Source organism: Abramis brama (assembly GCF_963993115.1).
Source record: "Abramis brama genome assembly, chromosome: 1".
Classification (NCBI taxonomy): domain Eukaryota; kingdom Metazoa; phylum Chordata; class Actinopteri; order Cypriniformes; family Leuciscidae; genus Abramis; species Abramis brama.
Window position 1 is genome coordinate 75,942,046 of NC_139963.1, and position 72,089 is coordinate 76,014,134.

The window sequence follows — 72,089 nt, forward strand, 5'->3', positions numbered from 1 at the left end:
CAAACACACACAAATGGGCAAACTATACATTAATTTTTATTTGCAGTAACCTGCACAATACAATGTGCAAACAGCAGGAACAGGCAATTTTTTGTATGCAAACTATATACGGGTTATACTATGTACAAGATGCAAAGTGCAAAGTATTAAGGTGCAATGACATACAATTATTAACAAAAATACACAAGAGAAAACTGTTCACAAAATATACAAACTATATAGTATAACCTGCACAAATAGGTGCAAACAGACAAAATGTAAAAAAAATGCTAAAGTGCACACTATTTACAAAAATGTGCAAACGATATAACATGCAAAATTAAGTGCAAACAAGCAAAATATGAATAGATGCAAAAGTGCAAACTATATACACAAATGTGCTAACAGACAACTTACTAAAGATGCAAAAGTGCAAACTATATACAGATAGTGCACAGAATTAAAAGGTGCAACGTTGTAGAAGTAGTCACAATTGTTTATTTTTTCTGCTGCCACTCAAACAGGACCTTGGACAAATCAAACATTGCCTGCGTCCTGTGCTCCCCTCGTCATTTCCATGACTCAGTCTTTGTTGCAGCTCGACCCGCCGTTCCTCCAACTGAGCCTCCAACCGAGCAACCTGCATTTGGACCCAGTCATCTTGTTCCTTCCTCTTCCTTTTCTGTGCCATCCTTGGACTGGGGGACATATGAGATGGCTGGGGGCACTGAAGAGATGGCTGGGGGGACTGAAGAGATGGCTGTGAGGACTGAAGAGATGGCTGGGGGGGACTGAAGAGATGGCTGGGGGGGACTGAAGAGATGGCTGGGGGGACTGAAGAGATGGCTGGGGGGACTGAAGAGATGGCTGGGGGACTGAAGAGATGGCTGGAGAGATGGCTGGGGGGCTGAAGAGATGGCTGGAGAGATGGCTGGGGGGACTGAAGAGATGGCTGGGGGGACTGAAGAGATGACTGGGGGGACTGAAGAGATGGCGGGGGACTGAAGAGATGGCGGGGGACTGAAGAGATGGCGGGGGATTGAAGAGATGGCTGGGGGACTGAAGGGATGGCTGGGGGGACTGAAGGGATGGCTGGGGGGACTGAAGAGATGGCTGGGGGGACTGGAGAGATGGCTGAGGGGACTGAAGAAATGGCTGGGGGGACTGGAGAGATGGCTGGGGAGACTGAAGAGATGGCTGGGGGACTGAAGAGATGGCTGGGGGGACTGAAGAGATGGCTGGGGGACTGAAGAGATGGCTGGGGGGACTGGAGAGATGGCTGGGGGGACTGAAGAGATGGCTGGAGAGATGGCTGGGGGACTGAAGAGATGACTGGGGGACTGAAGAGATGACTGGGGGGACTGGAGAGATGGCTGAGGGGACTGAAGAGATGACTGGGGGGACTGAAGAGATGACTGGGGGGACTGGAGAGATGGCTGAGGGGACTGAAGAGATGGCTGGGGGGACTGGAGAGATGGCTGAGGGGACTGAAGGGATGGCTGGGGGGACTGAAGAGATGGCTGGGAGGACTGGAGAGATGGCTGGGGGGACTGAAGAGATGACTGGGGGGGACTGAAGAGATGACTGGGGGGGACTGAAGAGATGACTGAGGGGACTGAAGGGATGGCTGGGGGGACTGAAGAGATGGCTGGAGAGATGGCTGGGGGGACTGGAGAGATGACTGGGGGACTGGAGAGATGGCTGGGAGGACTGGAGAGATGGCTGAGGGGACTGAAGAGATGGCTGGGGGGACTGGAGAGATGGCTGGGGGGACTGGAGAGATGGCTGGGGGGACTGGAGAGATGGCTGGGGGGACTGAAGAGATGGCTGGGGGGACTGAAGAGATGGCTGGAGAGATGGCTGGGGGGACTGAAGAGATGACTGGGGGGACTGAAGAGATGACTGGGGGACTGAAGAGATGACTGGAGAGATGGCTGGGGGGACTGAAGAGATGACTGGGGGACTGAAGAGATGGCTGGGGGGACTGGAGAGATGGCTGGGGGGACTGAAGAGATGGCTGGGGGGACTGAAGAGATGGCTGGAGAGATGGCTGGGGGGACTGGAGAGATGACTGGGGGACTGAAGAGATGGCTGGGGGGGACTGAAGAGATGGCTGGGGGACTGAAGGGATGGCTGGGGGGACTGAAAAGATGGCTGGGGGGACTGGAGAGATGGCTGAGGGGACTGAAGAGATGGCTGTGGGGACTGAAGAGATGGAGGAAATCACTGGGGGGGACTGAAGAGATGGTTAGGGGGACTGAAGAGATGGCTGGGGGACTGAAGAGATGGCTGGGGGGACGGTGGACTTAATAGTTGGTCATTATTGGCTGAAGGTCTCACAACAGCCAAACCATTGGAGTTCGAGCTTGAATCGCTCCCATCCTGCGATTATGAAAGAGATAGCAAATAGTTAATCTTTTATATATAAAAGCTGATGCATCCAGTGTTAATTCACAGATAAACAGAGCTATGAATACTGCATATTCCTACATTGCAAATGCTACGTTGTTGCGTTTGTATTATTTGCAAGCCCAATATAATTACAATCTATTACATATAATATCAATACAATATAATTGAAACCCATTACACATGCTTTTTGTTTCACATGTATATTATCTTTGCACTAATCAATACTCCATTTACGGCATGGTAGCATTGCTGGTTAAGTTAACTAACCTAAAAACAACAGAGGTTCATAAAGAATGTGCATTATTTACCTTATCGTCAAAGTTTGACTCCGTAAGCCGGTGTTTCACATGAGGTGCCAGCCAAGACAGGAATAAATAAAACGCTGGGACTTTTTTCCCTCCTGGATACCCGCTCCTTGTGGCGAGCTTTTTAAAGAGGCGAACGTACTTGTCTTGAGAGTTTTTCCATCTCTTCATACAATCCGCTACATCCAAACCGACGTTGGAGGAAATCTCTCTCCACAAATTCGCTGCCATGGCAGTCTTTGTATTCTGCTGAAGACGAGTCATACAGATGGCTGTATTTCCGCACTTCTTCAACCAATCGCTCGGTCACTGGGTCCATTTCCATTTTCTTCACTGAACTTTCACTGCGGGCGGTGCAGAAGAACACACTGGAAATGCGTAGGAGGAAATGCGATGCTACCAAGCCAACCAATCACAGATCTTGCGGTCCGCGTCGTCGCGACGTGTAGTTACATTTTTGAGGAGGTGCGCTGGTACACGTCTATGCGTATGCTACGCCGTACCTACTGTGCGCACCCGACGCAGAAGTATAAATTGGCCTTAAAGTGTAAGTTGCAGGTTAACCACCACAACCAATTAATGTGTAAATTAAGTGCTCAATATGTATATGTAACTGGTCTGTTGTCTGCGTTGTGTTTTGGTTGGTATGAGAAGAATAAGACAGCATTCGCAGTTTCACCGATCTTTTATTCCTGATGTACAAACAAATGTAATCAGCCTCTTAGTGAGATTCGCCCTCTTTAATTCTCTTCACTGCATCACCAATGCAAAGAGGAATAAATCACATAACAATAAAATGCATATAACAGAAAACATACCTGATGTACAAACAAATGTAATCAGCCTCTTAGTGAGATTCGCCTTCTTTATAGTGTTGCACGGTGTACCGATACTTCAAAAGTATCGCGATACTCGGAAATTAAAAACGTCACGATACCTAAATTTATCAGTATCGATACTTAAAAAAAAAAAAAAAAAAAAAAAAAAAAAGCCTCCCTATGGACGTCTGTGTTTTTTTCCTGACGCACGCAGCAAAGAACCTGCCGCTGTCAGTGTCATGTGACAAAACACTACAGCGAGATGGCTGCATGTGCGAGCACAAGTGGTCCACGACTCGTAGAAAAAGATGACGCGGGGAGTGACATATGGAAGTACGTTGCCTACCTTGCTCTGTTGCACGGTGCACCGATACTTCAAAAGTAAACCGGAAATTAAAAACGTCACGATTCCTTAATTTATTAGTATCGATACTTCTAAGAATGACCGCGTTCCAGATGGTCGGCGACACACTGGCTGCGTATCGTGTCCGTTTTTATTTCGGCTCCCATGTTAACTGCCTGCGTGACACACGCGTCTGGGCGCAGCTCGAGCTAGAAATAGAACCGACGCCTATTTTTCACGCGACACGCAAGCGTGTTGGAAGCGTTTCCAGGCAAAATAGAATAGGAAAATATGTTTCTATGTCATTTTGACACGAATGCATATTAATAAATGACATTTTGATGTTTGAAAGTTTTGACATAAATACAATCTAAATGTAATTTAAAAAAATATTATCGATTTTCAAATATTGCACCTCTCAATACAGAACGAATTATTCTGTAGCCTATTTTGCCGTCAACACTGCCGACGTTGTCTTTGCTGCTATATATTTATGTTTAACATGAAGTATAGGCCTTCCACAACTCTCTCCCCACATGTCAAATATATCACCAATGAGGCTTATCATATGTTACCAATATTAAACATTGTTTAATATAATCACTGTTCATATTTTTATTCAAAGTTCAGAATCAAGATAAAGCTCTTATGTTTCTTATGATAAATGAGATAATGCTGCTAAATTTATAAAAAAAATTTACCTTGAATGTCATTGCTCTAATTTATTTTTTATATTTTGATATTTCATATTTTGTTCAAATGTTTAATATATGTGCTGTTCATATGTTCATTTATTAGTGTGTTATATGATTAGAATGTTGTCCCGGTTTTAAAATAAAGCACAGCAATGATATTTGAGAGTGTTTCTCCCTTTTCAGGAAAAGTATCGAAAAAGTATCGAAATCGCAATACTTGACTTGGTATCGGTATCGAAACAATAATTTTGGTATCGTGACAACACTACTTCTTTAATTCTATAAAACAAATGTGATGTACACTTGTCACGTGCTCTCGTTTCACATTTAGGCTCAGATGCAAAAACATAGCTCAGTCGGGGTGAAATGACGAAAATAACCACACAGATAGATAAAATGAAAATATATACATAAATTAGAGTGAAAATATAGGCATAAAAGCAACAATTAAAATTAGGATTAAATAAGATTATCAGGAGCCCAAAATAACCTCACCTCTCCACTGCATCACCAATGCAAAGAGGAAGAGGAGGGGACAGAACAGGAAGATATACTGACTCATGACGTCATCACAATTAAAGGGGAAAGCACTCACTCTTCAATTAGGCAGAGATATCAGGTATAAATAAACGAACAATTTTGGGTGAATTCTTATAAACAATATATACATTTAATAGTACACTTTCTGTACCTGTTACACTCACCCCTCAGAATTTACACAAAATTTCCAGAGTATAACAAAAAAAAAACACTGGTCACTAGAATTACATGGTCCACACTTAAACAGTGAAGACACAGCGTAAAAAGCTACCCAAATGAAAGGGATACAAATATGAAGAAAGTTGGCCAAACTTCTACACATTTTGTAGGCATTACCAAAGTGCCCATTACACTTTTAAAAAAATCTCAGACCAGGTACCTAAACAGAACCAATAGGCATTAGAAAATACAAGACTTGACTCCAAGTATTACCAGAGACAGCGGTAAGAAGAAGAAAGAAGAAAAAAAAAACAGATCTAAACATGAATAACAGGAGATACAGACTCCATACCAAGTAAGGTTTCGAGTTGAACCATTGACTCAATCAGCCTACGAACAGGCCTAATTACTCTACCAAGCCTGGTAGTGTAACGATCACCAGTGTTTAAATCAGCTACAGGATCTCGCCTAAAGGGTTCACTGGCAGAGACAGGAGTTTGGGGAGAGTGAATAGCACCAGCCACAGCCACAGTATTATCATCAGTCACTGACAAGGCAACTTGTGCATTTGGCTCCTCTTGATTTGACAACTGAGAATGCACCCATGAAGAAGTGCGGACATCACCACAAGTAGCAACAATGGAGATGTTCGACAGAGTCTGCATGTGAGAGTTCCTCAGCCTCATTCTGCCCATCATCTGCATTCCCAGCAGACTCAATCTCAGCATCGTAGAAGGACTCACCACTGCGTGTTTGCTCGGTTAGACCACCACTGCGTGCCACAGACATCCTTGAAGGTACACTACAGGCAAGTACGTCAGCAACCTCACGATCAGTACTAGCCATTTCTGGTTCAAGCAGAGGAAGGAAGTTCACTTGAAGAAGAAGATTCTGATGCACTATTCTCTCATTACCAGCTCTGTCACGGATCTTATAGACATGTATGGAAGGTTTTGAGGCAACAACAGTGTACATGACTGGCTCCCATTTGTCAGCAAGTTTTCGTTTCCCTCTGCAACCCTTGTTAGCCACAAGCACTTGGTCACCAACGGCTAGAGGTAGGCCTTTTGCTCTTTTGTTGTACTGGCTCGACTGGTGTTTTTGTTCCACAACAGCATTCTTCTGTGCTAACGCCATGGCAGACTGGAGGTCACGGATAAGAGATTGGACATACTTGTCATAATCGCAGATTGACTTATCCTGCAGGACACTTTGGAACATGAGGTCAACTGGCAACCTTGGTACTCTACCAAACATTAGATAAAAAGGGGAAAAACCCGTTGTTTCGTGTACTGTGCAGTTGTACACAAATGTCATGGTCTGTACCAACTGCGGCCACTTCTGCTTAGGCCTAGGTGGAAGAGACCTCAGCATATTACCTAATGTCCTGTTAAAACGTTCAGTACCCCCATTCCCCATTGGGTGGTACGGAGTGGTTCTCGACTTGTCAACTCCAGCTAGTTCAAGGAGCTCGGCAATCAACTCACTCTCAAAGGTAGCCCCCTGATCAGAATGGATGCGTTGGGGAAATCCATAGACGCAGAAGAAGCTGTCCCAGAGTTTCTTCGCAACTCTTTTTGCTGTCTGGTCTTGACACAGGAATGCATGCGCCAGCTTTGTGAAGTGATCCGTGACCACTAAAACATCCACAGATTTGTTGTTCCGATCTTCAGCAGACCAGAAGTCGATGCAAACGAGCTCCAGTGGGGCTGTGGTCTTAATACTCTCCAAAGTGGCTCTCGCTGCAGGCTCTGGAGTTTTGCTGAGGACACACCTGGGACATTTTTTCACATAATCCCGCACATCACGCTCCATGTCAAGCCAGAAAAACCTCTGACGGGTCAAAGACAGAGTGCGGGGCTGCCCTTGATGACCAGCCAGGTCGTGTACACCCGAAAGTGCCTCAGACTTCAAGGAGTCAGGTAAAACGAGTTGGAACTTTTTGTGCTTGGTGAGCGGGTCTTTAATAGCTCTGTACAGGATTCCATTAAGCAAACAAAGTTTGTCCCACTGCTTCAGAATTCTCAGCACACACTGGTTATCATTGGCACGTTCACGTCTTGATGGTCTGCGTTTCCTGCCGACATAAGACACTCTAGCAATGACAGGGTCTTTGTGCTGGTGATCTTGTATGTCTATCAGTGAAAGAGAATGAAACACTTCCTCGTCTCCACTTATTAAAGAGTTCAGATGTTCAGCAAATGATGTTGCTCTACATTCAGTTCCTGTTTCCCATTCATCACAGGAGGACAAAATGGAAGACACGTCATCAGCGGACATTGATGTATCCAGCCCAGCATCAAGTGATCCTGTCCCTAATGTTTGCGGTTGGCAGGTAAGACGGAACACCTCTTACACATTTTCATCCTCTACACCGTGTACTTGTCGCAACAGTTCAGAATAAGGCTCGGACAAAAGCCGCTGACTCACTGGCCTGACAAATGGATTCCTACTGAGCGCATCCGCCACAACGTTGAGTTTTCCAGGAACGTATTTGATCTCAAAAGAATATGGAGCACGTTTCAAGACCCAGCGCTGCTCACATGCATCCAACTTCGGCTTGGTCATAATGTATGTCAGCGGATTATTATCCGTCCACACAGTAAACTCATGGCCCTTAAGCCAGTGACTGAACTTGTCGCACACCGCCCACTTCAGAGCTAAAAATTCCAGTCTGTGTGCAGGATATTTAGTTTGGCTGCGGCTCAAAGCTTTGCTAGCAAACGCTATTGGTCTTGCCTTGTCTTCACCAGGAGGGATCTGAGAGAGGACTGCTCCTACGCCATCCAATGAGGCGTCAGTACAGAGAAGAAAGGGATGCTCAAAATCAGGATGAGCCAGCACCACACTGTCAACAAGGGCCCGTTTTAGCTCTTCAAACGCTACATCACAGTCAGGGGTCCAGTCCTGGGGTGTCAACTCCCGAAAAGTGCCTGCTTTCTTGCAGAGCATGTGAGCGGAGTGGAGCGGGAGCGAGCGGGGAGCGGGAGCGGGCGGATCTTGGACAGAGCGCCGAGCGGCATTTTTAAAAGGACGGAGCGTCGCCTTATTTCCCGCTCCAATTTCGCTCCAATTTCGCTCCGCTCACACCACGAGTCTGAAGCATGCTCAGTCAAACCTAAACCAGGATCCATCTGTCTTGCACAGTCATCAACAGTAGACTATTTTCAGTCAAAACTCGGCTCAATAATGGAGTTCAAAAAGTACTTCAAAAAGGAAAATGAGAAGTCATACAGGTCAGGTGTACTATTAATATAACTAACTAACAATGATAATGTGGTACAAGAAAACGAATGTGGAGACATCGTTTCAGTCAGCAAAGATTCATTTTGGAATCTCAAAAGACACATGGGGGAAGAAAACGCTGGGAAGAAAACAAAAGGTTAGCAAATTGAATACGGTAACTTGTAACAAAGTGTAAATTAAATATAGCGTAATATTCAAACAAATTCGTTTTTTCATTCAAGTAGACCTAATGGTTCGTTTTATTTAGCCGAATCTGTGTCGTCCGTAATAATATTTATATTATTAGGCCCATTTATTCGTTTAATTTTACAGCAGTTTGTGTGTATGGAAGCCAATTTAAATTTTAATCGTGCGCGTTGCGCAGAAGTTCACTTATCAAAATTCTGGCCTTATAGTTAATTTACTTTTAAAAAATGTATCATATTTTTGTTTATATAATTTTTATTTAGATTATTAGGCCCATTTATTCGTTTAATTTTACAGGACTTTTTGTGTAGGCTACATTCCTTCTTACATAAGCCTGTAATTTGAAATAAAACATTTCTATTTGAAAAATGTTGTTGTTACTCATTAGTTCTTTAGGAGGTAAGGCTGTGGTCTAAGCTAAAAGTGATATACATGTAGATTTTTTTCCTTTTTTGGAGTGAGCGGGGGGGCGATTTGAGTGGAGCGCGAAGCAAACCTCGTTGAGCGCTGAGCGATAGATTCTCACCGCTCCACTCCGCTCACATGCTCTGCTTTCTTGTGACTACCAGCAGCTTTCACTGAGCGTTTCTGGCCAGCTGTTAAGTTGAATAAGGGTCTGGCAATGCGTGAGCAACTTGGAATGAAGGATTGGTAGTACAGGACCATACCAAGAAACGATCTGATCTTTTTTTGTGAAGGTGTGATTTTGTTTTCCTTCATTAAGTCCTCCTTCTGAAAAGCAGAGATGACTTTAACTTTCTCCTCATCAACTGAAACACCAGTACCATCTATCACATGGCCCAGGAACTTTACAGATTTTCTCAGAAAGTGACACTTTTTAGGTGCTAGCTTCAGGTTGCTGGTTCTCAATCGAGAAAACACGATCTCCAGCTGCTTCAATGCCTCCTCTTCAGAAGGAGCAAAGACCAACAAGTCATCCAGATAACAGAGCAGACTGGGAAAGTTAAGGTCTCCAAAAATGCCGAGCATCATGCGCATGAAGGAAGCTGGGCTATTGCAAAGACCTTGAGGGAGACGATTATACTCATACAAGCCCATTGGTGTTGTGAAGGCAGTGTATCTTCGGTCAGACTCATGGAGTGGTATGTTGTAAAATCCTGAAGTTAAGTCCATGGTGCTGAAAAGGGCATTACCACCCAAGGCTGCGAGACAGTCAGCTTGATGGGGCAGAGGATGGGCGTCCTTGAAGGTTTTAGCATTCAGCCAACGAAAATCAGTGCAGACCCTCAGATTACCGTCTTTTTTCCAGACCATCACCAAGGGTGACGCATATTCACTGACAGACTTGCTGATAATGTTTTTCTCCTCCATCTCTGACAACACTTCTCTCAATTTTTGATAGTGGGCAGGTGGGATGCGGCGATAGGGCAGACGGAATGGGCGCTCATCATAAAGATGGATCCTGTGCACAAAATCCTTTGTTTCGCCACAATCCAGCTTATCCTTCGAGAAAACATCCTGGTAGGACACAAGAAGATCCGTCAATTTCCTCTTCCAGACCTCAGAAACCTCACATCCATCAATGTCAATATCTTTCAGACCACAGTCTCCCAGCAATCGTGCAAGATCAGAGGACGAAGCAGTTTTAAGGGGTATTGACTCAGAAACGTGACAATGGGTTCTACTTAAGCCCTGAATGACTGTGAGATCCTCCACAGCTAGACAAAAGGAAACATCGGCCAGTTTAGTGTTGCGGCGAAGCGTCACTGATGTTGGATTAGAGTTAAGTATCTTCATTGGCACCCATCGATTGCCCCACATCGGTGTTATTACTCATCCGACAAGAATGTTTTTAGGAGCTGAACGTGCAGTGGTCGGCTCAACAATTACAGCACTTCCTGGGGAAACAGGCACATTAGCTGGCAATTTTCCCCAAACAAGATACTCGCATTTGGGAAGCAGAGTGATTGCCTGACAGAGTTTCACAGTTCCAAGTTTATCAGGCTGTTGAGGCCCAGACCATCGGGAAATACAACTCAGAAGCTCAAGGAATTGCTCACACTCAGGATTATTGTTATTGCAAGAAAGAAGCTCCCAATACTTGTCATGTGATTTCATCTTCTGCACAACACATTTGATCACATTACTTCCTATTATGAACTCATCTCTTTGTCCTGGCACCACAAGAGTAGGAACAACAAACTTGAATCCATAGACTTCAATCTCCAAGTCGTATGTACACTTTGGCTGAATCGTTAGGCCGCCACAGCCAACCAGGACCACATTACTTGCAATCACTTGAGGTGGTGGAAGAAGACCATCAATTTGCAGCTTGGACTCACCCTCTTCACTAAGCGTGCAGGCCATACTACCAGAATCCAGTAACCCCTTTAATGTGTAACGTCCACTAACTGTCACAGGAGCATAAAACAACTCACTTGCCCCATCAACTCTTTGAGACCCCACATATAACACGGTTTTGTCTTCTGCAGCTGTTAACAAAAACATTTTGCACATCTTCTATGAGGGAGGTTTTATGAAAACTGCCCATGCTACCCCTCTCGTCGCATGGGCTCTTTAGTTTAACTGAGCAGTATCTGAGGGAGCCGCAGGGCATGCAGCCTTAGGACAGTCATTCTTAAAGTGGCCGGGCTTGAGACAGTGACGACATAGCCTTTGACGTCTACAATGTTCATACGTCGTGTGTTCCTTGGATCTACAGACCCTACATGCAGTGCTTAAGTTGGCTTTGAAATCTGGAGTTTTAATTGGGTGAGCCTGACTGGAAGAAGTTAAAGAGGCAGTGCACAATGACAGGACTCTATCCATCATGCCAACGATGTGCTGAAGGCTGGTATCTGGAGAGAACGGAACAGCATATGGATTAAGATGGCTTACAGGGGTAAGTGACTGGGCTGGCATGGAAACAGGCTGCTGAGGAGAACTGGGCATGGAAACTGGCTGCTGAGGAGAAATCAAGCATCGCGTTAGTTCAGGCAGGCCACGTCAGCCAAGCCCGCATCAGCTGGTAGCCAGCTGTTCATGACGCGGTCCAATCCGGTGTCGACATCTATCTCAGCGGCACACATAAATCTCACACTCCTTCAGCTTTCCCACATAGCTTGCTGCTCGCATCTAAACTCCCTCCTCCAACCCCAACTCCTCCTAACCAACCTTCATCTTTCTGATCACTTGTTTTCTTTAGAGTGTAATCTTGGCAAATTTTATTATATATTGTATTTCACATGTAATTGCTCATTTCAACAATGTAATTGAGAATTGTAATCATGCATATACTGGTTCTGTTCTGTACCCCATGGGGGTTTGCCTTGCTGCTCTCCCGCTCTGTCCAGGCATAGCTGCATGGACAGGCGTGGGAGTTTTGCCCAGAACAGTTCCATACCGCCAACACTAACTGTATGCTATATTATCGCAATAAATCTATTTATCCATACTTGGCGAAGTGGTCCTGACTGAACTAGGCATGGAAACTGGCTGCTGAGGAGAGTTGGGCATGGAAACTGGCTGCTGAGGAGAACTAGGCATGGAAACTGGCTGCTGAGGAGAGCTGGGCATGGAAGTGAGGCCTGCCATAACAGTGCACTGATTGCTTGCTGACAAAGACATTGTGTGCTGCATCCTTGAAGAGACTCTCTTTAGTTCCCTCTGATGACTATCCAAGCGCTCCTGGACCTCAGCGGTGCTCCACTTCTCAGCTGGCTTAAACTGAAAAGACATAGCAAGACTTGGGTCTGGGCAATGTGAAATAAACATCATGACTGCCTCAGCAGCGGGATCCTCAACACTCTTACTACATCTACGCAAGCACTCATTAGCAACATCTATGGACTTGTTAAGCCGTATCCAGTAATCCATGGGGCTTTCATCTGCTCTAGGGACAGTATTATAGAAGTCAGCCATAGGCATGTTAGAGTAAGACAACTCACTGAAATTTCGTTTGAGTATGTCAAACACTGCATTTGGTAGCTCACTGGCACTCAGGTCAGGTCGGCTTCGCAGGGACACCTTAACTATATCTCTCGCTTTGCCAGCCAATCTGCTTAGGATGAGATCAGAGACATCAGTTTGCGTTCTGCATTTTGTTCTGTTCAAATAGCTGTACATCATATCTTCCCACTCGTGCACAGTAAATGAATCACTCTTATCTCCCCTGAAGAATGGCGGAGGTGGTGCATCTTGCTGTACGATCACCTTAAGGCTAGATTTATCAATATCCTCATTGGAGTGCTGAGACTGGCACGGTGGATTGGGCTGTACTGGGCTGGGCTGGTGCGCAAGGTTAAGGCTGGCTGAAATACTCTCTCCTATTTTCTGAGCCAGATCTGAAATGATGCCCCCTAATGACTCAGGAGTAACGACACGTTCGATATCAGGGCGTATGATTGGGGTGGAGCTTGCTGCTGGACCTACATAAACACCAATCGCTGAATCAGCTGTGCGCACATGGTCAAGTCCCAAATTAGCTAATGCCCTCCCTGTCCCATAACAACGTGTAAATTCAGAAACCCCCTCATTTCGATACATTTCAGGTCCACTGCCTCTGCCCAAAGGAAAAGTGACATTAGATTGTGTCACAGGACTGAAATCGTCTTTGCTAGTATCCTCGAACATGCTTCAATTTGTAAAGTGAAACAGATAAAACATGTAAAAATGACAGCAAATTATGTTACAAACTGTGTAACCTTAAATGATGAAAAGTTCAAGCATACTTAAAATATGCAAGGAAATATATGAAATCAAATGACTCAAAATAAAACTTCAATATCAAAATTCTGATGAAAATAAAATTTCCCTTCTCAAAATCAATTATATAATTTTCCTTGTTTAAAATGCATCAACAGTCATTGATTATATACAGTACAGATAAAGGATACGATGCTTGAAGTACAATGAAGCGTCCCGTGGTGCTTATCAGTCTCTGTTCAGAATGCACCAACAACCAACGAAAGTGCTCCGGAGAGAGAACAAAAAGTCGATCAGGAAGTTAGTTCTCTTTACCGTCCCTTTAAGATACAACAGTCCGGACCGCGATATCACACGCAGTTCATCACACACGCGCGCCCTCCTTGTGCGCGAGCACGGCGCCGCCGCGAGCGATGGCGATGGGGAAGATCGTCGAGGAAGAAGAGCGGCGAAGCGTGCGAGCCGTCACGCAACCACGGCGATCGGCGAAGCGCTGATCTGATGATCCGAAATGATCACGGCACCAAGTGTAACTGGTCTGTTGTCTGCGTTGTGTTTTGGTTGGTATGAGAAGAATAAGACAGCATTCGCAGTTTCACCGATCTTTTATTCCTGATGTACAAACAAATGTAATCAGCCTCTTAGTGGGATTCGCCCTCTTTAATTCTCCCCACTGCATCACCAATGCAAAGAGGAATAAATCACATAACAATAAAATGCATATAACAGAAAACATACCTGATGTACAAACAAATGTAATCAGCCTCTTAGTGAGATTCGCCCTCTTTAATTCTATAAAACAAATGTGATGTACACTTGTTACGTGCTCTCGTTTCACATTTAGGCTCAGATGCAAAAACATAGCTCAATCGGGGTGAAATGACGAAAATAACCACACAGATAGATAAAATGAAAATATATACATAAATTAGAGTGAAAATATAGGCATAAAAGCAACAATTAAAATTAGGATTAAATAAGATTATCAGGAGCCCAAAATAACCTCACCTCTCCACTGCATCACTAATGCAAAGAGGAAGAGGAGGGGACAGAACAGGAAGATATACTGACTCATGACGTCATCACAATTAAAGGGGAAAGCACTCACTCTTCAATTAGGCAGAGATATCAGGTATAAATAAACGAACAATTTTGGGTGAATTCTTATAAACAATATATACATTTAATAGTACACTTTCTGTACCTGTTACATATATATGTAAACATTTCTGTCTTAAAATGCGTTAAAATAACATTTATTGGGGTTTCTTCAAGGTAGCGCGTTTTTACAGCAACTGGGTGATGACGTCATAGAAGGAAGTTGCAACCATACTCTGCTAGACTCCTACTGTTTGTGGCTCGATTATGGAGAACGACTGGGAGACTGGGGAGGTGGTAAACTAGTGTTGTCAAAATACCGGTACTTCGGTACTGAAAATGTGACGGTACCAGCATTTCTGTAGTACCGGGTATATTCGGCACCCAGTAATAGGCAGCTGCGTTAAGTCGCTTCCATGTTTATCTAAGCACGGGGCTCCAGACTAACTTTTATTACTATGATGAGCACTGTAGCCGTCTAGCCGATATATACCACGAGTGTCTGTGTATATTAAACTGCAGAAATACTATTTAAATATTAACATTGCATGTTCTTTGTCTCTGTGTGAATGAATGGCGCAGATGCGCGGTGTCATTTACCACACACACACACACACACACACACTGAAGCACGAGTGATGCGCGCACTGTTTTCAGTCTAGCTGCTGCCACTCACGATATGATGACATGATGAAATTCATCTCCAGAGCCACTATGAGTCATTTTACCGTTTCATTTGAGAAAAACTATCGTCATATCATACACACACAGAAACTCAAAGGTCTTCACGGCAACCCGTCAAAATAAAAGTTCGGTTTGACTTTGCGTGCATGCTGCCTGAACCCGTTTGTTTTGCGAATAGCTTACTCTCATTTCAGGCGGGATCACGGTCCTCTTGAAGCCAGCACACACGATTATGTTTACAATTGAGTTATTTCAATATAACTGCTAGCCTACTTGCCATTAGACTACAGTAACTCTAGGCTTGGAGTTCCTTTTATGACATCACGCCCAGCCTAGTGGAAGGGAGAGGGAGTGCTTAAAACCACTAAAAAGTACCAACTTTTCATATTATATTCAGCATTTTGGTATGAAACACATACAAAACAGTGGTGGGCGGTTCTTATCTTTATGTTTATTGCATTTTCTTCGTGAAAAATTTTACCTGCAACTTACACTTTAAGGCTAATGGTATAAGCTATCATATCATCTATTTTGTAACTATTTTAAGTGTAACCATAACCATATTTTGTCATTAAACCTTTTCAATTACAAATAATGTGCTAACTAGTTTTGATTTGGTATTGACTTTGAAGTGCTTCATATTGCAAAACAAGATCATCACTCTCTACAGCAACGCTCTCCCACATATTAAGCTATTGTAACTGCGCTTATTTCCGTCGTTGGTATAAGTGGCAGTGGGTGGAATAGACAAGAAATGTGCAGTTCCCTTTCGAAAGGGAACTCTACACTACGTCAGAATGACGCAATGGGGAACGCCTCAGGCGTGACAGGTGTCTGAAATCACTATCAAATCACGGCAATCATAATGACCGGCGACAGCCCGTGAATCATTAACGTGAATGATTAACGTGCGACCTGCAAGTATAAAAGGGAGCCTTGCAAACATGACAACCATCCTTTCGTCTTCAGGGACTGTCTGTTTGATTTCGCTGGGAAAAAAAGTCGGCAAAGAAAAATGAAACGCACGGAGAAGGCTGGAAGCTTCAGGAAGTGTGCAGATCCGTGCCCAAGGTATTTGACGCCGGGTGATACACACGAACTGTGCGTTCTCTGTCTGGGCAAAGAGCACGCACAGGCGGCTCTTGAGGGAGCTGTCTGTGCAAACTGTGAGCATTTTCCTTTGAAAATGCTCCGCTCTCGTCTAGCCCTCTTCTCGAGCGAAGAGGGCTCACCATCTGTACCTCGTGGCTCAGGTCCCGCTCGCGCTGAGGCAGAGCGGCGACTGATGTCATGGGGTTCTCAGAGGGATCTCGCCGATCGTCTTGAGAGGGGTGTTAACCTCTCAGATGATTCGGCGGATGACGAGGGTGAGTTGCAGGTGGATGACGAAGAAGATTTTTCTCCGACTATTCCTGCAACAGGTGCTCTTCAGGACGGGCAGGTGATGGATGAGGAGGAGGTCATTCAGGTGGATCCTGAACCCTCTCAGCCACCCTGCCCCGTGTATGCTGAGCTGCTGGATGTAATGGAACGCGCCACTGACAGGTTGCAACTGCCATGGCGGCGCGTTAGGGGAGAAATTGTTCGTGGCAGGTTGGACGATCGATTTCTCCCCGGCCATAGACCACCAGCTCAGGCGAGCCTTCCATTTCTTCCCGATCTCCATACTGAGATCGAGAGGGCATGGAAGAACCCATACTCTGCTCGGATCCACCGACATCAGCGGGCTAGTTTTGCTGATGTTGAAGGGATCGGCGAGTATGGGTATGTGTCGATGCCGCCCATTGACGAGACGTTTGCGAACCATCTCGTGTCTGGGCGGGCGTCGACGCTGAGTGCTCCAGCCCTGCCATCCAAACCGCTCAAGACCACAGCGCGTTTGAATGGCAGAGCATACACGGCAGCGGGTCAGGCCGGTGCTGCCCTGCACACTATGGCGGTGTTGCAGGCGTACCAGGCCGACCTGCTGGGGGATCTCGACCAGGGGGCAGGGCTGTCCCCTGAGGCGGTGGCTGAGCTGCGCCGCACCACAGATCTTGCTCTCCGGGCCACTAAACATACTGCCGCTGCGATCGGGCGATCAATGGCGGCAATGGTGGCCACGGAGAGGCATCTGTGGTTGAACCTGGCTGGCATCGGGGAGAAAGAGAAGGCCTTTCTCCTTGATGCACCGGTTTCGCCCTCTGAACTTTTTGGCACCTCCGTGGAGGCGGTGGTTGGAAAGTTCAGGGAGGCGAAGGCGCGCTCAGCGGCATTCAAGACCTGTATACCGCTGAGATCCGGATCCGAGCCCAGACAGGCGGGAGAGCCTGGCCCTTCACGACCTGAGGGCCGTAGACAGGGCCAGAGAGCTAGTGTCGCCTCTCGTGCACCCCCTCCATGCAGGAGCAGGTCACAGAGGAGGCGTGACTCCCGCAGGAAAAAGAAGGATCTGAGGGAGGTGATCCAGTACAAACGATCACAGCGTTAGTAATGGATCATCTCCTGGAGGGTGGTTACAATCCCAGCCCTCTTCTCTTTTTCCCGACTCCCCAGGCGTTTTTCACACCAGGCCTGGGGCTGGGCCTATGATGAGAACAAAGTTCTGATGGCCCGCCTCGGCTTGGTTGGTAAGAGCGCCTCTTTCAGGCATGTAAAGTGGTGGACCCCAGGTTCATAAAGAACTCTCTGGCGAGTCTTCACTTCGCACGCCGCAGGTGAACTGGTTGGTTTTATTATAATTTCTGTGTGTATACTAACACCGATTTGTATTTCTCTACAGACCTTGTTCCCTGTATAGACCTAGGGGGGTCATTCCTAGAGGAGCAATGAGGTAAGGTATTGGAACTTCAGGGCCCTGAAGCCCCCCAGCTTGTGGCTAGAACGATTTAGGGGAAGCTCAAAAAAGGTTTGGCTCCCGTGTGAGTAGGTGAGGGCCTTCCTGTCATAACATTTTTATGCATGGTGGGCCACCACTCATTTCTATGTTAGCCTCAGGGCTTTAAGCCACTTAGGGGTAGAGTAGTTGGTCTTCCTAAAAAAAAAAAAAAAAAAGAAGGCTTTTTTACTTTAGGTTTAGACTGACGCTGGCGCTTCAGATAGATCTTATGTCCTACCTTTCGGTTTGTGACATTGGTATCCTGAGTACTTCGCTCCCCTGAGCTCTGTAAGGTGTCAGTAGGTTGAGTGTTTCACAGCCTCTCAATCAAGTAGGCTGTGGCTCCTCCGAGCCCTCAGGTAGATCTATGCTTGTAGGTCGGCCCTAACCCGGGCCGCCTCTGTAGCTGGCCTAGGCTATGTTTGGGATGTTGGAGGCGTTTTGCTAAGTATAGCTGCCGCATTTTATTATGTGTTAGGCTTCCTCCCCGAGTTTTCAGCCTCTTCCCTTAAGTGGGAGTTGTTGGCCAAGGCCCGCCCCTTTCACTGCATTCAGGGGTGATAGAGTAATGCAGGGTGGTAGTTGAGGTATGATCCTTCAGGCAGGGTCAGGCTGTCTTTCGCTCTGCGATAGGATAGTTTGCCAGACCCTGCCGAACAGAGCTACTTGTTTTTAGGTCTCTAGAGCTGGCTCCACTCAGCCCGTTGAGCTGAACCGCTCGAACGATGGGTGAAAGTTGGTTGGCTTGCAAGCAAGCCCCGCTCCCCCAGGCTGGGCACAGGACAAATCCCTGTCAAATTTGGAGCCACTTGCAGGCCCGCTCCCTGTCTAATATTTCAGGAGCATATGGTGTTACTCCCCTGCTAACTCAGGGTAGTTTTGAGTAGTCCATTCTCAGCTCTGTATTATCTACCTCACACCATGATGGCTCCGGTTGAGCAGGGAGTTCTAACTACATTTCATTCCGGTCTTTTGAACTCCGCTCCCTTGAAGCCAGAGCATTGCCATGAGCTGACGCCCATGCATATAGTAGGTAGGCCCTTAGAGTGGGGCCTCCACTAGGCAGAGTGGCGTATGTTGTACTCCCCGGCTATGAGGGTATTGCTTTTGCTGAGTACACTGCCTTTGGCAATGTGATTAGGTACCAGGATGCTGTAAGCGCTGTAGTAACAGGTTTTTCTGCCTTGAAGGCTGCACAGTTAGGTAGTAGGCCCCAGCAGGCCTCCTTGACCGGGTAGCCCCTAAAATAGGGCTCCTAGGCCGGCTCACCTTCGGTGGTTGGCCCTGGTAGTTCGGGCAGAAGGCTCACTACCGAGTAGTAGGTCTTAACAGGCCTCCTCGGAGGTGGGTCACAACATTGTGAAGCATACACTAGGACAAAACTATAGGAAAAGTTTTTTTTTTTTATAAGTATGGTTCCAGCAGTGTTTATTAATGTAGCAGAAAGACTTGCTATCAGCTAGTAGGCTCGACCGGGCCTCCCTGTTAGGCGAGTCCCCAGCAGCAGTTACATCCAGCTGATTAGACTGTTTCAGGAAGTAGGCCTCTTCAGGCCTCCCTGAAGATGGGCTCCCACATTTTTTGTGGTGATCAGGTGGTAGGCTTTACTAGGCCTCCCTGAGGGCTAAATCCCTCATACTGTGGTATTAAGTGGCAGGCCCCACAGGCTTCCCTGAGGTTGAACTATCAGGTAGTAGGTCTCATAAGGCCTCCCTGAAGGCAAAGCCCCATAGACAGTCAACTGGACTGCCAGTCTGGCCCACTGTCAGCTGTGGTTTTCAGGTAGTAGGCCTCTCCAGTCCTCCTTGAAAGTAAGCTCCTTCATGTCATGGTTCTCTGGTAGTAGGCCTCACCAGGCCTCCCTGGAGTTGAGTTCCAACATACCTGAGTTTCCACTTAATGTGGTTTTCTGGTAACGGGTAGTAGGCCTCTCTAGGCCTCTCTGTAAGTGAACTCCCATGTACTGTGGTTATCAGGTAGTAGGCTTCATTGGGCCTCCCTTAAGTTGAGCTCCCACATTTTGTGGTTGTCATGTAGCAGGCCTCTCCAGGCCTCTCTGTAAGTGAACTCCCATGCACTGTGGTTATCAGGTGGTAGGCCTCACCAGGCCTCCTTGAAGGGTTTGCTCCCACTTACTGTGTGTTTCCACTTAGCATGGTTTTTCAGGTAGTAGGCCTCTCCAGGCCTCTCTGAAAGTGAGCTCCCACGTTTTGTGGTTATCAGGTAGTAGGCTTCACCAGGCCTCTCTGAAGGTGAGCTCCCACATACTGTGGTTGTCAGGTAGTAGGCCTCTCCAGGTCTCCCTGAGAGTAGTTTCACAGTGGTGCTGGGTTTTGTAAGCTAAATGGCCGCTTACTTTCAGTTTAGCAGACCTTCATCAGGCAGCTACCGAAGGTGAGCTTGCGCCCTGGCTCGACTCAAGTTTTATTCTCTGCTACGGGTTCCCTTCTGGAACCTTTTTTATCCTGCTACAGCCTGGTTGCCTACCAGGTAGATCTAATGCTCCCCTCACTGAGGGTCAGTATGAGTATGTGGTCTCCTGAGTCTGGTCAGTCGGTCGTAGGCCTCTCATGAGGCCTCCCAGTTAGATCAGTCCTTAGGCCCTCACAGGCCTCCTCAGTGTTTTGAAACACAAACACTGGGTTGATCCGTGGATCGAGTAGAGAAACTCCCCTCGCTGGCAAGGGTTGTAAAGCACTATGCTGAGTCATACTCTCCAGGATATCCCGTCTCTGAGATCCGGTCCGAGTGGTTCACTGCCTGCTTCGCAGTCCCTCGGGTTGGATGCCTTCCTAAAGGCAAGTGTCCAGAGGCTCTGTCTTCGGACAGACAGGAAGTGGCCAGACTGTTGTGTCTTATATAGTGACACCAGGTCAGGCCTGCCTGGTGGCATTTCAGGTGGCACGTTCCCCTGAATAGTGACTGGCTGGGGTTCCCTCAGGTTCCCTAGCCACATTCCCTAGAAGGGACCCCTTCTAAGAAATTTGAAGTTGTGGTTCTAGGCCCTTGAGCAGGCCCAGGTAGACCTTTCACTAAACTATGTTTATGGAGGTTTTCTGTGGAATCTTATAGCTTGGGCTATGACCGTAGGGAGTGCTGTCACTGACAGCCCAGTGTGACCTGGGGGTGAGTGGTTCTAGCGTTCATTTGAATTGCCGGTTCTGACAGTTGTCACTGCCTTTGGGCATGCACTCCCCTCAGCATGGTGGCGTTGGTATATCGTTCCCCATTGCGTCATTCTGACGTAGTGTAGAGTTCCCTTTCGAAAGGGAACGTCTCAGGTTACGACTGTAACCTATGTTCCCTGAGAACAGGGAACGAGACACTACGTCTTCCTGCCATGCCTCGGGGCCTGCCTGCAACAGTCCCTTCAGACGATAGGATGTTTGTCATGTTTGCAAGGCTCCCTTTTATACTTGCAGGTCGCACGTTAATCATTCATGTTAATGATTCACGGGCTGTCGCCGGTCATTATGATTGCCGTGATTTGATAGTGATTTCAGACACCTGTCACGCCTGAGGCGTTCCCCATTGCGTCATTCTGACGTAGTGTCTCGTTCCCTGTTCTCAGGGAACATAGGTTACAGTCGTAACCTGAGACGTTTTCTACCATCTTGCTGACAACGTTTCTTTAGTCATTCGGCAGTCTTGCAGACTGAACCCCTGCAGGAAATCCACCCTTACAGGCTATTCTTATTCTAACCCTACACTACTCTTCACTTTAGGTCCCACAGTGACACGAGTCCCCATGAGTCTGTGTGCATTCAGGTTTAAGTCATGTACACATGTACACACGTACACACACACACACACACGTACACACACACAAACACATACTCACACCGACTCCTTCACCTGAACACACACTGCTCATTTCACAAGAGAAAGACTAGAGGAATATTTGGCATAAGAAAAATGCATTCAAATCAACTCCCTAGCACTTAACTAATTTGAGTCCACTTAAAAATACTTTAAATACAGAGATTTCCACTGGATCAGCAGCTACACAGTCACCGCATGTTAAATAAAACCACATGCAGCAAATCATCACTGTTTCTAGATCTTCTGCTGGACTGAAGCACAGGCTCTACTCTCCAGCACAATGGGGTCATACAACACTGTCACAGCAGCCAGAGGAAAACAAATGAGTTAAAGAGTCAAGGGTGAAGAGACCAACTAATACAAACACCGATCACCACAACGGTGACTATATTATTTTTAATAAAACATCTAAACCTCTGTTCATTCTCAACAAGAACTTTTGGACATGTATGAGAGAAATGATGGGGGTAGAGGGTGTGATCTGGTGTATAAATTCTGCTAGAGTTGCTGTTGGTGACACTGACCCACTGTGAAGTGTTGCTTTACATGTGTGAAACGTGCAAGAAGTGCGTATACTGTTAATCACACTGGCTCAACACACATCTGCTCTGAACACAGTTTTTAGGCTATTCTTTGCATTACTGTTAGTTTCACTTCTTTATTTTAGCAGTTTAGCAGATAAAATTGGTTTGTTACTGAAAAGGTTTCCACTATCCATGACTCCTGAATTATAAAACAGTTTTTAAAAGTATTGTAAAGTAATTATTAGCATCAGCTTGGTAAAATAAAACCCTGCTCTCGGTTATTGAAGCGGGTTCTCAACTGAGTTTGTTATGGTCATGTTCATGTTTGTTTCAAGTTTCAAGTCAAGTCGGGTCTTTGTTTATCTTGTATTTGGTCATATGTTGGATCTAAATAAAACTGCACACAGGTTCTCAACTACAACTCGCTTCAGTGGACTTACAGACACATAAAGATGCAGCATTCCGGTCTGTGAACGACGGAGGACCAGTGACAAATCTGGACTGATCTGTCCCTGCCGTGGATGCTTTGTCTGTGGTTTGGACATTGTGAGCCAATCATTTACATTTAGTCATTTAGCAGAAGCCTTTGTCCAAAGCGACTTACAAATGAGGACTACAGCAAGCACAAGTCATCATGAAGAGGCAAAAACAACACAAGAAGTGCTCAAAATACAAAGTTCAGGCACTGCTTAGAGTAGCATACTGTAAGTCAGACAAGGGAGGATTAAAGGAAAATAAAATAATTATTTTGCTCACGGAAGAGATGAGTTTTCAGCTGTCTTTTGAATGTTGTCAGGGATTCTGCATTCCGGATGAGGGTGGCGAGATCATTCCACCAGCAAGGAACCGTGAATGAGAATGTTCTGGAGAGTGATTTTGTGGCTTATCATCTGGTTAAAATGTGAGAAAGAGCTGTGTGTCATCAGCATAGCAATAGTAAGAGAAACCATGAGCCTGTATGATTGGTCCCAGTGATGTGCTGTAGATGGAGAAGAGGAGGGGTCCAAGCACTGAACCCTGGGGAACCCCTGTGGTCAGTTGATGTGCTCTGGATACCTCGCCTCTCCATGCGACCCTGAAGGATCTACCTGTGAGATAGGACTCAAACCAGTGGAGAGGAGTACCTGTGATGCTCAGGGATGAGAGGCTGGACAGAAGGATCTGATGATTCACAGTGTCAAAATCAGCAGACAGATCCAGGAGAATGAGGACTGATGATTTGGAAGCAGCCTTTGTGATTCACAGGGCTTCTGTGACCGACAGCAATGCTGTCTCGGTTGAATAGACAGGTTGTCTATATTGTCTAATTGTCTGTCTCGGTTGAATGCCCTTTCTTGAAGCCAGATTGGTTATTCTGAGACAGGAAAGATGATAATTGGTTGAAAGCAACTCGTTCAAGTGTTTTCGCTATGAATGGTAGGAGAGAGACCGGTCTGTAACTCTCTCTGAGTGATGTGTTTAATGTTGTTTTTTTAAGCAGTGGAGTTACCCGAGCCTGCTTGGAAGGGAACAAACATATCAGGAAAGGAGACTTATTAAACACAACTGCAGAGGTTTTATTAAGAAAATTATAGCAATCATTCAAAATGAAATAAGATGCTAAAAACAGGAATGAACAGACAAGATCCAAGAATCCTCAAATCAGCTCCATCACACAGAACAGAGAGAGATTATACAGTCTGAGTCTGTCCATTACTGTATTAATATTATATTTAAAGCAGTTTACATATGAAGCGCAAGACAATGACTTTCAACACTGTAGGCAAATATATCTATAAAATCAAGAAAAATGTATCTAAACATGATTATGTCACTATAAGTGCTCAGAGTTTTTTCTCTGTTTTCTGAGAAGAAGAAAATAAAACAATGAACAATCCTCTGTAAGTTTTTGCTATTGTAAATATTGCTGCAGATTGGCTCTAAACTCATCAGTATTTTATTCTAATATTGTCGGCATCTCTATTTCCTCTGGGTGCTTCGAGTCCTTCCTCCCTGCAAAATAAAAGCATTGACTGACCTCTCGTATGTGTTTTTATCATGATTGCAGATTGTTCCAGATCAGATGAGTGTGAATCATCAGATTGTGTGCGGCTCAAAACTCACCAGCTCTTCTTGCACAGATGATCTGAAGAAGAATCACAGTAGGAGCAGCAAACACTGCGATCTCAACAATACTCACAATCACTGCAGGAAACATGAGAGGAAGAAGAGAAACTGTACATGACTGAAGTCAAGGGTATTCAACTATCAACAGTTATTGATGAAGCATTTACAGACTGACTGATAGTTTAATGTTATAAAGCTGTCAGTATAAATGAACGTGTCGTACCTCTGTATAATGATCCAGCATTCACACAGACTTCAGTTTCTGATGCTGTATCAGCTGGATCTGTGGATCACGTCTGTTAGTTCAGTTCAACACATAATGCCACATATACACAACATCATCATCACATAATACTGGAGCTTCACATCACAGAAATGATGAATATGTGCACGAGTCTGTCATCTATTATCTTCTTACTTCACTCTCAAGCTGTCAGGAGGAGAATGGCAGTAGTTGAGAAGAGACTGTACTGTATTACTGTATAACTGTATAACTGTATTACTGTATAATTTATTCCTGGTTTATATGAGAGTGAAACACAGTTGAGCTTCTGCAAATAAACCTTCAGCTTGAATGAAGGACATAAGCCTTATAATTCCTAAAGCCGACCTCCTACATGGGTCATACTAGGCTTTAATACACTCGTCTGATTTATGCAATATATCATGTATGACCCATGTAGGAGGCCAATATTGGGAATTATAAGGATTGTTATGCAGTTTATGACTTTGACCACTAATATTAACTCCAAAACGTATGAAGCCATCAGAAAGAGTAGAGCCAATCTGTGGAAGTTTTCACAAATCTGTCAGAAAAGAGCGTTTTCTCACCTGAATACTTGACAGTGTATCTGACTGAGGTCTCGAGTTGATTTCTGCGAGTAAGCTGACATCTCCACTCTCTGTTGTCATCTTCATTCAGGAGTGTTGTAGTCAGAGTGATTATGATACAGTGATCTGGATCTGATGATGATAATAATATCTGATATCTGGAGTCTGTCTTCAGATCAACACCAGCCTGATTCACCCACAACAGCTCATATCCCTCAGAACGGACCCAATCATAACAGGAGAATCCATAAAATGAATACAGCTGACAGGAGAGAGTCACAGAGCGGCCTGGACTGATCTCAGTCTGTGAGGATGAAGATGAAGATGAAGATGAAGACACTGAAACTGAACACAAGACACAAATCACAGACTCTTCAATCATCATCTGAGTTTAAAGGGAGAATCTGCCCTTTTTAAATTGACCACATAATCATAAACTTACCATGAAGAACATGCAGAAGAACATGTGCATCATCATAATAAACATCAGCTTCAGGTCCTTGTTCTCCATTCACATATTGTCTGCAGATGTATACCCCATAATCTTCTACTGTGACGTTCTTGATGTTCAGAGAGCAGTCAGACTCCAGACTCAGTCTCTCATGTCTCTCTGAGTCTTTATTCTTTATCCCTCCAGTAATCAGTTCAACTGGTTTAACTGGTTTAACTGCTGAATGACTGTTTCTATAGCTGTTATTGTAGACCCATGTAGTTGAGTTACAGTCAGAAAGAGCATTATAACAGGACAGAGAGAAATTTTCACCAGAACTGATGAACACTTCATCATAAGTCACTCCACTGGTTCCTGAAACACAGTATATCTCAGTGATCATTATGATATATATTAATAAATGAAACATAAAACACACCAGCATAAAAAGCAGAAGTTTTAAATCATAGTATTTTTCCTGACTTAAAGCAAACAACACACTCTCCAGAATAAACTATTAGTCTTTATCAGAGAGCTGTTCAAATCACTGACACACTCTTAATATGAAGATAATTCTTCATCATCAGATGTTTGAGTGACACTATGTCCAGTATCAGGAATAATACAGTATGATCTGTGTGTATCAATACACAACTCTGAGATCACAACGTGAATGTGTGCAAGAATAAACTGAGCATGTTCAAATTAACTCTTTCCAGACTAATTCCACTAAATGTCTTTAGAGAAAATACAGATTTCTTTACCTGTGAGAAGTGAAGAGAGAATGATCAGTCCCAGCAGACACAGATCACACTTATCAGCCATTTTCTGTTTCTGTCAGTCTTGCTCTTCATTATATATAGTTACAGCTCCTCCTTTAAACATCAGCAGCTCCTCCTGTGGTTATTAACTTCCTCTCATCTCATCTGACCAACCATCACTGGTGAAATAAACATAAAGCCTAATGTTGCAGTGCATGATGGGAACCACCAATCAAAGCTCATCCATGTCTCCCAAAATAATCATTATTGCTAATATAGCGTATAACTGTTGAGCTGAGTGAACCTGAAGGTAGTGATGGTGAGATGAAGCTTCATGAAGCTTTAAAGCTTTCCAGCCTGATGTGTGTAAAAGTGGTTGATTTCTCCAGGTTTGGAATGCACACAGCGACACCTGCTGGTCAATGCTAATATCATGCAGAGCAAATCCTCAGTGGTGTGTTATGGAAATTAATTTGACTTCATGCAGGGCTGCCAATGCTGAGAATCACGCAATCGACACTTTTCACTCGCTCTCACGACACACATCCAGTTTCTCACGCAGAGGAAAATCATGAAGCAAAGAGGACTGACACCGACAGACAAGGCTACTATTGATATGAAACACTCTCAGCTCTCAGATTCTGCCAATTTTATCACGAAATTCAACAATAAATACGGTTTTGGCGCTTGTAAATGTGACGTGACAGATCTCTGTATCGCCTGAACCGATCATCTCTTACTCTTCACTACTAGTTAATAGCAAATAAACACGAATGGACAATAGGTGTGTTGAAAGATACAGTACAACTTACCGAAATGTATATCCCTCATACATAATATCGATCAGTCAGTGTTTTTCACCCGTGGAAGAGCTCAATAACAGCTGGAGAACACTATAACCTACACGTGACGCTACATTTACCTCAGGAACATTAATGACCATAGCACGCTAGTTGGCTAGAAAAAATAGCTATTTTGCTATTTTGCTAAATATGTGCACTATATTACATATTTATTATATTTTTTACATATTTATTTTTATATAAAAAAATTGTACATATTTTTTTACATATATCGTTAAAATATTTTAACATTATAATAAAACCCTTATTATATTTCATTTGAGTTATTTTTAACCTTTAATAATAATAAAAGCTGACAGGGCATTATATTTACAGCATTAGGTGAGATATGCTTTTTTCTTGAGAAAAATGAACATGTATCTGTACCTAATATTTATCGAAATTAATCGATATTGAATCAAAATCAGATTCAAATCACAAGAAATTTATTGAAAATGTGTGCCAAGCAATAATAAAAACAGTAACCTACCAGTTATTGTACCATGTAAAAATTGTAACAATATTTTTCGTACTTTTAGAGCACAACAGAAACTTTCCATATCATATTCTTCTGATGACGACATTTTCACATTCAGATCGTTAATCGACTTTATTACGTGTTAGAAAGCAAAGGATTAACAGCTCGGATCAGTATGGTTTTCGACCAGCTAGATCCACCTTAAACACACTAATAAGATTAGAAACAGATGTAAAAAAGGCTCTAGCAATGAAAGAGGTGTTAGTGGCAGTATACTTTGACATCGAAAAAGCATACGATATGATGTGGAGAGAAGGATTGCTATTAAAGTTGCAAAGAATTGGAATTGAAGGAAGATTTTATAATTGGGTTTTAAGTTTCTTATTTGGATCAATGATATATATGAAGGAATTCATCCAGGAATTAAAACAGCATTATATGCAGATGATGGAGCATTGTGGAAGAGGGGAAGAAATGTTAAATATATAGTGCAAAAAATTCAAGAAGCAATTGAGATTGTAGAGAAATGGTCAGTGGAATGGGGATTTAGATTCTCTATATCCAAAACATGTTGTCAGATTTTTACTAAAAAGAGGATTGCAGAAAATATTAAACTTTATTTATATAAACAGCCACTAGAAAGGGTATCAAATTTTAAATATTTAGGTTCATGGTTTGACTCCAAATTACCATGGAGAAATTCATGTCAAATATATAGAAGAGAAATGCAGCAAAGTACTAAATCTGATGAGATGTATAGTAGGCCAAGAATGGGGGACTGATAAACAATCTATGATCAACATATACTGTGCTCTCTTACGATCCGTTTTGGATTATGGATGCATTATATATGGATCTGCATCAGCTATATGCTAAAAAGGTTAGATTTAATTCAAGCACGAGCTTTGAGATGAATCACAGGAGCAATTAAAACAACTCCAATCTCAGCAATGCAAGTGGAAACAGGAGAGTCCCCATTAGAAATAAGACGCCACAAATGATCTGTTGCTTACTGGATCAATTTACAAGGGCAGAAACAGGAACATTTTACAAAAGCAATAATAGAGGGGAGTTGGGAGACAATAAACTCAACAGGAACAGGTTTTGCATGGAAAGCAAAGGAATGGGCTACAGGAATGTTGCTAAATAATATATCACTTTCATTAACGGTAACCATTTCCCCAATACCCCCCTGGTTTATTAGCCAACCTGAAGTTGATTTACAAACTCATGAGAGTGTTAAAAAAGGACAAATTGACAAATTGACTTGCCCGGCAGGGATCACTGGTGATCCCAAATCATAGTTGTTCAAAATGCATTACTCTTTTAAAACATCACACTCTTACTTGATCTGGACAAAATCAGCATCATAAGGAAGGTTTAAGACTCCAGCTTCGATATTTGACCACTGTTTATGATTAAACTGGTTTGCAGTGACATTAATTTCTTAATTTATGACAGGAGTGCAAAATAATTAATCTGTAACATTCGTTATTTTGAATAGAATTAATCACTCACACAACATCCATTCTCGTCTTCTCCGGTTTATTTGTGCTCAAATACATATAATAAACAGAATCCGCCAGGGCAATTATTACAATGGTGCGCATATTTGGAGAAATATTGATTAATTATCATATGTTAGTAAAATATTTCGCCAATACAGAATACAATTTCTATTCATTTTCCACTGAATTATGCGATCTGAAGAGCTCACACAGCGCACGGAGCTTGTTCTGTGTCTCCCCTTCCTGGTTTGCGTCAGAGCTGACCTCGGAGAAATATGATTCGGCTGTCCAGCTGTCAATCATCTCACGTGGTTCAACGTGACCTCTTCTGCATGACGCGTCCTGTGTATACTTCCTGATTCTGCACATCCACGATAAACAAAGCGAACGTGACATTTCTTCACCGAAACAAGTTCTAATAAATGCACGATTTAAGTATGTGTGTTTTGTGTGTTATTTTCGTGCGATTTGGGGTATTTTTATATGAATAAAAAATAAAGGTAAGGATAAGCATAGCCCATAGCTTCATATAAAATGCTAAAAATAACATATTTCAAAATCGTTTTCTGACTTGAAACCATTATAAACCGCGACCGGAATATGATACAAACACTCGATGGTGTTTTAAAGTGAGCTTTAAATAAAAGTGTAATATTAATAAATTAAATTGTGTCATGTAGCTTGAGGCTAACTGTTGTGCTAATGCACCTGCTGCAGGAGATGTCTATTCCATACAATCATTTTTTAAAAATAATTCGCAATTAAAAGTTCCAAGAATATTTTTTAGTTGTTTGTTTTCTAACAACAAGGCTTAAGTTAATAGGTGGATTATCCGATCTAATAGGTGGTGTATGGGGGTTACACATTATGTGTCAATGGCTAAGCATTATGCCAGAAGAAAGGCTATAATGGCTGCATTCAAACAAAAGAATAAGGATAAAAGAATGATGAAGACCATCACAGGTGTGAAAGCTTGGTCGATTTAAATGAAAAGAACATGAATGGGGCCAGTTCTCCTCGCCAGACATTAGTCAGAGACAGTAAATGTGTGTTTAGAGGGCAATAAACTATTTGGTGAGAAACTTGTTTGCCTTCTCTGAGAATTCTCCAAATTCTCCCCTGACATGGTCTCACAATAGGCTTCATAAAATGCATAATTTTAGAGATATCATCCTCAGAATTGAAATGAAGCATGACCACAGTTGTGGCTACACTTTAGTTGTGGTTATAAGTTGCTATCCTAAATTCACATAATATTTTTATACATTTAATAAATATATTCTTAATATTTGTTGTTTTTGTTTTTATGTTTGAGCTTATATATCTCAATATTAATAACAGTCTGATTAATTTTGAGTCTTGAACTGTAAACTCTCAAGGGTTGGCTTTCTAAATATATGTTGGTTATGTGTCTATTCAGAATGACTTATGAGCAGCAACCTTTTTATTTTGGGTATGTCATGTATGCAGCCCTTGCCAAAATTGGTGGTGAGGGGTAAGGGGTTAAAGAAAGAAATAAAGCATTTAAACAACTCAGGGAAAATATGAGTATGAGAAATTTGGTAGAGTATAAGAAAACAAGAGCTAAAACAAGAAGAATAATTAAGAATGCGAAGAGAGAAGGATGGAGAGAATTTTGTTCTACCATAGGAAAAGATACTCCTATGGATAAAATATGGAATATGTTAAGGAACATGAGTGGGAAAGGAAAGAAGTCGGCTCTAATACCAGTTTTAATTGAAGAAGATAAAGTTGCAGTAATAGATATAGATAAAGCAAACATGTTAGGTAAGGTTTTAGAAAGAGCACATAGAATAGAATTGGGAGAAGAATATGAGCTAAGGAAAAAGGACATTTTAGACAAAAATCCAGATATAATGAAGAAAAGAAATAGCAATAGTAGCTGTATGGATATAGAGTTTACACTTACAGAACTGAAGGTTGCATTACAAAAATGTGCCAATACCGCTCCTGGGGTGGATAGGGTAAGTTATAAAATGATAAAGCATTTGTCAGATAGTATATTGTTAAAGATACTTGAGTTATATAATAAAATATGGATGGAAGGAATTATGCCAAAAATATGGAAGAAAGCTGTAGTAATCCCTATTGTAAAGCCAGGAAAAAATTCAACAAACCCAGGAAGTTATCGACCAATTGCTCTGACTTCAAACGTATTTAAATTAATGGAAAAGATTATAGTTCAGAGGTTAACATATGAACTAGAGAAAAAGGGTACATTTAGTAAGTATCAATGTGGATTTAGAGGTAAAAGATCAACTATGGATGCATTAATCAAGGTTAGTAATGAAGTAGAGAAGACAATAGCTATGAAAGAAATCATGGCAGTAGTGTATTTTGATATAGAAAAAGCATATGACACGGTATGGAGAGAAGGGCTATTAATCAAAGCATCAAGGATAGGAATAGATGGAAATATGTATAATTGGTTATCTAAATTTTTGTTTGAAAGAACATTTGTAGTTCAAGTGGGAATGTGTCAGTCATTAATTTATAAGGCAGAAAATGGTATTCCTCAAGGGAGTGTTATAAGTCCAATTCTTTTCAATATTATGATTAATGATATCTTTGACAATGTAGGATTTGGTGTGGGATGTGCATTATATGCTGATGACGGGGCTATTTGGAAGAGAGGGCGAAATACAAAGCAAGTGATTTCAGGTATGCAAACAGCTATTAAAAAGGTGGAAGAATGGAGTATAGAATGGAGTTTTAAAATGTCAACTAGTAAATCAAGTTATATGATATTCAGTAGGAAAAAGGAAGATTTTAAGGATATTCAATTATTATTATTATATGGAAAGCCTTTAGAACAAGTTAAAAGTTTTAAATATTTAGGAATGTGGTTAGATGGGAGATATACCTGGAAAAAACATATTGAGGAAATAGATAAAAAATGCAGGAGGGTTTTAAATGTGATGAGGACAATAGCTGGGAAAGAATGGGGAGCAGAAAGAGACTCAATGATAATAATTGATCAAGCCTTGATAAGATCGACAGTTGATTATGGATGCATGATTTATGGGTCAGCGTCAGAATCATTGTTAAAAAAGCTAGATAGAATTCAATATAGAGCTATTAGAATATGCTTAGGAGCAATTAAAACAACTCCAGTCAATGCATTATTAGTAGAAGCGAATGAAATGCGGAGAGTTAAATTGTCTTTGGTATTTTGGACATCTTTAAAGAGTTACACTGGAGAAAGTATAGCTAAAGATGTTTTAAATAATTGTTGGGAATACTTAAGTAACGAGAGAGGATATGGATGGAAGATAAAGCAGTTAGCAGAGAAATATCAGATTGCTAATATGGAATGTAGTGTGTCACCCGTATGGGGAGAGGTTCCGAAATGGATTATTTCTGAGGTTAAAATTGATTTAGGAATATTAGATAAGAAACGGGAATGTGAGGAAATGGGTATGATTAAGTACCATGTTAATAAGTACATACAGGAAAGATTCTATGCAAGTATGCACATCTATACTGATGGATCTAAAGAACCAAGAACAGGGATTACAGGAATAGGAGTGTATATCCCAGAGTTTAACTCACTGACTCACTCATTCACTCGCTAACACACTCACTCACTCACTCACTCACTCACTCACACACTCACTCACTGACTCACTCACTCACACACTCACTTACTGACTCACTCATTCACTCGCTAACACACTCATTCACTCACTCACACACTCACTCATTGACTCACTCATTCACTCGCTAACACACTCACTCACTCACACACTCATTCACTCACTCACTCTCACTCATTGACTCACTCATTCACTCACTCTCACTCATTGACTCACTCATTCACTCGCTAACACACTCACTCACTCACTCGCTAACACACTCACTCACTCACTCACTCACTCACTGACTCACTCACTCACACACTCACTCACTGACTCACTCATTCACTCGCTAACACACTCATTCACTCACTCACACACTCACTCATTGACTCACTCATTCACTCGCTAACACACTCACTCACTCACACACTCATTCACTCACTCACTCTCACTCATTGACTCACTCATTCACTCACTCACTCATTCACTCACTCTCACTCATTGACTCACTCATTCACTCGCTAACACACTCACTCACTCACTCGCTAACACACTCACTCACTCACTCACTCACTCACTCACTCACTCACTCACTCTAACACACTCACTCACTCACTCACTCACTCGCTAACACACTCACTCACTCACTCATTGACTCACTCATTCACTCGCTAACACACTCACTCACTCACTCATTGACTCACTCATTCACTCGCTAACACACTCACTCACTCACTCACTCATTCACTCTCTCACTCATTGACTCACTCATTCACTCACTCACTCACTCACTCACTCATTCACTCGCTAAAACACTCACTCACTCATTCACTCGCTAACACACTCACTCACTCACTCACTCGCTAACACACTCACTCACTCACTCGCTAACACACTCACTCACTCATTGACTCACTAACACACTCACTCACTCACTCATTCACTCACTAACACACTCACTCATTCACTCACTAACACACTCACTCACTCACACACACACTCACTCACTGACTCACTCATTCACTCGCTAACACACTCACTCACTCATTCACTCACTAACACACTCACTCACACACTCACTCACTGACTCACTCACTCACACACTCACTGACACACTCACTCACTGACTCACTCACTCACTCTAACACACTCACTCACTCATTCATTCACTCACTCACTCACTCATTCACTCACCCGCTAAAACAATCACTCACTCACTCATTCACTCGCTAACACACTCACTCGCTAACACACTCACTCACTCACTCACTCACTCACTCACTCACTCACTCACTCGCTAACACACTCACTCACTCACTCACTCGCTAACACACTCACTCACTCACTCACTCGCTAACACACTCACTCACTCACTCGCTAACACACTCACTCACTCACTTACACACTCACACATACTCACTCACACACACACACTCACTCACTCGCTAACACACTCACTCACTCGCTAACACTCACTCACTCACTCACTCACTCACTCGCTAACACACTCACTCACTCACACATACTCACTCACACACACACACTCACTCACTCGCTAACACACTCACTCACTCACTTACACACTCACTCACTCATTGACTCACTCACTCACTCACACACTCATTTTTACAGTTTTTTTCGATTGCTAAACGACAGTGGGCACAACTGGAGTCACATGTGCAAAACTCTAACTACAGTCTGCACAGCAGCAGTTCATGTGGACCAAACTCTAGTTCGTTTTTCATTGCTTGAACACAGTTTTCAAAACTCTACACACTTATCCCATGACTTTAACCACAACCTGCACAACACTGTGGATTTACAGCACTTTGTTCAAATGCTAACACACTGCTGTCAAAACTGTGAACCACACATTCAAAACAGAATAGATTTCAGCCTTGTGCCTTTCAAACACTGCTGATTGCAATTTCAGCTGAAAGGCTAGCCTTTCTACACAAAATAAATATATTTGAAATATATTTTTGGAATATATGCAAATATTCTAAATATTCGAAATTGGTTAAATATATGTAAATATATTTCACACTTACAGTAACTTCATATATTTTTGTTATATTTCAGAATATATTTCAAAATGATAAATATAAATGACCAACAATGCAAATATATTTCAATGTATTTGGAATATATGCCACATATATTTTTGACACTTTAAAATATATTTCAATATTTTTTTTTTCTGTATGGGTGGAGGTGGAAAGTGTTTGGTCACCACCCACATGACCAAATGTCTCTTTTGGAAGCCATGCGTGCCGGATGTGAGGACACGAGTCCAGAGGACTGCCAGGGATGGATAAGGCACTCCAGAAGGTTCTTCCCCAGGTGCGTGGCAAGAGAGAACATTAGATGTGATGTTGATGAAAACCTGTGGCCTGATGCTAGAGAGAGGCAGGATTAGCCCCTCAATTATTTGTTCGAATTACAGTATGTACTTTTAGTTTCTACTTTTTTTTTCTCATTACTGTAATTCCGTAAATTACTACAGACTATTGAAGCAAACTGCTAATTTTCATTTACCTTAAAGAATTGTTATGAAGAATATATTACTTTGTATGAAGTCACTGAAATTGTTCAAACTGTAAAGATGAAAAGTTTGTATTTTCTGTATTGGTGTTTGATGCTAGTGTTTTTCCTCTCAGTGTTGTTACATAACTACCCATCTAGGGTTGGGGAGGCAGTAACAAAGTAACTAAAACAAACAAATAAATAAATAAATAATTTAAATTAAATAAAGAAAATTAACCCTTGGAAAGAGTAACAGGATAATCCAACCTCCTGTCCCAGAAATCACACAACCACAAATTCAAATAATATCTTTGTATTTGAATAAATATAAAGAATAACAAATCACAAGAAGGATAACAAAAACAAAGTTTGATAATAATAATAAAAAGAAAACCAAAAGAATAATAATATCTTCAGGGGAGAGCTAGACCAAAATAACAAACAAAACTTTAACTAACCCAGAAATCTTAGTAAATTACCTAGAACAAGATAATCTGAAGAAAATAAATAACATCAATCTTCCCTCTCTCCCTGTCTATCCATAAACAGGAGAAAATGAAGAATACAAACAAAAATGGCACCCTCCCCCTACCTTCCCCAAATCAGGATAATTAAAAACAACATACTTAACATGAAATAAGGAAATCAAACATGATTGGCTGCACTGAGCCTGTTTTGAGCCGTGTGTTAAGAGTTGTGTTGCTTGGAGTGAGTTTTGCAGGTGATGTGTGAACTGTTTAGCTCAGGTGACTGTTGGTACTGCAGACTGTAGTTAGAGTTTTGCACATGTAGCTCCAGTTGTGCTCACTGTTGTTTAGCAATCGGAAAAAACTGTAATGGCACCTTGTCAGTGTTTTCAAGGATGCGGAGTGGGTGGGCCGTGTTGTCCAGTAGGGGGTGATACTGCGAACACAGAGACAAACCTCGGTTGGTATGAGGGTTGCCTTGAGCCAGGCTGAGGAAGCTGTAAGTTTCATTGCAACACAGAGTCGTTTTCTTACCACCAATGTTTTAAATGTAATAACTTGTTGGACTTTTTCTCACAGATATTGCACCAGTACTACCAGACAATCAGGCCCCACAGTCTTCAGGAAGAGAAAGGCTGCAACCGGTTTTTTCTTTCTTGTTCTGATGATGCGGTCCACAGTGTCTCCCAGGACATGAACCCCCTCCATTCGATGTGCATACCTACACAGATACATGTGCACATGTCTGAATGTATACACTCACTTACATCTCGTCAGTCACAGTCGTTTCACGATTGACATTTGCTTTTAAATTTTATTTCAACAGGTATAAACTGGGCATGTCCACCAGCCAGGACGTGCGTAGGGCGGTTGGGGTGGACGGCAAACTTTTATCAGCACACCAACAGGACTCAATAAATGTATATCTGGCCCATAGCGCCGGTGCGGTCCTTGATGAGGACTTGGTGGAGGCAGCCGAGCTCTTATCCTCTATGGCTGGGTATGTCTCTTCATTTATCAAGGACATAACACAAACTATTTGTCCATTATATTACTATAAATGTTGTTTTCCTCACTTATACAGGACTTGTTCGGATGAGGGGACAGCAGCAGTTGCTGAAACCAGCATGCGACAGTCTTTCTGCCAGTTTGTGGAGGCGTCTCCTGTCTCACTGCAGGGCCAGCCTCCATCTAAGAGGCAGCGCAGTGAATCTGGCTTTTCTGGAGACAGAGTGCTCTGTGATAAGTGCCGGCTTTCACAATATGCTCAAAGGAAAGACCATCTTCTCGGTAAGTCTCCAAATCCATCAATAGAGCATTGGCACCCATTAATTCGACATTGATTCACTGTGACAAATGACTCGCATGAGTAAAGTCTTGTCATTCTGTCTGTCAGGTTACTTCAGTCTGCGGAGGCCTTCAGCCGCAAAAGTGGCAAATTGGTCAGGAGGGGTGGACGACCAATTGCCCCAAAGCAGAGGAGGTAGTCAAGATGTGGAAGCCGTCCACCAAGCAGAAGGTCGAAACCGACCCTCATGTGCAGCACTGTGTGGCTGAGCAGGCCTGGACAGGTCTTGCTATTACAGATTGTGGTCCTCCCAAAGGTTTCGGTAAGAAAACCTTTCAGTTATTTTCAAGGCAAGAAAATACTCAAATGTAAATTGTACCTTTTAACAGCCATTAACTGCAAGAACTAGAATTAGATCTCGAGTGGCTGGACGAGTGCGCCCCAGTCCATTTCTTTTGTTCAAAAGTTCACTTCACTCTTAGATGTAAAGTAGCCCATATTTTGTAGTTTTGTATTTTTTTTTAAATGTTTTTAGTGGTAGTATGTGTATTTATTGATGCTTTGTTTCATTTTTACAAAAATATTTATTTTTAAAGTTACGTTTTTATTTATTTATATTTAATTTACTACCAAACTTTTATATAGTGATAATATGATGGGCTCGTGTTCATAATTTTTTTTATTTAAAAACCCACTATTTTTTAACCCAGCCTCTGACATTACACAAAGTAGTGCGATGTCAGTGCCGGTCCCAAGCCCGGATAAATGGTGAGGGTTTTTACTCACTTATGGTGCACTTTGTCACGGTCACCAGCTAGTCACCACCTCCTCACTACATTTCCCATCATCCTCTCTGGCCCTCACCTGCATGCACTTACCTGACTCCTTACCTGCACGATACCTACCTGAACAACTTGTCTTCAGTCATCTGCTTCCTTCATCCGTCTTCAGTCATTTCCTCGATCTCCATTTCAGAACAGACACTGCATGAAAAGTGGGATTTTCGTCCCCGTAAGCGGCCGGAAATCTCCATAATTTTCGGCAGTTAACGACAATTTACAGCCTGTGAACGTCGCGTTCGTCTGTGCCACATATTGACGGAAACGAACCATGACGTATGTGGAGAGCTCGCGGAGGTGCTAATGGCTCTAATTTGCATATGAATAGCAGCGCCCGCGCCTTGCCAGAGAATGGCTTTAATTTCCTCACTCGGTATTGGTTAGCAGACCTGTTACTATTGGTGACCCTGGGTCATTATAAATTTAAACCCCACTCCAAAATTATAATAATTATATATATATATATATATATATATATATATATATATATATATATATATATATATATATATATATGATGTTATGTTGAATATTCATGTCATTGTTATCCTATGGCCTACACTATTACCATCATCAAGGACATGAATGAATTTGAGGAAAGGAAAATTTGCCAGGGACGTGCTGTTTATTCAAAGAAAGAGCTTTATTAGCACAAACACACAACTAATATCATATATGTACAAAGCATAGGAGATTTGCCCACACAACAAATGGGAAGCTCATGAGAAGCACAAAGTCCTACAGCACTGTGAAGTGTCTGTTTTCTGCTTCAGAGCTGCAGGTAACTAGCGGCATTCTGTCTGAATTCGATCCATTTTGCAGACATCTGTGGTGCATTGCCCTGTACTTTGGAGTCGCCTCTAATCTCGACTGCAGCGTGGCACAGAGCTCGGTGAGCTCCTGGCTGCGAAAGGATGGAGGTCGCACAATCCATCCAGACACCCCGCCGATGATGCCGTCTTCCTCATCAGACATCAGGTCTATGGTAGCGCACTTCCGAAGGCCCACCTCATCCTCAGCTAGCACACTCTTGTCTCGCTTCTAGCAGCTGTAAAAACCAATAAAGACAATCAGTACTGCGCAATGCACTGCGTATGGACAACACACATCTATTTATGCACCTGAAAAATAGTCACATTGACCAAAAACGAATCTAATCTAATAAATCTTACCCTCTTTCTTCTCGCTCGACTCGCTTCTCGCTTTGTACCTGAAGCTCCTGCGCACTGTCGCGTAATATGTCTTAAAGGCACCTGGAAAACAATTAAATGAGAGTGATATTAATAAGAACAACATAAGTCACAGTAAAATTAAACAAAGGAGAAAAAATTCAACCGGGTGAAATTGAAGAAATACACACCGGAAGCAAACTATGCTTTTTGAAATTGGGGTTTTATTCTGACTGCTGTTTAAAATAAGTGGCAGCGGTCAATGGAAGAACAATTAAACAGATAAAAGTCTGATTAAGAAAAAAGTTTGCCTTGTTTGAAGAGATTTCACAAGAAAAAAATAGATTTCACTAGTTAAAAAAAAAAAACACACAAAAAAACAAGAAATTGTAGAAACAGTTTGCAGTAAATTTGAAGATGACATGATATAATCAAATGTCACAAAAAGCTTAACCAGTGGATCAATGCCCAAATCCACAGAATACTTAACTCAATTCAAACTGAAATACAGTGTGATGCACTGCAACAGGTCAGATTTAAATCGATTTCTCCAAACCAAAATATGTTACAATTAAATACGATAACACAAACTGGAATACGGCAGTGGCTGAGGTAGGCCCAAGTTACAAGAGAAATAAAAGCACTTTAACAAAGCCACAACCCACGTTTAACCATGCAGAACCAGAAATATGCATTAAACCATAAAGTTATACTGTATAATCACAGAATATAGATTAAACTCATTAACAGATTTATCAAATAAACATGCCATCAGTAATTTACCCCATAAACCATGAAACGTACATACCCAATCCTTTACCGATCACCACGAGGTTCACTCGTCACACATGCGCTCCAAATAAATCTATAAACAAAAATGTACACATCAAATGTTCTTTTAACTTCGCTTCACAAATTATTTGTGCATATTAAAGATATTGGAGTAATATTTACCAAGAAAGAAGAACGTATAACACAGAATCCGATCGATGCACGCACCACATGGAGCTCTCCTGAACAGTGAAAAATGGCTTCTCTGGTCGCGCGCACGCGTCCAGCACAAGTGAATAGTATCGCGAGAAGAGAGGGATTTCTTAAAGGGGCCACAAACATTTTTAATGCAAAATAGAAACGAGGTATATTTACACTACTACTAGGCCACAATAGTAAAAAAGTTACTTACACACAATGTCGTCATTATCAGCATCATGTCAATTGATCTAAGTAAGTAAAAATATATGCACAGAATTGAGAAAATAGTATTTATAGAGATAAATTGTAGCCTATCACAGGGCAAACATGTGAATGTTCACGGTACATTTTATGCAAACAACTCTAATCGTAGTTGTAACTCTATATGTACAGTAGGCATAATTCTTGTCATTGCGTATGTGTATGCAGCATGAGTCAAATACAATCTTCTGTTCGTGAACAGTTGTATTATGCACAGTGTTTGAGCTCTAAGAGATTGTGATGCTGTTTGCATGGAATGCACATTTTACCTTTGTGGCAAAGCCTGATTGAAATTAATTGTTGAAATAAATGGTTTTGTGTCTTTTTTACATAACATTGGCTATTGCTAATGACACATAGTAACTAATCTAGCTACTTTCATTAAATATATCAATTTAAGCTAAAATTTAAGAGTCTATAATTAGGCTATACTGAGCCTGATCTATGTATACCAGAGATTTTCTTAGAATTAAGTAAATACCTATTAGAAAAATGTTACCTGGGGTAAAACTCCCCCTGCCCTGATTTGCATTTGTATAGCTCACAGCATTTTCATTTACATGTTAAAGCCTCCCCTAGAATTAGGGTTAGGGGGGTCATGGGGGGACAACTGGCAAGCAAGGTCCACGTCAATTTCCGACAATTCACGTCAGTTTTCGGTGTTGCCTGCAAATTGCCGTGTGCAGTCGTAAACCTGAACTTCCACGACAATCTACAGTGCCGCTTACTGACGAAAATCCCACTTTTCATGCAGTGAGACATCTATCCTGAACACTGTATTCATCAGTTACTCTCCTGCTTCCATCGCTGCGATCACATACTTCTGCAAATAAACCTGTTGATTACTTTACCTGTGTGAATCCTTTACCTGTGTGAAAAATAAATCAGTATTTACAACATTTATAATAAGTGCACCATATAGGGTATAAATACTTATAAATATAACATGTGTATATATATGTGTGTTATAACATTTAATAATCCATAAGCATTTCACAGATTCTATGTACACTAATTGTATAAAACAATTCTGTCAGTATACCATAAGTTATAAAAATGAACTAGATCAATGTGATTAATGCCATTCATAGTTTCCATCCTTATGTTGTGTCTCCCTCTAGTGGGCAAGCAACATTTATTTATTATACGTGTTTTAAACACTTATGAAAATAACATAATTATAAAATATATATAAATATAACATTCATGCATTTATAACATTTGGAATTTTTAGAAATTTTTACTTTTATTTTATAATATTTTTATTTATTTATTTTTCCATTCGTGATAATTAGTTTAATAGATCAATGCGATTATTTCCATTCAGTTTCCATCCTTATCCTATGTCTCCCTCTAGTGGGCAAGCAACATTTATTTATCATACATGTTATAAACGCTTATATACAGTGAGGAAAATAAGTATTTGAACACCCTGCTATTTTGCAAGTTCTCCCACTTGGAAATCATGGAGGGGTCTGAAATTGTCATCGTAGGTGCATGTCCACTGTGAGAGACATAATCTAAAAAAAAAATTCCAGAAATCACAATGTATGATTTTTTAACTATTTATTTGTATGATACAGCTGCAAATAAGTATTTGAACACCTGAGAAAATCAATGTTAATATTTGGTACAGTAGCCTTTGTTTGCAATTACAGAGGTCAAACGTTTCCTGTAGTTTTTCACCAGGTTTGCACACACTGCAGGAGGGATTTTGGCCCACTCCTCCACACAGATCTTCTCTAGATCAGTCAGGTTTCTGGGCTGTCGCTGAGAAACACGGAGTTTGAGCTCCCTCCAAAGATTCTCTATTGGGTTTAGGTCTGGAGACTGGCTAGGCCACACCAGAACCTTGATATGCTTCTTACAGAACCACTCCTTGGTTATCCTGGCTGTGTGCTTCGGGTCATTGTCATGTTGGAAGACCCAGCCTCGACCCATCTTTAATGCTCTAACTGAGGGAAGGAGGTTGTTCCCCAAAATCTCGCAATACATGGCCCCGGTCATCCTCTCCTTAATACAGTGCAGTCGCCCTGTCCCATGTGCAGAAAAACACCCCCAAAGCATGATGCTACCACCCCCATGCTTCACAGTAGGGATGGTGTTCTTGGGATGGTACTCATCATTCTTCTTCCTCCAAACACGTTTAGTGGAATTATGACCAAAAAGTTCTATTTTGGTCTCATCTGACCACATGACTTTCTCCCATGACTCCTCTGGATCATCCAAATGGTCATTGGCAAACTTAAGACGAGCCTTGACATGTGCTGGTTTAAGCAGGGGAACCTTCCGTGCCATGCATGATTTCAAACCATGACGTCTTAGTGTATTACCAACAGTAACCTTGGAAACGGTGGTCCCAGCTCTTTTCAGGTCATTGACCAGCTCCTCCCGTGTAGTTCTGGGCTGATTTCTCACCTTTCTTAGGATCATTGAGACCCCACGAGGTGAGATCTTGCATGGAGCCCCAGTCCGAGGGAGATTGACAGTCATGTTTAGCTTCTTCCATTTTCTAATGATTGCTCCAACAGTGGACCTTTTTCACCAAGCTGCTTGGCAATTTCCCCGTAGCCCTTTCCAGCCTTGTGGAGGTGTACAATTTTGTCTCTAGTGTCTTTGGACAGCTCTTTGGTCTTGGCCATGTTAGTAGTTGGATTCTTACTGATTGTATGGGGTGGACAGGTGTCTTTATGCAGCTAACGACCTCAAACAGGTGCATCTAATTTAGGATAATAAATGGAGTGGAGGTGGACATTTTAAAGGCAGACTAACAGGTCTTTGAGGGTCAGAATTCTAGCTGATAGACAGGTGTTCAAATACTTATTTGCAGCTGTATCATACAAAGAAAGAGTTAAAAAATCATATATTGTGATTTCTGGATTTTTTTTTTTTAGATTATGTCTCTCACAGTGGACATGCACCTACGATGACCATTTCAGACCCCTCCATGATTTCCAAGTGGGAGAACTTGCAAAATAGCAGGGTGTTCAAATACTTATTTTCCTCACTGTATATAAATATAACATTCATGCATTTATAACATTTAGAATTTTTAGAATTTTGCACTTTTATTTGATAATATTACAATTTGTGATTTTCCATTGATTAATGTTATTAAATCATGATAAGTAGTTTACTTTATTATATATTTTTAATTCATGTAAATTTTTTATTAACCACTGAAATCACTTGTAAATGAGTGGAACGTGTCCAGTTGAGTGTGCTTAGTACAGTAGAGGTGGGTTAATACACGTTTAGTGTTTAAAACTAATGAGGCCTCATTCAAAAATGCCATAAGCTGACAGGGGTCAAAAGGTCAAAAAAGGGTCACGTGTCCGTAAGGAGACGGAATGTTGTAGGAGTAGTTTGGGTTAGGTTTTAGTGGTTTTGGAGGGGTCTGATCCTGGTTTTGAGTGGTTTTGGGTGGTTTGGGTTAGGTTTTAGTGGTTTTGGAGGGGTCTGGTCCTGGTTTTGAGTGGTTTGGGTGGTTTGGGTTAGGTTTTAGTGGTCTTGGAGGGGTCTGGTCCTGGTTTTGGGTGGTTTGGGTTAGGTTTTAGTGGTCTTGGAGGGGTCTGGTCCTGGTTTTGAGTGATTTTGGGTGGTTTGGGTTAGGTTTTAGTGGTTTTGGAGGGGTCTGGTCCTGGTTTTGAGTGGTTTGGGTGGTTTGGGTTAGGTTTTAGTGGTCTTGGAGGGGTCTGATCCTGGTTTTGAGTGGTTTGGGTGGTTTGGGTTAGGTTTTAGTGGTTTTGGGGGGGTCTGATCCTGGTTTTGAGTGGTTTTGGGTGGTTTGGGTTAGGTTTTAGTGGTTTTGGAGGGGTCTGGTCCTGGTTTTGGGTGGTTTGGGTTAGGTTTTAGTGGTCTTGGAGGGGTCTGGTCCTGGTTTTGGGTGGTTTGGGTTAGGTTTTAGTGGTTTTGGAGGGGTCTGATCCTGGTTTTGAGTGGTTTTGGGTGGTTTGGGTTAGGTTTTAGTGGTTTTGGGGGGGTCTGATCCTGGTTTTGAGTGATTTTGGGTGGTTTGGGTTAGGTTTTAGTGGTTTTGGAGGGGTCTGGTCCTGGTTTTGAGTGGTTTTGGGTGGTTTGGGTTAGGTTTTAGTGGTTTTGGAGGGGTCTGGTCCTGGTTTTGAGTGGTTTGGGTTAGGTTTTAGTGGTTTTGGAGGGGTCTGGTCCTGGTTCTGAGTGGTTTTGGGTGGTTTGGGTTAGGTTTTAGTGGTTTTGGGGGAGTCTGGTCCTGGTTTTGGGTGGTTTGAGTTAGGTTTTAGTGGTTTTGGAGGGGTCTGGTCCTGGTTTTGAGTGGTTTTGGGTGGTTTGGGTTAGGTTTTAGTGGTTTTGGAGGGATCTGGTCCTGGTTTTGGGTGGTTTGGGTTAGGTTTTAGTGGTCTTGGAGGGGTCTGGTCCTGGTTTTGGGTGGTTTGGGTTAGGTTTTAGTGGTCTTGGAGGGGTCTGATCCTGGTTTTGAGTGGTTTTGGGTGGTTTGGGTTAGGTTTTAGTGGTTTTGGGGGGGTCTGATCCTGGTTTTGAGTGATTTTGGGTGGTTTGGGTTAGGTTTAGTGGTTTTGGAGGGGTCTGGTCCTGGTTTTGAGTGGTTTTGGGTGGTTTGGGTTAGGTTTTAGTGGTTTTGGAGGGGTCTGGTCCTGGTTTTGAGTGGTTTGGGTGGTTTGGGTTAGGTTTTAGTGGTTTTGGGGGGGTCTGATCCTGGTTTTGAGTGGTTTTGGGTGCTTTGGGTTAGATTTTAGTGGTTTTGGAGGGGTCTGGTCCTGGTTTTGGGTGGTTTGGGTTAGGTTTTAGTGGTCTTGGAGGGGTCTGGTCCTGGTTTTGGGTGGTTTGGGTTAGGTTTTAGTGGTTTTGGAGGGGTCTGATCCTGGTTTTGAGTGGTTTTGGGTGGTTTGGGTTAGGTTTTAGTGGTTTTGGGGGGGTCTGATCCTGGTTTTGAGTGATTTTGGGTGGTTTGGGTTAGGTTTTAGTGGTTTTGGAGGGGTCTGGTCCTGGTTTTGAGTGGTTTTGGGTGGTTTGGGTTAGGTTTTAGTGGTTTTGGAGGGATCTTGTCCTGGTTTTGAGTGGTTTGGGTGGTTTGGGTTAGGTTTTAGTGGTTTTGGAGGGGTCTGGTCCTGGTTCTGAGTGGTTTTGGGTGGTTTGGGTTAGGTTTTAGTGGTTTTGGGGGAGTCTGGTCCTGGTTTTGGGTGGTTTGAGTTAGGTTTTAGTGGTTTTGGAGGGGTCTGGTCCTGGTTTTGAGTGGTTTCGGGTGGTTTGGGTTAGGTTTTAGTGGTTTTGGGGGGGTCTGGTCCTGGTTCTGAGTGGTTTTGGGTGGTTTGGGTTAGGTTTTAGTGGTTTTGGAGGGGTCTGGTCCTGTTTTTGAATGGTTTTGGGTGGTTTGGGTTAGGTTTTAGTGGTTTTGGAGGGGTCTGGTCCTGGTTTTGAGTGGTTTGGGTTAGGTTTTAGTGGTTTTGGAGGGGTCTGGTCCTGTTTTTGAGTGGTTTTGAATGGTTTGGGTTAGGTTTTAGTGGTTTTGGGGGGGATCTGGTCCTGGTTTTGGGTGGTTTTGAGTGGTCTGAGTTAGGTTTTAGTGGTTTTGGAGGGGTCTGGTCCTGGTTTTGAGTGGTTTCGGGTGGTTTGGGTTAGGTTTTAGTGGTTTTGGGGGGGTCTGGTCCTGGTTCTGAGTGGTTTTGGGTGGTTTGGGTTAGGTTTTAGTGGTTTTGGAGGGGTCTGGTCCTGTTTCTGAGTGGTTTGGGTTAGGTTTTAGTGGTTTTGGGGGGGTCTGGTCCTGGTTCTGAGTGGTTTTGGGTGGTTTGGGTTAGGTTTTAGTGGTTTTGGGGGGGTCTGGTCCTGGTTTTGAGTGGTTTTGGGTGGTTTGGGTTAGGTTTTAGTGGTTTTGGAGGGGTCTGGTCCTGGTTTTGAGTGGTTTTGGGTGGTTTGGGTTAGGTTTGAGTGGTTTTGGGGGGGTCTGGTCCTGGTTTTGGTTAGGTTTTAGTGGTTTTGGAGGGGTCTGGTCCTGGTTTTGAGTGGTTTGGGTTAGGTTTTAGTGGTTTTGGAGGGGTCTGGTCCTGGTTTTGAGTGGTTTTGGGTGGTTTGGGTTAGGTTTTAGTGGTTTTGGAGGGGACTGGTCCTGGTTTTGAGTGGTTTTGGGTGGTTTGAAAATATTGAGATATTGATATCTGGCTGAATTAGAATTATAGAATATAGAGTTAGAGTGTCAATATCTCATGACCCACACATTACAGAGACATCAGAGTAGACTCCTTGGAAACCTTCTTTGTTCTCACCTTTCCAACGAGTCTACTCTGATGTCTCTGTTATGTGAGGGTCATGAGATATTGCCACTCTAAATCTTAACTGGAAGTGGCCGTATCTCCTAATTAGAAGTTCTCATTGAATCATGGGAGGCGTTATAAGTTCCGAGAAGCTTTGGCATGACATGATAAATATCTAAAAGTTGTTGCAGATCATAAGCGATCAACGAGTGACAATGTAGAAGCAGCAAAGTCAATAAAAACATAACAAGTAACACAATGGGTAGACGGCAAGCCACACAGTCCGGCGCCATCTTCAACCTTCATGATTTATATATTTATATAATGATGTTGATGTTCCAAAACAAGTAGCGTAGCGAAATACAGTTTCTGTCGTGTTTTATTTGGCATTTTGTAAAATCCCATTGATTTCTGTTGGAGGACTCATTGCTCGTTGATATTACTGTGTTACCGGAAATGGAAAAGACGCTTCAGACTCACATATCGAGCGGAAGTTTATACGTGGTTGTGAGGTATCTGAAAAAATAGTTCCACTACAGCAAATAACACGGATTGAAATCATACATTGCACCGATATATTTGTTTTTAATCATCAACGAACACCACTAACCACTCGGTGAGTTGCACAGTTTTGAAAACGAACATTAAGAGTTGTTTTAAGGACATGTTTGTGCATGCCCGTAGCCAGCCACTCTGAAGCGGTCAAAGGCGATTCTAAACGAGTCAAAGAGTCGAGACAGGACCCATCATCAACATTTCTGTGTCCACCACTCTAGTTCATCCAAAACAAACCAGAAAAGAGACTCAAAGTGCTAAATACCGGAATTATCCTTTAAGTAATGGGGGAATGTAGTGTTTGTGTATTAGTCAGGAGATTGCGCTGTAGTCCACATGTTGTCACCTATAAAAGGTGTAGAGTAAGAGTTGAAGTGTGTTGTACACATAGACAGTAAAAGAAATGGACACAGCGACCCCATTGGAACTCAATTGAGACAAGTGAAGCCCATTTTTAGCGATTTCTTAGCACTTCCTTTCCTGACGCACAGACTCAAACCGAGCAAAGCGTTACACGGACCACGTGAGCAACCCGTCTGTCTTCTAGTAGCTGTGCCAAGAGAAATCTGAATCATTCCCTTCCGAATCTTGCAGAGACGGAGAGTGTGAGTAGGAATTGTCCATGAGCTGGAGCAGGAGCAACTTTTGCTAGGTATTCTGATCAATTATATTGTCATTTTGCCTCCACGTCCCCCCGATTGTCCGCGAGCTTCTCCTCCCGTCCATACGGTAATCTCTCTACTGTGCGACAGAGAGTCGCGTGGTTATGACGCAATCGTTAGCCTACTTTTACAAAAACTGCTTCTACGGGGCCATAACATAAGCTACAAGGTAATGGAGCATTTTATACATTGTCATGTTTCTTTAGAAATAAATAATGGACAAATGGAGTCTTCAAACGCCTCAGATGTAAAGTTATTCGCTGTCAAAGTGACGCCAAAATGAATGGGAGTCAATGGGATGCTAACAGCAGGTGAAGTTCTGCTACAAGATGGTGGCACGCGGCCGGCTTCAACTTCCGGTCGACTTCCTTCCCGCCTGGTTGTACATGCTGGCCATTATGTAACATCTGGCACTGTTGGATTGCTTTAGGATTTTAATAAATCTTTAAGAATTGAGAACTTTCTTGGTCTCATGCTTACCAGGATTTAAACATTACAACATCAGCAATTGCTGGAATACTGGAAATCTCTGAACACATCTAGTGTGTGTAATCAGAAATGTCCTGTATCTGATCATCTCTGTGCATCTCAAGTGTATGGACGTGTACGGGGTTTTCACACAGTTTCACTGAAATTTCCAATGTCCAATTAAAACCTTATGGGGGACAAATGTGGACAAAATAATTATTATTTATTTTTAAAAAAAATACTTTCCTTAATCTGAGCGAGAATTGGCTACTTTTCCTAAGTTTGCCACCTGAACACACAAAAGAAAAATTGACTCGATTCTACAGTGTTAAGTGGGTGAAAAAAAAAAAACCCTCCTTAATCTCGCCTTCGTGGACAGAAATGGGAAACCCATAGGAATGAATGGGGAAAACTGTAATTCAGAGCATTTTTATTTATTTATTTTTGTCAAAAAAAAATGCAGCTTTTCCTGAAGCATTGGGAACTTTTAGTAACTCCCCACGCTCCAACTTCTCCCTGATGCTCTGCATGCTCAACTGTCACCTGATGCATTGCACTCGCGTAATCGCATATTGCGTTGCATATTTATAATATTATCAATATAACAATATTTCATACAGTAGCCTGCGCTCTGTACGTATATTATGAGCATGATGAAAGGAGAGAAGCTAAATGAGCCCGAGTCCAACCCGAGCCCGATCTGTAAAAAAGATTAAATAATAATGTCCGAGTGACAAAATAACGCCAACATTTTCCTATTTACATGTGATTTGTATAGTCACAGAGTGTAAGAATAACAAGGTCACATGAGACACAGCCTCTTCTAACCGTACACACACTGGGAACTATATTCTCAGAAGGCGAAGCACTGCTACTTCTGCGGAGGGATTGAATCGGATATTCAGTGTAGGATTGAAAATAATCCAAGATATCTGAAACGAACAAAGACATTTGCTTTACTGTTTTCCACCCCTCTTTCTCCCACAAGGAGCATTTGTAGTTCCTAAAGGCACAGAGGGGCTGATAGTGATCAAGGCCTGTAGGCCAAGATGTGTGTACTTCGGGGGTCGATGAACCGTCACACCTTTATTGCGGTGGGGGGAGATGTAATTATCTGATTGGTCAGTTTGAACGTCTCTCATTTGGGTTAAAGTCACATGGTCAGGAAAGGATAAAACATGATTGCAACTGTTTCTCTGTCTCTCTTCTTCTCTGGGTCCCTTTCTAGGGTCTCTCTCTCTCTCTCTCACGCTCTCTTTCTCTCGCTCTCTCTCTCTACTCTCTCTCTACCTCCTCTTTCCTCTTACTCTCTACACTCTCTCTCTCTCTCTCTCTGGTAACATTTTACATATATGCTGGGTACAATTAGTGGTACAAGTTATCATCATCTATTTTGTAACTATTGCATCCACTGAAAGAGCAGATCAGACAGATCGCCAACTCTCTGGACTGATGCCAGAACCAGTAGAAGGGCCGTCTTTAAATTCATCAACTGGGTTCAGAGATGATCACGGCTCTATTGTGGTCAAACTGTGAGTTCTCACACTCAGCAGTAACATGTTTCCAGACCTCAACAGTGAGATCACAGCTGTGAAAACACTCAGGAAATCATGTAATGTCACACTTAGAGCACAGCCCACTGACACCTCGCTGTAAAGAGAAATCTATTTATTATAAAAATTCTCATCATCTGGCAATGGAATTTTGCCAAATATTCCTTTCTTAAAATTAAACTGAACTAAAATAATCGTTAATGGAACCCAAAATATTTTTTTTTACAGTTCCCATCCCTGATCATTATCTCCTTTGTTTCTGCAAAACTGACTGCAGTCTCATAATTACTGCAAGCTGACAGGTAATTAGCAGCTTAAGATAATAGATGATTTAATGAGAATGATCTAAAAGAGTAAAACTGTCCTCATTTTCTAGCCTGCACTGTGTTTCACAAACAACAGTCTATTTTAGCCCATTATGGCCCATGTCGGAAGTCACTTTTAGGAATTGAATGGCTTAGATCAGAACTATTTCACAATGACAGTATGTATGAAGCCAGAGTCAAAATTAATCTCTGAAAGTTTTGTCTGTTTTCTCACCTGAACTCTTGACAGTCTGTGGTCTTGACTTTTATTTTATTTTCAATTGCTATTCGAATTTCACCATTTTATTTAAAAGTGCTTAAAGTTTCTATTTTACTTACAAGACTTTGTGGTTATTTTAATATGTTGTGACGGGGCTGAGGAATCACACGACAAGGAGGGCTGAAGAAAAATCCCCGGAGGGTGTGTTTATTTAACAGTTGGTGAAGAAAAAAGGTGGTGTGGAAGTGCCAATGTGGTCCGTGCTCTTGCCCTGTGAGAAGTGTTCTGCCTTTTACACCGTTTCTCTGTGATCCGTGCCGCTTCGGTGAGAGGGGTGTCGGGCTGGTCGGTTATCCACTGCTGTCTAGGGAAAAGCAAGAGAGACACAGTCAGTTTCCACCATTGGAGACGTTGCTCATCCTTGTGTTTGTCTGGTCTGCTTATAAAGCCCTCTTGTGACGAGCTTCAGGTGTTGCCGACCAGCCCGTGGTGATTGAGTGCAGGTGTTCCTCCTCTGTTGCCAGGGCGACGCTGATAGGTGCTCGGGACGTTTGTCACACTCCCCCTCCCTAAGTGTCGTCCTGGTCCCGGTAAACAGGGGGGAGCTGGGGAGTGAGGGAGGGGTACAACCTGACAGACCTGCGAAAGCTGCCCATAGCCGCGAGAGTCCGTCAGCGTTGGCGTTGGCTGCTCCAGCCCGATGACGCACGTCGAAGTGGAAGTCCTGGAGCGCTAGGAACCACCGAGTCACCCGGGCGTTGGTGTCCTTCGCCTTCGCCATCCACTGTAGGGGAGCATGGTCCGTGATTAGGGTAAACTTTCGGCCTAGAAGGTAGTACCTCAGCTCCAGGACTGCCCACTTGACGGCCAATGCTTCCTTCTCGACCGCGGCATACCGTTGTTCCATCGGTGACAGCTTTCAGCTGATGTACATCACCGGGTGTTCCTCACCGTTCTGGACCTGGGAAAGAACGGCCCCCAACCCGGTGTCCGAGGCGTCGGTCTGCAACAAGAAGGGACAGTTAAAATTGGGTGCGTGTAGTACCGGCTCCGTGGTGAGCGCTTCCTTGATGCGCCGGAAGGCGTCTTCCTCGGGGGGTCCCCAGCGAACCTTTTCTGGCTGTCCCTTCTTGGTCAGGTCTGTCAGGGCCACCGCTAAGGAGGAGAAGTCGGGAATAAAGCAGCGATAGTAGCCTGCCAACCCCAAAAACGTTTGGACCTGAGTTTTACTGGAGGGCCGTGGTGCCGAGAGGATTGCTGCCACCTTCTTCTCTTGAGGACGAATGAGGCCACGGCCCACCTGGAAGCCCAGGTATTTGGCTATGGGTAGAGCGAGGTAGTACTTCTTGGGGTTGGCGGTCAGCCCTGCTCGCCGTAGCTCCATTAGCACCCTCCGGAGCCGCTCCAGATGGTCCTCCCAGGTCTCCGAATGGATAACCACGTCATCCAGGTAGGCGGCAGCATATTCCTGGTGGGGCCGGAGTAGGATATCCATAAGCCGCTGGAACGTCGCGGGTGCCCCATAAAGCCCGAAGGGGAGAAGTAAGCCCGCTGTGCCTCACCAGTCAGCAAAGGAGCCAGAATTCTTGCCCAGTCCTCTCTTGGCCAGTCTTCTCGCTCTGCTACAGTCTCGAACATCCGGAGAAAATCTTCTGCGTCGTTGTGGACCCCCATCTTCGGCAGCAGCTGGGTAGCCTGTATCCGTGGATCGGGCAGCGGAGGCCGCTGGGCGGTGGCGACGCGTAGGGCGGCGACTTCACGCTCCGTATCTCCCTGTCGAGCCGCCATGTGCTCAACAATTTGCTGCTGGCGGATGCTGATCTCCGTGAGATGTTTAAGCAGGTCTTCCATGGCTGGGAAGGACTCGCCGCCTGGAAGAGAGGGGAAAAACAAAAAAGAGGGAAAAAATTAATCGGTAGAAAAATCTTCGGGCCAAAACCCACAGCGCTCAGAAAAAAAAAACCCAGGTCGATGATTCTCCAGCGCTCATGCCCGCATTCTCCACCAGTGTGACGGGGCTGAGGAATCACACGACAAGGAGGGCTGAAGAAAAATTCAGGATTCTCTGTGATCCGTGCCGCTTCGGTGAGAGGGGTGTCGGGCTGGTCGGTTATCCACTGCTGTCTAGGGAAAAGCAAGAGAGAGACACAGTCAGTTTCCACCATTGGAGACGTTGCTCATCCTTGTGTTTGTCTGGTCTGCTTATAAAGCCCTCTTGTGATGAGCTTCAGGTGTTGCTGACCAGCCCGTGGTGATTGAGTGCAGGTGTTCCTCCTCTGTTGCCAGGGCGACGCTGATAGGTGCTCGGGACGTTTGTCACAATGTTCATAAGCACACTAATATTGAGATAATTGAAATAAAGTTAATAATATGCAGAGGCTACTTAGAGAGATCTAATAATAAACTAACCCAGGACCCCTCCCGCTTAAATCTAAGGGAGAGGGCGCTACATGTGTATATGTTAAAGTATCATGAACCATGTAATACACATGTTGGCGCTGTCACACTGCTGACAATCTGAGTGTGTAAATCATGCTAGAGTTGATATTTATTGACACTATACCACAGTTGAGTGTCTTTACATGTGTGTGAAACATGTCTGAGAAGAGCATATTGTGAACCGCACTGGCTCAACACACATCTACTCTGAACACAAGGATATTCTTTTGCACACGAGAGCATTGTTGTTAGTTTCACTTCCTTATTTTAGCAGTTTCCTGCATGCCATTAAATTCTAGAAATAAAATCATTACATTATTAGTGATAAAATTGTTTTGTTACTTAAAAGTTATCCACTATCCATGACTCCTGAATTATGAAACAGTTTTTAAAGTATTTTTAAAGTAATTATTAGCATCAGTTCCAGTTTGGTCAAACAGAAAGTATATGCACACACTACATAAGCGTCTCTAAAGAAGAGATTAATCGGTCTCAGGGAGTGTTTTTACACATGGATTATAATGTGCTGTTTACTCTGAGGAAGAAAGATCAGATCCAGCCTCCTTTATCAACACTACAGATGTTCTGGAAGATAGATCTGGGATATATTTCTCAAGCACCACTGATTTAACTTTTGCCTTCCTGAACTTCTGGACCACTGTTTTAATGGTGTTATTAAAAGCCCAGAAGACTTTTATTCCTCCTTGAGCCCCAAAAGGTTTACCCACAGATGCCACTCAATGGCAACTATTGCAGGAAGAGAGCGGCCGATGGCTCAGGACTTCAGGAGGTCTGTGGAGCGCCGGAGCTCCAGGACTGCATCTGGAGACACTCCCTCGCCTTGATGAGGTCCTTCATTTAGTCGGCTTGCAACATCGCCTTGGTGTGCAACAGGAATCGCCTCCAGCCGGGCCCACTGCCACGCATGCCTGGCAAGGAATCACTCCTCTAATCTATCTGGAGGAGATTCCTCTTTTCCACCGGCCATGGCAAGGGTCGTCATGTCCAACTCCTGGAGAGAGGGAGGAGACAGGCTTACTTAAAACATCATCTCAACTCTCCTCAGAGATAGACCGGGCCAACAACATGCTCTCTGCCGGATCGGACGGGCCTGCCGATGCTTCTGGTTTGGGCAAGAGGAGCTAGCGGCTGAGTTTTGATAAAGGCAGAGATCCAACTCAAACTCCTCCGCCAGCTCCACCTGTGAGCCTCATAAACAAAGCAGTGGGACTGGACCGCTATGTGCAAATGCTTTGCTCCCATCCCTCTTAAAGAGAGCCAGGCGGGAGTGGAGCTTCTTCATTGTGAATCGATCGCATTGAGTACAGCCAGACCCTTGAGAGTTAACCCAGCATGCTTTGCTCCAAAACAGATCACACATCATCAGTAGTGGAGCATTTCAATGACGTGATGCACTTTTTAAACCAACTAGCCATCTGTGTGACACTTTTACAGACTAACAGCTTTCTGAAGACAATAGAGCTGATGATGTTTTACAGCCTATCAGGGCACCTGTGATGTCATCTGACTGCTGTAGCCAATCAGAAATCGAATTTCTTCTTTCTTTCACTGCTCGCCTAACAGACATTTCTTGCTGGATGAAGGACCTTCAACTAAACCTTGCTGAGACAGAACTGCTCATGGTGTCGGCCAACCCAACACTTCATCACAACTTCTCCACTCAGCTATTGATGATCAGTTGAACTCCACAGACCACAGTGCTAGAACTGCAGATTAGCCTTATACAACATTAGGAGGATCAGGCCCTTCCTATCAGAGCTTCACAACTCCTTGCTCAAGCTCTTGTTCACTCCAGACTGGACTATTGTAATGCTCTCTCCTTCCAGCATCACTGTCAAACCTCTGCAAATGATCCAGATGCTGCAGCAAGAGTGTGTTTATCGAGCCGAAGAGACGCACGTCACTCCTCTCCTCATAAACTTGCACTGGTTTCCAACAGCCGCTCACACCAGATTCAAGGACCTGATGTTTTCCTACAGAACAACCACTGGCTCTGCTCCTCTACACCTAAACTCACTACTCCAGACCGATGTGTCTCCAGAAGCTTGTGTTCTGCAAGTGAACGATGTCTTGTGGTGCATCATCTCAAAGAGACACAGAATCACTTTCACAGACCTTCACCTGGACTGTTCCTGTAACCAAAAGTCCAAATCACAGTCTCTGCTGCACCAACTTAATTGATATAAATACTAGTGTAGAACATTGCATAGAAACTGTGTCTATTCCTCGTTTAGTGCGATCAAATAATAAATTTACTGCAGGATCTAGGAAAAATCTAATTGTTATTAAAACAGAAAATCTCGCTATTAGTGAACAAAAACAATTTCTAAAGCTAGGTCTTCTAAACATTAGATCACTCACACCTAAGGCAGTTATTGTAAATTAAATAGTCACAGATAATAGCATCAATGTACTTTGCCTTACTGAAACCTGGCTTAATCCAAATGATTATTTCGGTCTTAATGAGTCTACTCCATCAGGGTACTGTTATAAGCATGAGCCCCGTCTGATTGGTCGTGGCGGTAGTGTTGCAACAATCTATAGAGATATTCTTAATGTTACCCAGAAAATAGGTGTCAAGTTTAATTCGTTTGAAGTACTTGTATTAAATGTTATGCTCTCAGATGTAAGAAAAAAATCCCTATTATCTCTAGCTTTGGCTACCGTATATAGACCACCAGGGCCTTACGCTGATTTCTTAAAAGAGTTTGCAGATTTTCTCTCAGATCTATCGGTCAACGTCGATAAAGCATTAATTGTTGGAGATTTTAACATACACGTAGATAATTCAAATGATGCGTTAGGGGCTGCGTTTACAGATTTATTAAACTCCTTTGGGGTCAAGCAAAACGTCACTGGTCCCACTCATCGTCTTAATCATACACTCGATTTAATTTTATCATATGGAACCGATCCAACCGATATAGATATCATTCCACAAAGTGATGATGTTACTGACCATTACATGGTAACTTGCATATTACGTACTGCTGTAATATGTCATGCTGCACCGCGTTATCGACCAGGCAGAACAATCCTTCCATCCACCATAGATAATTTCTCAAATTGCTTATTTGATCTGTCTCAGCTGCTGCCTGAACCCAAACAAACAGATGAACTAGAAGAACTAACTAGCACTATGAGCACCATTCTCTCTAGAACATTGGACATTGTTGCACCCATTAAATTAAAAAAGGTCAGAGAGAAAAGTAAATCACCATGGTACAACAATACTACGCTTGTTCTAAAGAGAGAAACCTGTAATTTAGAGCGTAAATGGAAACACACTAATTTAGAGGTCTTTAGAATCGCGTGGAAAGACAGTATGTCACGTTATAAAAAGGCCCTAAAAGCGGCCAGGGCTGAGCACCTCCGCAAACTAATAGAAAACAACCAAAATAATCCAAGGTTTTTATTTAACACCGTGGCTAGACTAACAAATAAACAAGCATCATCTGAAAAAAATATCCCGTTACAGTTTAGCAGTAATGACTTCATGAACTTCTTCACTGAGAAAATAGAAAGCATCAGAACCACAATTGTAAACGTTCGATCTTCAATCGCGCCTTATAACTCAGCCTCAATTATCACCCCGCAAGAACGATTACAGTGCTTTACATCTATAGAACAAAAAGAGCTAAATAAACTTATCACTTCATCTAAAACAACAACATGTTTATTAGATCCTATACCAACTAAACTACTGAAAGAAGTGTTACCTAGAGTGGAAGAGCCTCTTCTCATTATTATTAACTCATCTTTATCTTTAGGTCATGTTCCAAGAACATTTAAATTGGAAGTTATAAAACCACTCATTAAGAAACCACAATTAGACCCAAATAACCTAGCAAATTATAGACCCATTTCAAATCTTCCATTTATGTCTAAAATATTAGAAAAAGTTGTGTCCGCTCAACTGGGCTCTTCCTTGCAAGAAAATGACATCTATGAAAAGTTTCAGTCTGGTTTCAGGCCGCACCATAGCACTGAAACTGCGCTTGTTAAAATCACAAATGATTTACTTTTAGCTTCTGACCAAGGCTGTATCTCAATATTAGTTTTACTTGATCTTAGTGCTGCGTTCGATACTATAGATCACACAATACTCTTAGATCGACTACAAAATTATACTGGTGTTCAAGGACAAGCATTAAGCTGTTTCAGATCATGTTTATCTGACCGCTACCATTTTGTCTATTTAAATGGAGAAAAATCGATCATAACTCCAGTAAACTATGGAGTGCCGCAAGGATCTGTGTTAGGCCCTCTATTATTCTCAATATATATGCTGCCACTTGGAAATATTATAAGGAAACATGGAATTAGTTTCCATTGTTACGCTGATGACACTCAAATATATATTTCATCACGGCCGGATGAAAACGCTAAATTATCCAAATTGACAGAGTGTGTTAAAGATATAAAAGATTGGATGACGTGCAATTTTCTTTTATTAAATCCAGACAAGACAGAGGTACTAATCATCGGTTTAAAAAACCACCCACAAAACCTCTCACAATACAACTTTAACATAGTAGGATGTCCTGTTACTTTATCCTCTACAGTAAAAGACCTGGGTGTTATACTAGATTGCAACCTGTCTTTCGAAAATCATATTTCATATGTTACAAAAACAGCCTTTTTCCACCTTAGAAACATTGCTAAGCTACGTAATATGCTATCAGTTTCTGATGCAGAAAAGTTAGTTCATGCGTTCATGACCTCGAGACTAGATTACTGTAATGCTTTATTAGCTGGTTGTCCTGCATCTTCAATAAACAAGCTACAGTTAGTCCAAAGTGCAGCCGCTAGAGTTCTTACTAGATCAAGAAAATATGATCATATAACACCGATTTTAACATCACTACATTGGTTACCTATAAAGTCCCGTATTAACTACAAGGTATTGCTACTGACTTATAAAGCCCTAAACGGCTTAGCTCCAGTCTATTTAACGGATCTTCTATCGCCCTATAATCCATCGCGCTCTTTAAAATCACTAAATTCGAGGCTTTTGGTCATACCTAGGATATCCAGATCCACCAAAGGAGGGAGAGCATTTTCACATTTAGCTCCAAAACTCTGGAATAGTCTTCCTGATACTGTTCGTTGCTCAGACTCACTCTCACAGTTTAAAACTAGATTAAAGACGCATCTCTTCAGCCAGGCATTCGTATAATATTTTTAATCTTACAGTTAATTTCGGTCTCTAGTTCATAAACGCCAGAGGAGAACTGGCCCCCGACTGAGCCTGGGTTCTCCCAAGTTTTTTTTTTTTTTTTTTTTTTCTCCATTAGGTCACCTGATGGAGTTTCAGGTCACCATTAGGTCACTTGATGGAGTTTTTCGGTTCCTTGCCACTGTTTCCTTTGGCATGCTCAGTTGGGGATATTTTGGGGATATTTAATTTTATTTTATCAATCAATAAATTCCACTAGAAACAAACCTTGTATTATTTTAATTTAATACTGTGAAGCTGCTTTGATACAATCTGTAAAGCGCTATACAAATATACTTTACTTGACTTGACTTGACTTGTTCCTGCTGGATGAACGACCCGCCGAACTCAACCTGAGCTGATGAGGCTTTAGCCATCTTCAAGAAACGGCTGAAAACGCATATACAGTGAGGAAAATAAGTATTTGAACACCCTGCTATTTTGCAAGTTCTCCCACTTACAAATCATGGAGGGGTCTGAAATTGTCATCGTAGGTGCATGTCCACTGTGAGAGACATAATCTAAAAAAAAAAATTCCAGAAATCACAATGTATGATCTTTTAACTATTTATTTGTATGATACAGCTGCAAATAAGTATTTGAACACCTGAGAAAATCAATGTTAATATTTGGTACAGTAGCCTTTGTTTGCAATTACAGAGGTCAAACGTTTCCTGTAGTTTTTCACCAGGTTTGCACACACTGCAGGAGGGATTTTGGCCCACTCCTCCACACAGATCTTCTCTAGATCAGTCAGGTTTCTGGGCTGTCGCTGAGAAACACAGAGTTTGAGCTCCCTCCAAAGATTCTCTATTGGGTTTAGGTCTGGAGACTGGCTAGGCCACACCAGAACCTTGATATGCTTCTTACAGAGCCACTCCTTGGTTATTCTGGCTGTGTGCTTCGGGTTATTGTCATGTTGGAAGACCCAGCCTCGACCCATCTTCAATGCTCTAACTGAGGGAAGGAGGTTGTTCCCCAAAATCTTGCAATACATGGCCCCGGTCATCCTCTCCTTAATACAGTGCAGTCGCCCTGTCCCATGTGCAGAAAAACACCCCCAAAGCATGATGCTACCACCCCCATGCTTCACAGTAGGGATGGTGTTCTTGGGATGGTACTCATCATTCTTCTTCATCCAAACACGTTTAGTGGAATTATGACCAAAAAATTCTATTTTGGTCTCATCTGACCACATGACTTTCTCCCATGACTCCTCTGGATCATCCAAATGGTCATTGGCAAACTTAAGACGGGCCTTGACATGTGCTGGTTTAAGCAGGGGAACCTTCCGTGCCATGCATGATTTCAAACCATGACGTCTTAGTGTATTACCAACAGTAACCTTGGAAACGGTGGTCCCAGCTCTTTTCAGGTCATTGACCAGCTCCTCCCGTGTAGTTCTGGGCTGATTTCTCACCTTTCTTAGGATCATTGAGACCCCACGAGGTGAGATCTTGCATGGAGCCCCAGTCCGAGGGAGATTGACAGTCATGTTTAGCTTCTTCCATTTTCTAATGATTGCTCCAACAGTGGACCTTTTTTCACCAAGCTGCTTGGCAATTTCCCCGTAGCCCTTTCCAGCCTTGTGGAGGTGTACAATTTTGTCTCTAGTGTCTTTGGACAGCTCTTTGGTCTTGGCCATGTTAGTAGTTGGTTTCTTACTGATTGTATGGGGTGGACAGGTGTCTTTATGCAGCTAACGACCTCAAACAGGTGCATCTAATTTAGGATAATAAATGGAGTGGAGGTGGACATTTTAAAGGCAGACTAACAGGTCTTTGAGGGTCAGAATTCTAGCTGATAGACAGGTGTTCAAATACTTATTTGCAGCTGTATCATACAAATAAATAGTTAAAAAATCATATATTGTGATTTCTGGATTTTTTTTTTTAGATTATGTCTCTCACAGTGGACATGCACCTACGATGACCATTTCAGACCCCTCCATGATTTCCAAGTGGGAGAACTTGCAAAATAGCAGGGTGTTCAAATACTTATTTTCCTCACTGTATTTCATCAACACTCGACCCATTAATACTCACACTTACTATCCTATATTACGATACATTACGAGCTCATGAAGGGGAACAAACATCTCAGGAAAGGAGACTTATTAAACACAACTGCAGAGGTTTATTAAGACAATTATAGCAATCATTCAAAATGAAAAAAGATGCTAAAAACAGGAATGAACAGACAAGATCCAAGAATCCTCAAATCAGCTCCATCACACAGAACAGAGAGAGATTATACAGTCTGAGTCTGTCCATTACTGTATTAATATTATATTTAAAGCAGTTTACATATGAAGCGCAAGAGAATGACTTTCAACACTGTAGGCAAATATATCCATAAAATCCATATAAATGAAAATAAATCTGGCTTTTTATATGTAAAAAAACACATTTTAATCTAAACTTGATTATGTCACTATAAGAGTTTTTCTCTGTTTTCTGAGAAGAAGAAAATAAAACAATGAACAATCCTCTGTAAGTTTTTGCTATTGTAAATATTGCTGCAGATTGGCTCTAAACTCATCAGTATTTTATTCTAATATTGTCGGCATCTCTATTTCCTCTGGGTGCTTCGAGTCCTTCCTCCCTGCAAAATAAAAGCATTGACTGACCTCTCGTATGTGTTTTTATCATGATTGCAGATTGTTCCAGATCAGATGAGTGTGAATCATCAGATTGTGTGCGGCTCAAAACTCACCAGCTCTTCTTGCACAGATGATCTGAAGAAGAATCACAGTAGGAGCAGCAAACACTGCGATCTCAACAATAATCACAATCACTGCAGGAAACATGAGAGGAAGAAGAGAAACTGTACATGACTGAAGTCAAGGGTATTCAACTATCAACAGTTATTGATGAAGCATTTACAGACTGACTGATAGTTTAATGTTATAAAGCTGTCAGTATAAATGAACGTGTCGTACCTCTGTATAATGATCCAGCAGTCACACTGACTCCAGTTTCTGATGCTGTATCAGCTGGATCTGTGGATCACGTCTGTTAGTTCAGTTCAACACATAATGCCACATATACACAACATCATCATCACATAATACTTGAGCTTCACATCACAGAAATGATGAATATGTGCACGAGTCTGTCATCTATTATCTTCTTCACTCTCAAGCTGTCAGGAGGAGAATGGCAGTAGTTGAGAAGAGACTGTACTGTATAACTGTATTATTGTGTTACTGTATAATTTATTCCTGGTTTATATGAGAGTGAAACACAGTTGAGCTTCTGCAAATAAACCTTCAGCTTGAATGAAGGACATAAGCCTTATAATTCCTAAAACCGACCTCCTACATGGGTCATACTAGGCTTTAATACACTCGTCTGATTTATGCAATATATCATGTATGACCCATGTAGGAGGCCAATATTGGGAATTATAAGGATTGTTATGCAGTTTATGACTTTGGCCACTAATATTTTACAACTACAAAACGTATGAAGCCATCAGAAAGAGTAGAGCCAATCTGTGGAAGTTTTCACAAATCTGTCAGAAAAGAGTGTTTTCTCACCTGAATACTTGACAGTGTATCTGACTGAGGTCTCGAGTTGATTTCTGCGATTAAGATGACATCTCCACTCACTGTTGTCATCTTCATTCAGGAGTGTTGTAGTCAGAGTGATCATACAGTGATATTGATCTGATGATGATAATATCTGATATCTGGAGTCTGTCTTCAGATCAACACCAGCCTGATTCACCCACAACAGCTCAACTCCCTCAGAACTGACCAAATCATCACAGGAGTATACAGTATACAGCTGACAGGAGAGAGTCACAGAGCGGCCTGGACTGATCTCAGTCTGTGAGGATGAAGATGAGGATGATGATGATGAAGACACTGAAACTGAACACAAGAATCTGAGTTTAAAGGGAGAATCTGCCCTTTTTAAATTGACCACATAATCATAAACTTACCATGAAGAACATTCAGAAAAACAAGTGCATCAGTTCCTTGTTGTTCTCCATTCACATATTGTTCGCAGGTGTAAAATCCATAATCTTCTTCTGTGACGTTCTTGATGTTCAGAGAGCAGTCAGACTCCAGACTCAGTCTCTCATGTCTCTCTGTGTCTTTATTCTTTATCCCTCCAGTAATCAGGTCAACTCTCCCTGAATGACTGAAGCTGTTCTCGTAGATCCATGTAGTTGATTTGCAGTCAGAAAGAGCTTTATTACAGGACAGAGAGATATTTTCACCAGAACTGATGAACACATTCACTCCACTGGTTCCTGAAACACAGTATATCTCAGTGATCATTATGATATATATTAATAAATGAAACATAAAACACACCAGCATAAAAAGCAGAAGTTTTAAATCATAGTATTTTTCCTGACTTAAAGCAAACAACACACTCTCCAGAATAAACTATTAGTCTTTATCAGAGAGCTGTTCAAATCACTGACACACTCTTAAAGGGTTAGTTCACCCAAAAATGAAAATTCTGTCAGTAATTACTCACCCTCATGTTGTTCCAACCGCGTAAGACCTTCGTTCATCTTCGGGACACAAATTAAGATATTTTTGATGAAAACTGAGCCCTGTCTCACTCCTCCGTAGGCTACTATGTGACCGAAACTTGCTGGCCCAGAAAAGTTATTAAAGAGATCGTTAATATAGTCCAAGTGACTCCAGTGGCTCAATCTTAAGTATATCAAGCGACGAGAATACTTTTTGTGCGCAAAAACAAACAAAAATAACAACTTTATTCCACTATTCATTTCCTTCTCTCTGGACCTCTAGTTGGTTCGCGTAGTGTTTTTGCGCAGCGCGTCTGTGTTACACGTCACCACGTAGGCTCACTATTGGCCGACGCTGGTCATGTGTGTGATGCGTGATGACGTGCAACACAGACGCGCAGCGCAAAAACACTACGAGGCCCAGAGAGAAGGAAATGAAAAGTGGAATAAAGTCGTTATTTTTGTTTGTTTTTGCGCACAAAAAGTATTCTCGTCGCTTGATATACTTAAGATTGAGCCACTGGAGTCACTTGGACTATATTAACGATCTCTTTAATAACTTTTCTGGGCCAGCAAGTTTCGGTCACATAGCAGCCTATGGAGGAGTGAGACAACTCTCAGATTTAATCAAAAATATCTTAATTTGTGTTCCGAAGATGAACGAAGGTCTTACGCGGTTGGAACATCATGAGGGTGAGTAATTACTGACAGAATTTTCATTTTTGGGTGAACTAACCCTTTAATATGAAGATAATTCTTCATCATCAGATGTTTGAGTGACACTATGTCCAGTATCAGGAATAATACAGTATGATCTGTGTGTATCAATACACAACTCTGAGATCACAACGTGAATGTGTGCAAGAATAAACTGAGCATGTTCAAATGAACTCTTTCCAGACTAATTCCACTAAATGTCTTTAGAGAAAATACAGATTTCTTTACCTGTGAGAAGTGAAGAGAGAATGATCAGTCCCAGCAGACACAGATCACACTTATCAGCCATTTTCTGTTTCTGTCAGTCTTGCTCTTCATTATATATAGTTACAGCTCCTCCTTTAAACATCATCAGCTCCTCCTGTGGTTATTAACTTCCTCTCATCTGACCAACCGACCATCACTGGTGAAATAAACATAAAGCCTAATGTTGCAGTGCATGATGGGAACCACCAATCAAAGCTCATCCATGTCTCCCAAAATAATCATTATTGCTAATATAGCGTATAACTGTTGAGCTGAGTGAACCTGAAGGTAGTGATGGTGAGATGAAGCTTCATGAAGCTTTAAAGCTTTCCAGCCTGATGTGTGTAAAAGTGGTTGATTTCTCCAGGTTTGGAATGCACACAGCGACACCTGCTGGTCAATGCTAATATCATGCAGAACAAATCCTCAGTGGTGTGTTATGGAAATTAATTTGACTTCATGCAGGGCTGCCAATGCTGAGAATCACGCAATCGACACTTTTCACTCGCTCTCACGACACACATGCAGTTTCTCATGCAGAGGAAAATCATGAAGCAAAGAGGGCTGACACCGACAGACAAGGCTACTATTGATATGAAACACACTCTCAGCTCTCAGATTCTGTCAATTTTATCACGAAATTCAACAATAAATACGGTTTAGGCACTTGAAAAAAGCCTTTTAAAGGTATACATGTGAATTAAACGTGGCACAATGGCCTTCATCATCACAGTATGCTAATGCCTATCTAGTGCAGGGTTTCATCAATATGCTGATTGAGGACTGTTGGGACACTCCAGGCACAGGATGGTTCTGTCGGGAGAGACGGAGTCGTTTGCGCCTCAATCACACGTCTGTACCATTTGCTTCACAGGACATATGCTTTCAACTACATGCTGTTTATTTACTAGTGTGCTCTAATATGTAACTATGCCATGTTTGGTCTCATCTGACAGCCTATAAACTGAAATGAATGGTGGTGAACTTACTAGAGATATTAAAGTATCCTAATTGTATTGACGAGGCTCACTCACCGAGTACTGTTATCAGAAGGCTTTTATTCTGTTCAATAACACACAGTGTTGAACTTGGCTTACTGCCGCTTTATACTGCCATCTAGTGGCCCAGTTAGCATGGAACACATATCAATACATCTTCCCTTCTTTTTTTAACTTCATACACAAACAATATTTGATCCTCCTTCAAAATAATACAAATAACTCTTTGTATTCCACCATTTACAATTCTTAGTTGTCTCCACTTAAATGTGAAACTTTAACAAAATTCTTCCCATATAATCTCTGCTTACCCTGGTTTTACCTTTATCTGTTATCTGAACACATCTTCACATTCCTTCTATCAGTCTTTGTGGTCTTTTAATTTGTCTTTTTGGACGTTCTGTCTGAGTCTCAACGTCTTTCTCTTCATCAGTCTCTGATAACTTGCCTTGCAACTTTGATTGTTCACATTGCTTTGAGATTTCCAGGTCATGTGAGTCACTTTCCTTGATTCTTATGTCTCTCTGAGGCACTTTCAGCAGGTGTCTTCTGTTCCGCCTCATTATCTTCCCATGTTCTGTCAACACTTCGTATGACCTGGGTGTAGTCTCTCACACTGTCCATCACATCTCACCCGCACTACTTCTTCCTGAGCTAGTGGACTCAGCGGTTTGGCTGTTCTGTTGTAATGCCTCGCCCGCCTCTCATTCGCAGAGTTCAGTGTACTCTGTACCTTGTGATGCTTCGCTGATGGAAGCTTTGTCCGCAGTTTCCTATTCATGAGCATTTCCGCCGGTGAAAGGCCATTCTCCAATGCTCTGTAGTTAAGAACAGCCAGGTATGGATCTTCACCTGTCTCAGCGGCTTTTTTTAGCAGGCGTTTCATGATCTGCACTCCTTTCTCCACTAAGCCATTGGATTGCGGGTAAAGGGGACTTGATGTTAAATGTTCAAAGCCATAATTTCTTGCAAAGTCCTTAAAGCTCTGACTTTTGAATTGTGGTCCATTGTCGCTTATTACAGTTATTGGAATACCATGACGTGCAAATATGGCTTTTGTTTGTACAACCACTTGCTCTGCTGTTGTGTTTGACAGCCTCACAAATTCTGGGTAATTGGAATGATAGTCCATGAGCAACAAGTAGTCTTTGTCTTTCAGTTGAAATAAACCCATTCCAACCTTTCTCCATGGTTCCACTGGTTTGTCGTGTGATTTCATGGGCTCTTTTGGTTGCTGATATCTGTGCCGTTGGCATACTTCACATTGCTGCACTAATGTCACTATGTCTCTATGCATGCCCGGCCAATACAGTACTTCTTTTGCCTGCCTCTTACATTTCTCCATTCCCAAGTGTCCCTCATGCACAAGTTTTAACATCTGTTTTCTCATGGACATAGGCACGACAATGTTTGTTCCTTTTAGCAGAACTCCATCTAGCACCGACAGTTCATCTTTAAAGTGTTGGTATGGGTTATCCAACACTCCTTCCCCCGGCATGTGGATTATTTCTATCACTCTCCTCAAATGTTCATCTTTCATTGGTTCATTGGCTATATCAGCCCACTTTGCAGTTGACACTGGCATCTGTGCTTTGATAGAGTCCACGTGAATCTGCACATCTTCTTCCGTAGTGCTTGTGTTATTACTCAAGCTAGCCCTGCTCAGGGTGTCTGCCACTATTAAGTGCTTGCCTGGTTTAAATTCAGATGCCAGATCATACTTCTGTAGACGAAGCATTAGTCTTTGTATGCGCGGTGGCACTTCTCCCAGTGGTTTCTTTGATATTGCTATGAGAGGCTTATGATCTGTCTCTAGGATGACTGGTCTTCCGTAAACATACTCATGGAATCTCTCACAGCCAAACACTGCACCTAGAGTCTCTTTTTCTATTTGCGCATACTTTCTTTGTATGTTGCTGGAGTAAAACGGCTCCTAAATTCTGGGGAATACTTCTGGGGCTGAGCTGATGCCAAACGGTAACCTTAGGAAACAATGCCTTCCAAATGGCGAGTTAAAGGTGCATAGCATAATAATCTGATAAAACCTGGATGAGGATCCGATTTAGAAAAGTAACATGCTCCACTCATTGAACTAGTTATGTCTGATTTTGTTGGAAGTCTATAATGCTCTCGCTGGATTGCTTTAAGTCATTTGGATCTATACACAATCTTAGATTGTTGATCAGGAGTATTTGACTGTGGGGTGAGTCGTAAATCGTGCCGTGGGGAGGGGTTAGGTCTCGAGTGGCTGGACGAGTACGCCCCAGTCCATTTCTTTTGTTCAAAAGTTCACTTCACTCTTTTAGATGTAAAGTTAGCCCATATTTTGTAGTTTTGTATTTTTTTAAAATGTTTTTAGTGGTAGTATGTGTATTTATGTTTCATTTTTACAAAAATATTTATTTTTAAAGTTACATTTTTATTTATTTATATTTAATTTACTACCAAACTTTTATATAATGATAATATGATGGGCTCGTGTTCATAAAAAAAAAAAAAAAATCCCCCAAAAATAATTTTTTTTAACCCAGCCTCTGACATTACACAAAGTAGTGCGATGTCAGTGCCGGTCCCAAGCCCGGATAAATGGTGAGGGTTTTTACTCGCTTATGGTGCACTTTGTCACGGTCACCAGCTAGTCACCACCTCCTCACTACATTTCCCATCATCCTCTCTGGCCCTCACCTGCATGCATTTACCTGACTCCTTACCTACACGATACCTACCTGAACAACTTGTCTTTAGTCATCTGCTTCCTTCATCCGTCTTCAGTCATTGCCTCGATCTCCATTTCAGAACAGACATCTATCCTGAACACTGTATTCATCAGTTACTCTCCTGCTTCCATCGCTGCGATCACATACTTCTGCAAATAAACCTGTTGATTACTTTACCTGTGTGAATCCTTTACCTGTGTGAAAAATAAATCAGTATTTACAACATTTATAATAAGTGCACCATATATGGTATAAATACTTATAAATATAATATATGTGTATATGTGTGTTATAACATTTAATAATCCATAAGCATTTCACAGATTCTATGTACACTAATTGTATAAAACAATTCTGTCAGTACACCATAAGTTATAAAAATGAACTAGATCAATGTGATTAATGCCATTCATAGTTCCCTTTCAAGGGATCTCCCGTTGCGTCGAGAATGACGCTATGGGGAACGCTTTGCGTGATGACGTCTTGAAGCACATGTAAAATCAGTCCAATGGTGTGGCGGAACGTCAGAGGCGGGTGACGTCACGTACCAGGAAGCTATAAAAGCCGGCCCGAAACAGAAAACGAAAGCTTTCTGAGTCTTCAGTCGCGCTCTGTGTTGAAATCTGTCCTTGTTATTTGGTGTTGTCTGTCTATATATATATATATTCAGTATGGCGAGCAAGCAGCAGTTTAGAGTGTGTGTCCATCCCTGCCCGCGTTATTTAACGGGAGGTGACACACACACTCTTTGTGTTGTTTGTTTGGGAGAGGAGCATGCCCAGTCAGCACTCGAGGGTGGTGACTGTGTGCATTGCTGTGCGCTTCCATTGCGTACGCTCCGATCCCGGTTGGCACGGTTCAATCCCGATCACGTTCCCCAGGGCTCTGGTCCCGCTGCTGCCGAGGCACAGCGTCGATCTCAGACCTGGGGTTCGCAAATGGATCTATCAGTGGATGTTGAGACGGGCTCTGCCTTATCTCAGCAACCTTCTGATAGATCCAGTGCCTCTCATCAGGGTGTGGAAGCACGCGCTGCGGTTTCTTCCCCCCCGATGGAGGCACCAATACTGCAATTGTCCAGCTCAGAGGAGTTGGACGTTGTTAGTGTTGAAGCTGAGTCTGAGGATTCGCCACCTCAGTCTCACGCTTTTGAGGAATTGCTCGATGTTGTCACGAGAGCAGTTCACAGACTATCTATTGAGTGGCCAGAGGATAGGCAGGACGTTCGCTCGAAAAGTAAGCTCGACGAACGCTTCCTGCCATCTCGTGCACAGCCTCAGAGAAAAAGCCTTCCATTTTTCCCCGATCTCCACACCGAGGTGTCGAGATCGTGGGGGAAACCTATGTCTTACAGAGTTTACACAACACAAACTTCTCATTACTCTTCCATTCACAATTATAAAGAGTATGGTTATGGGGAGATGCCGAAGGTGGAAGAGACGCTCGCGAGCTATCTCTCTCCAGCGACGGCATCTTCCTTGAAGGCTCCCTCTCTTCCCTCTAAACCAGTAAAATTTACTTCATCGCTGGTTCATAAATCATATGCAGCCGCTGGTCAAGCTGCAGCGTGTCTGCATACGATGTCTATTATGCAGGCCTATCAGGCTGAATTATTGGGGGATTTAGAGGAGGGCGGGGGTATTGGTCCAGACACAGTGGCTGAACTACGCAGAGCCACGGATCTGTCTCTCAGGGCCACCAAGGAGACCGCTAAATCAATCGGGCGGTCTATGGCAGCCCTGGTGGCCACTGAGAGGCATCTGTGGCTCAATCTGAGCGACATAAAAGAAAAAGAAAAACATGTTCTCTTAGATGCTCCGGTCTCCACTGATGGTCTATTTGGTGATGTTGTGAACAGTGCGATAGCTAAATCACAAGAGGCCTCTAAACAGGCAGTTGCACTCCAAAGACTTCTCCCCCGCCGTTCATTCTATGAGGCTGCTGAGCGGGAGCAGCCTCACTCCTCTAAAAAGAGCGCTAGCCATCGTGCCACTCAAAAACAGAGTGTGTCCTCTCGTGCTCCCCCACAAAAATCTCGGGGACACGGAGGGCGCTCTCAAACCCAGCAGCCCTCGAGGGGTAGAACGGATCTGCGGACCGTTATTACCGCCAAGAAGGCTGCTGGGAAAAAGTCCTGACGTCCGAGGGCTCAGGACAAATGAGGGTAGTCCCCCCCGAAGCAGAGCGGTTAACACCTCTTTTTACGGTGCCCGTCTCTCTTCGGTACCCTCAGGGGACCGTTCTGCCAACCCTGCCGCCTCCGGTGTTACAGGGCGCAGCGGTCTCCGGCGAGCACATATCTCAAGGACCACCCGGAAACGTAGTGGCCTCGGGATGCCCGCCCCCTCCGAGGAGGGTGTTAGAGCAGTCTGTTCGGTCGTTCCCTGCCGGTGCGCCGTTACAGGGCGACGAATTGACTACTCAACAACAACAAAATCCAGAAACCAGTCTCGAGAGGCTGGTACCTCTAGTAGAATCTTTGACAGCGTGGAAGCTACTGTCGAATGTTTCTCGTTGGGTCCTGCAGACCGTGGAAAAAGGGTATCAGAGGAACGCCCACCTCGGTTTATGGGGGTCCTGCCCACAGTGGTGGGCCCCGAGCAGGTTCTGTTTATGGAACAGGAAGTAAACACTCTGTTAGAGAAAGGGGCCATAGAATATGTACCTCCCTCCAACAGGGAAACCGGGTTTTACAGCCGGTATTTCATAGTTCCGAAAAAGGACGGGGGATTGCGTCCCATTTTAGATCTTCGAGTTCTGAACGAGTCAGTCATGCAGCTCAAGTTCAAAATGTTAACATTGAGACAGATCGTGCCACAGATCAGGTCCGAGGACTGGTTTGTCACGATAGACCTCAAGGACGCATATTTCCATATTTCCATCCGTCCGTGTCATTGGAAGTTCCTGAGGTTTGCTTTCGGGGGCAAAGCATACCAATATCGTGTTCTTCCATTCGGCCTAGCTTTATCACCCCGCACTTTCACCAAATGCATGGATGCAGCTCTGGCGCCGCTGCGCCTCCAGGGTATTCGCATCATGAACTACATCGACGATTGGTTGATTTTAGCTCAGTCGCATCAGTTGGCGGTTCAACATCGAGATGTTGTTCTCGCCCACATGAAAGAGCTGGGGTTACGGCTGAACGCCAAGAAGAGTGTGCTTTCTCCACTCCAGAGGACCACTTTTTTAGGCGTGGTTTGGGACTCAGTGTCGATGCAGGCGCGCCTGTCACCGCCATGTATAGAGTCCATCCTTGCAGCTGTGAAAAGTGTAAAGCTAGGCCAGCTACTCACTGTCAAACAGTTCCAGAGACTGTTGGGTCTCATGGCAGCAGCTTCCAACGTGATACCTTTTGGACTGCTGCACATGAGGCCCCTGCAGTGGTGGCTCAGGACCAGGGGGTTTTCCCCGAGGGGCAACCCATTTCGCACAATCAGGGTCACGCGGCGATGCTTACGTGCCCTGGTTATGTGGAAGAAACCTTGGTTCCTGTCCCAGGGCCCAGTGTTGGGAGCTCCTTGTCGTCGCAAACTGCTAACGACGGATGCTTCCCTCACGGGTTGGGGAGCGATCCTGGAGGGTCGCTCATCTCAAGGTCTGTGGGAAGACCATCATCGTTCCTGGCATATCAATCGCCTAGAGATGTTAGCTGTCTTCCGGGCTCTGAGGAGCTTTATCACAGATCTCAGGGGACACCATGTGTTAGTACACATGGACAACACGTCGGTAGTCGCCTATATCAACCACCAAGGGGGTTTGCGCTCGCGCCCGTTATCCAACTTGGCACGCCATATCCTCTTGTGGTCCCAGGGGAAGTTACTGTCACTCAGGGCAGCTTACATCCCCGGGGTCCAGAATATAGGAGCAGACACTCTGTCGAGGCAGGGGCCGAGGCCCGGGGAATGGAGGCTCCACCCCGAGGTGGTGGAGCTGATATGGAGGGAGTTCGGCCAAGCACAAGTGGATCTGTTTGCGTCTCGAGAGACGTCTCACTGTCCACTTTGGTTCTCCCTCACGCATCCAGCTCCTCTTGGACTGGATGCTATGGTTCAGACGTGGCCGAGGCTACGTCTGTACGCCTTTCCCCCAGTTGCTCTGCTCCCGGGAGTTCTGGAGAGAGTTCGCAGGGACCGGGTTTGCCTGCTTCTTATAGCCCCGCGCTGGCCGGGCAGAGTATGGTTTCCCGATCTGGTCTCCCTCCTCGACGGGCATCCTCTGGAGTTACCCGTCAGGAGAGACCTTCTGTCCCAGGCAGGGGGCTCAATATTTCACCCCCGCCCAGAACTGTGGAACCTGTGGGCTTGGCCTCTGAGGGGGCCCAGCTCATAGAGTCAGGTCTCTCAACTGAGGTTGTTGAGACCATTCTACAGTCCAGAGCTCCCTCCACGAGGAAACTTTATGCCCTGAAGTGGAGAGTCTTCACTTCTTGGTGTAGTGACCGTCGGTTGGACCCAGTTAACTGCCCAATTGGTACAGTGCTGGAGTTCCTGCAGGACCGGTTCACAGCAGGTCTAACCCCGTCCACTTTAAAGGTTTATGTGGCGGCCATAGGTGCTTACCACATTCCTTTGGGTGGAATGTCTGTGGGGAAAGACCCTTTGATATCTCGTTTCCTTCGTGGCACTTGGAGGCTGAGGCCTGCAGTTCGCTCTAGGGTGCCACCATGGGACTTGTCCATTGCGTTACAAGGCTTGTCCCTGGCCCCCTTTGAGCCTATTGAGGAGGTTCCTGAGAAGTTTTTAACGCTGAAAGCTCTTTTCCTTCTTGCTATTTCCTCTCTCAAGAGAATAGGGGATCTCCAAGCGTTGTCGGTTGCTCCGT

At 43.0% G+C, this 72,089-nt stretch overlaps 1 protein-coding gene and 2 long non-coding RNA genes across 3 annotated transcripts; all 3 read right to left on the reverse strand.

The window, feature by feature from the left end:
- Window positions 1-13,518: 13,518 nt before the first annotated feature.
- LOC311066251 lies at window positions 13,519-23,321 on the reverse strand. Its single transcript, XR_014603044.1, has 3 exons — window positions 23,090-23,321; window positions 14,087-14,140; window positions 13,519-13,960 (listed from the first exon to the last, which is right to left on the reverse strand). It is a non-coding gene; the product is annotated as an uncharacterized lncRNA (long non-coding RNA).
- A 436-nt stretch (window positions 23,322-23,757) lies between these two features.
- Window positions 23,758-29,816, reverse strand: LOC311089590 (uncharacterized protein). Its single transcript, XM_084124334.1, has 7 exons — window positions 29,300-29,816; window positions 26,465-26,640; window positions 25,713-26,075; window positions 25,271-25,615; window positions 24,663-24,722; window positions 24,437-24,517; window positions 23,758-24,325 (listed from the first exon to the last, which is right to left on the reverse strand). The coding sequence occupies exons 2-7, from the start codon at window positions 26,523-26,525 to the stop codon at window positions 24,270-24,272; spliced, it is 966 nt and encodes a 321-aa protein (XP_083980460.1). The 5' UTR covers window positions 26,526-26,640; window positions 29,300-29,816; the 3' UTR covers window positions 23,758-24,269.
- An 8,854-nt stretch (window positions 29,817-38,670) lies between these two features.
- Window positions 38,671-40,903, reverse strand: LOC311068122. Its single transcript, XR_014603337.1, has 4 exons — window positions 40,132-40,903; window positions 39,986-40,042; window positions 39,181-39,261; window positions 38,671-39,056 (listed from the first exon to the last, which is right to left on the reverse strand). It is a non-coding gene; the product is annotated as an uncharacterized lncRNA (long non-coding RNA).
- Between the last annotated feature and the right edge of the window lie 31,186 nt (window positions 40,904-72,089).

Coding starts and splice junctions, on each gene's coding strand:
- LOC311089590 (XM_084124334.1), bottom strand. CDS start 26,525: ATGGCTGATAAGTGTGATCTGTGTCTGCTGGGACTGATCATTCTCTCT. Junction 26,076..26,464: donor TCTCTCTTCACTTCTCACAG/GTAAAGAAATCT, acceptor ACTGTGTTTCAG/GAACCAGTGGAGTGACTTAT. Junction 24,723..25,270: donor ATACACTGTCAAGTATTCAG/GTGAGAAAACGC, acceptor CGTGATCCACAG/ATCCAGCTGATACAGCATCA.